This window comes from Spea bombifrons, chromosome 3 (assembly GCF_027358695.1).
Source record: "Spea bombifrons isolate aSpeBom1 chromosome 3, aSpeBom1.2.pri, whole genome shotgun sequence".
NCBI lineage: Eukaryota > Metazoa > Chordata > Amphibia > Anura > Pelobatidae > Spea > Spea bombifrons.
Genome location: NC_071089.1, coordinates 78,315,693 through 78,384,128, shown reverse-complemented (window position 1 = coordinate 78,384,128; position 68,436 = coordinate 78,315,693). Strand labels below are relative to the sequence as shown.

The window sequence follows — 68,436 nt, the reverse complement described above, 5'->3', positions numbered from 1 at the left end:
GAAGACTTCCACAACTTTAATTTGCAATATTACACTATATGTTTCTTTTTCATGATCAACTCTTACTTGGATGCTGAGTGTGTAATTCTATGAAGAGCTACAATATTTATATGTATGAGCAAGACTATACAAGAAGGGAAATAGTGTTGATTTATTGATTTTGAGGAGCCTATTTTTGTTCAAATGCGAGTGCAATAAGTCACTTTAATCTTGCAGTACTACAGTATGTATTTTTATTTTTCGTTTTTTTTATGTCCAACTCCTATTTGGATGCACAGTATATCATGACTTTTGAAGAGCTACAATATTTCCATAAATACAGTATATGAGTGCACTACTAAGCAACACTAGCAATTATACTGCTACAGTATTACACTATATTGTATTTTTCTTTTTATGTTCATAAACATTGGGAATTCACCTTCTTTTCTATGAGCAACAAAAAGGTTGTTATATTTTTTTTGCTTTATAAGGGTTACACTAAGCACATGAATCATATCCATTGTTTAATCACATTATAATAGTAGGGGCATATAAGATATTATCATATCTGCAAAGCTGAATCTATCTTGCAAACAAAGACAAAGGTCTCTACTGTAAAAGATATATTAAGGAGGTTCACAACCCTTATTTATCTTCCACAAACGTCAGGAAATGTTTTAAATCTAACTGGTGCGTATAATATATCACACATCTTTAAGTCTTACATTTTATGAGCCAGAAAATCCTGAGGCAAGAAACCATTTTTGCTTTAATATAGTGTGAAAAGGACAGTATGAAATAGTGGGAGATCTTAAACCTATGTATCTAGATGAATAAATTTTATTTTCCTGTAAGTTTAATTTAAACCTACAGGGCAACCCAGTATTGTATTTTTTTTAAGAACACTGTTTTTAAGACATAGAAATCTAAATAGTTCCAAAACTAGGCTTTTTTGTTTGTTTTTCATTTACTTCATTTAATTGCTGTATTGTAGGCCGCCAAGAAGCCTGATAGAGCCAACCACTGGCAGAAAAGCACTCCCATTTAAAACCAGTGGGAGCTCCTCCCACACAGGCACATAAGAGTCTTAACAGATCCCCTTTTGCAGCATTCGCCAAACCAGTGCTAGAGCTGAAGGGAAGTAAGCATTTCCAAGCATGGGGACGTGTTTGGGTGGACACATCTACACGCAAAAAATCTGGAGTGTGAGGAAAGAGGCAAATACATATGGAGGGGATTATGAAGAATCTACCCATGCATTATCAAGGGGGATATCATACAGCTGTCATATGGGGGAATGGCTAGCACTTTCTGGCCTGGTAGGCAGGTAAAGCCAATTGGCCTCATCGCCCACTTAAAACCCCCCCCGGTAACTCATACGCACTGGCACGCATATTTACACACACACACTATCACATTTACACAAACTTACAGAAATGCTTACACATAAGTGGCAAACACACCAACTACACTAGTCACTAACTAAATTTACACACTTGTGCTAATGCATACTCCCTCTCACACACATACACATTCATGATTACACACACACACACAATTATATATACACTCTTACTCTAACATACATACATATATACTCCCCCTCCCTTACTTTCTCACTCACCCCCTTACCTCACCCACAGCTTTCACTCTGGCTGCTCACACAATGTGCCGGCAGCCTCACTCGTAGCGTGTGGTCATGTAACATGGCATTACGTAACCCTCGCTGTGTTCCTGCCTCCCCGAAATTGTTCACAAAGGCCACCCCTGATATGATGGCTGGACAACATTAGCATTACAATTTTTTTTTGTAATAACACATTCACTGCTTCTGCATAATGCATAGTTAATATGAGAAGTCACCTTGCCAATTAAACTAAATATTATGTAGGACCAGTTCAGCAAGCCTACTGAAGTCAGTGAGTTCAGTGCAATGCTCCTACAAACACCCTGTTTAGTGAATAAACTCCTCTCTTTTTCTTTGTCTACCTTTTATCTGTAAGTGTAATTGTCTTCATTGCCCTGTTTTGTAGACTCTGTAGCTGTGTGCTGTTTGAGCATAAGTGCCACTTACAAAGGTGTTAAATTCTGAGAATAAATATCAGACAATAAGAAATTGATTTGCTCTAATGTTTGGACCTAAGAGCCAGATACAAGCTCTGATTTGACTGCAAAACAACAGCATGCAACTCAGATGTTGATGGCCCAAAATCGCATCAGTATTAGTACACAAGTAATAGTTCAGTAGTAATGTCCCAGATTGATGCTACTCCAGATGTGTTCCTGGCTGTTGCAACATCTGGACACAATGATTAAAGCATTCCATCCACTACATGGGTACGACATGGCATTCTTCCCAAATGTCTATCTCCAGAAGGGCCATTCCTTCATTGGAACCTAAATCCATCTGTCCTCCTGCTCAAGCAGGGCTAGGCAAGGATGAAGGAATGTGAGCAAGAACCAAGCCAACCCAAACACCTCTATACTCATGGACATTTACAAAAACCTATATTTCAGGTAGGTCAAGTTCAACAAGCTGAGCCAAGGTTAAACTCTGCATGTGCTACCCCACCAACCAGTCTGCCCCAGTCTCCCATGTTTGGAAATATGTGTTATACAGCTCTAAATCACAATGATGTATGTATATAAGCTGAATGCTTCTGTTTTGTGTAAATAAAATATATATTCTTCTAATTGGTTTACTCTGTAACATAATTAGCTGTCAACAGGTGACAAACTCACAAAGAACCACTTGTTAAAGACCTATCCCCCAGCCTTGGCTCCTCACCACAGCCCCTGAAACAAAAGTGTTCTTATCTGACCTACTGAAATGTATGACATCACATATAACTCGCCTAAACATAGCTTATCCCAATTACAGGAAACCCCACAACTTGTCATGCAACAAACCCCGCTCATACAGTTTTTTTTTTGAATGGATTTCTTCTGTGACATGGCAAAAAGAAGTACTAAAGTTGAAATCTGCTGCATAGTTAATTTATCTGACCTAGCTTAAGCAGCTTGCCTGTGGGGTTGCTGGCTTCATTGTAAACTGATTTATGATGGAACAGGCTCGGCATGACATCTTATTTAAATAAATCTTACCAGTGTTTTTTTATATAGCAGTAAGAAACTGACCAAAAATAAACAGAAAGGTTGTAACATGGTAAGCTAAACAAAATCATTTATACAAATGATTCTGTTATCACTGACCAGAGCAGCATGTTTGCAAGTTAGAACATTTTGTCATGGAACAAGTTTACAGCCAGACTTTAGAAGGTGCATTGTGGGTAAACGAGATGTTTCATGCCAATATTCTTAACCACTGCATCTAGTTCTATCACACGTACACATATAGTGTGTGTATATACAGTATGCTTAGTGCTATCAATAAAATTCACACACTGACTCTAACACAACAGTACAGTACAGTACAAATACATACACATACAGCATACTCACACTGCTGCCTTTCTACTTAGTGGCGTAGACAAAAAATTACCACTATATAATATACACCATATGGACAAAGGTATTATGACACACCTTTTAATTATTCAATTTTCAATGATTTCCATCAGACCCGTTGCCACAGGTGTATAAAATCAAGCACCCAGCCCGTGCAGTCTTCATTTACAAACATTAGTGAAAAAAATGAGTTGTTCTGAAGAGTGTGAATTCAAGCATGGTACTGTAAGTGGTATTATTGGAAAGATAAACATTTAGGAACAGCAGAAACTCACCCATGAAGCAGAAGACCATGTAAATTCACAGAGTGGGGTCACCGAGTGTGTAAAAGTTGCCAACGCTCTCCATAGCTGAAGAGTTCCAAACTCAGCACAAAAACTGGCGGGAGCTTCATGGATGGGTTTCCATGGCTGAGCAGCTGGGCAAAGCCAAGCACTTCTCCTGATGATCAAAGGCTGTCTCTGTAATCAATTGTACACAACTTAGAAAAGCCACCTGACAACCAAATTTTTTTTCGAGAAGTGTAGAACTTTTCTTCCTAACTCAGCAAACATCCTTATCAAGCCATCTGAACAAGCAAGAACCTCTACAGATCATCCTGACTCGACTAACTCATCCCCATCCAAACAGTCTTCTACTGTTTCACTTCCCTCTCAACCACTCACTAAATTGTAAACTCGCAAGAGCAGGGCCCTCTTATTCTTTTGTGCCTGCTTGTTATTGTTTGTGGTTTTAATTTATTTTACTGACTCTGTAGTAACAGCTCTATGGAATCCACTGCCGCTATATTATTAAGTATAATGTATATGTTCTGATGCAACAGCCTCCGAGGCAAACACAGAAAGTTCCTAGGTACTGTTTTTTTATTAATCTATTTGTGCTTCTTGGAGTTTCATATATTTATGAAATTTTTCTATGGTGGCATGAAACATTACATAAAAAGTAAGTTTAATGTAAATTCATCACCCAAGGGTATCTTAAAATGTGTGCCCTCTTTTCAGAGTGAATCTACTCATAAAAGCAGATGAGACTTAAAACAGTTTCCTCTGAAACACTGATATATCCAGGCTTCATGAGCTTAAACAAGGCAGGCTGGTATTGGCGAGAAAGGTGCCATGGGTCCAAATCTGGATAATCCTTCTTACTTTTAGAGTTTTCGCAAATTGCACTCAGCCCTAACAACATTTGTCTGATTTTCTGATGGAGATTTTTAATTTGTAATCGAAAAGGGGCAAAGATCAAGTTCATCAGTGCTTTTATAAAAAACAAAAAATGAATTTTAAATAGGAAAAGCACAGCAAAAATGGCAGACATATTTAAAATCTGATTAATAGTTTAAAAGCATTGCATTTTCAAACAAAGAACAGAGAAGACAAAGTTTTCTTTTCTATATTTTGGGGGTGAATTTTGAACATATATATTTTTTGTGCATTATACATCAGTATATTAGAGATTTGTGAGTCACTTTTGACATATATTTTATTTTAGACACGTGTAGCCGCCAAATGCATTTTTTCCCACGCTAAATTCACAGTTACTTCAATAGGGCTTCTTATCCGATCATATATTTCATCCCAAAATATTACACATAACTGCAATTACGTTATTCTTCTAGAGCTATATTGGTTGAAATATTCACATTAAAACAGTCAAGTAAATATATATATATGAATTTCACTCAATGGACATCTTCTAGCTGAACCACCAAGACTTAGTACTGGAAGCTTCTAGATATCCATTGAAGCATCATTGATAAGCTGCACATATGCGTTCTGTTTGACACTGCATATAGTAGTGGCGCTGGCCACATATAGTGCTAAGGAAAATGGAGGTAGTTTTATCGGGCCAACAGAGGACTGAGTTAGTAAACCAGGAACCTGAAAGCTTATGTGGCTTTACATCTTTTTGTTCATTGGCCCAAACAAAGGTATTAGCTTCGACCAAACACTGCATATAGTAACAGATGAGAATCCAACTAGGTATATAATGTCCAGTCCATGCTTCACTGTATCTACGTGTTAGATGGGAGCTAGGGCTGTGCTTTACATTTCACCCAAAGCCTCCACTAGGGAGCGAAGCAGCATGTAAAACATATGCTCCCCTTTTAGGGTGGTAATAAGCAGGCTGTTTCACAAAACACTTCTGGGACAGCTACTAAACTGTTAACAGAAGGTTATAACTAGACTTGTGCATTCGTCTTCGGGCGAACATGAAAACGAACACGAAGAGTGCGTTTTCGTGTTCGTTACGAAGACGTGCCGAAGAGAAGACAGCGGCGGTAAAACGTAGGCGAAGACGAAGACACACACCACGAAGTTCTTCGTGATCGTCTTCGTTTTCGTCTACCACTCTCCCCGGTCCCTTCCCCTTCTAACTTACCCTGGCATCACGGCATCGCGGCAGTTCACGGAAGTGGAAATCCGCAGATTTGCCGTCACGGGTTACAGGGCAGTGCGAATGAACCTATTGGTCGCCTACAACCAGGGAAGACCCTGCAAGTGACCAATAGGCTCACTCGCACCGCCTTTGTAACCCCTGACAGCGGACCTATGGATTTCCGCTCCCGTTAACCCCTTCGATGCTGCGTTAGATAACGGGAGCAGAAATCCGTAGGTTAAAGGGCCGTGGAAGCGACCAATAGGCTCACTCGCACGGCCCCTTAACCCCTAAAAGTCTGTACAAGCGACCAACAGAGTTGCTCATACAGACTTTTAAAACCCCAATGCTGAAACTAACCCGGCAGATGCCACTGGTCTCCCTGTTCTATCAGTTAAACAGTGGGGTTTTAAAAGTCTGTACGAGCGACGATGACCTATAGAATATAACCATTTGACAAAAATAACGCATTTCGCCAAAATCATCCATATGGTTTTCACTTATGCAAAAGACATATTGCCCTTTGAGACTAATGGCAAGAGAGTATATTTATCTGCTGCCATATTCTCTCCTCTGTCTCTCTGTTTGTTTTATTATGGTGTAGTACAATGATAAACCCTGTACTCGGCCATTAATAATATCGGCGTGACATGCTTGAGGTAAAGATTTCACTTAGTTTTCTTGCAGAATTTACAGATATCATTCAACGCAGGTCTTAAAAAGGAGAGTTTTATCATTTCTCCATAACTCACTCACCCGTCTAAGTGACACCGGCTTATTTTGCTCTGCTACTGTTTCTAACAGCTGAGTGACAGATTGCTAATATACTGATGGTGTAAAGTCTACATGGCAGGCATGCAGTACTTTATACCTCAAAAATAAACACTCCATCCTGACTACTCTAAGTGTATGTGCTGATATTAAGTTGTATTCTTTAGGAGAGGCTGAAGTGTATACATAATGGCTTTTACCCTCAATACTTTCCTTCGCAATAGATATTGGGCTCTATTTACTAAACAGTGAGTTTGTGTGAAAGAACTTCTCCTTTGAGGTGATTTGTATTGGCCATGTATAATACATAGGCAATGTAAAAGTCTCCTTGCTAATTTAACTACACATTATAAAGGGCCAGCCCGTCTTCAAGGAGAAGCTGGGATTTGCCCTTTATATTGTGTAGCGATATCAGGGAGTTGACATCTACCTAACATTTACAAAATGTTTTCCGTTTTACACCAGTGGTGGAAATGATATTATTTATTTATTATTCTAATATTTCAAGAAACCACCTACCTCTGGGAATTTACTACCCTCCAGTCATATAATCACCCCTTTCCTCTCACACATCAATATCAATGATGCAGCCCCACTTAGTCCTAATTTTGTTAACAGTGGTACCGACATAAATGTTTACATTAAATTTACATTATTGAAATCTGAAGACATAGCCCCATGCTACCCCTAATAGTTACAAAAGTAACTTTAAGAAAATTAGAGGAAGAGAATTCCTCCAGGAAGGTAATTTCATGTACACGTAGTACGAAGGCCAAGCCAGTTGCAATACATTTTAAATGGTGTCCTTCTGCACAAAAAAATGCACCCTTTACATATTTCTAAAAGCGTGCCTACTGCACTCAAGAAAAAAACCTGAACAAATTCTCATGCAGAGCTCTGCTCTAGAGAGTGGATAGTGTACTAGTAAACATAGTAAACACTAGTAAACATAGTAAAAAAAAAACTAGTAAAAATGTTTTTTTAATTATTATTATTATTTGCTTGTGATTAAAAACCCATTATCCATTGATTCATAGATTTACTTGAAAACTCTTCATAATGGTCATTTTATACTCAGGCATATATTGGGACTTGCAGGCCTAGGCCAGAATATGTTGCTAACGCCTGGGGACCCCACGCCTCTCAGCCTGCTTTATGTCCATTGCACTATCCTACCCATCACTCCGCCTTAAGGTCCTACCATAAGCACACCTTATCAGAACATGCAAACTTGCTTTAACACCTACTCAACTTACCAAGGTACACTTACATACAAATGCATTCTATCCCATGATCCTCCTCTACTACTCCCAGGTGCCACTAACGCCAGTGTTATCCTGGACACTCCAACACCATACCCCGACACACAAACTCACAATTTACTGTAACATGCCAATGTCATATGTTCACAGACATTACACACGTACCTACATGCTAACACCTTCATGCACAGGTATGCTAATCCCATACACCTACACCCATGTTAACGCCATGCAGTAAGACACACAACACCATAAGCACAGAGACATGCTTACACCACACTGCACACACTAACAACATGAACTAACACACAACAACTCTAAAACTATATATAAACTATATGGACAAAAGTACTAGTACACCTGACCGTAATACCAACAGGGACTTTTATGACATTGCATTCTAAATACGTAGACATAAGTATGTATTTGGTCCCCCTTTGAAGCTATAAAAGCTTCTGCTCTTCTGGGAAGGCTTTCCACAAGATTCTGGAGTGTTTCTGTGGGAATGTTTGCTCATTCAACCAGAAGAACATTTGTAAGGTCAGGAACTGATCTTGCACAAGAAGACCTGGCTCGCAATCTCCATTCTAGTTCATCCCAAAGGTTCAATGTGGTTGAGGTCCAGGCTCTGTGGGGGCCAGTCAAGTTCTTCCACACCAAAGATACATCCAAACATATCTTTATGGACCTTGCTTTGTGCAGTGGGGGTGCAGTCGTGCTGGAATAGAAAAGGGCCTTCCCCAAACTGTTCCCACAATTGTCTAAAATTGTCTTTGTATGCTGTAGCATTAACATTACCCTTTGCTGGAACTAAGGGGCATAGCCCAAACCCTGAAAAACAGTCCCAGACCATTATCCTTCCTCCACTAAAGTTGCAGTGCCATGGGAACTTATTTCATGAACATACAATGCTTGTGCTGATGTTGCTTTGGAACTCTGTAGTGAGTGATGCTACTGCATTGTGGCTGAGCTGTAGCTACTACTAGACATTTCCACTAGACAGATCCATCAGGGCAGAAATTTCACAAACTGAATTGTTTTAAACGGGTCATCCTATGACACTGCTATGTTTAAAGTCACAGAGCTCTTCAGTAATACCCATTCTACTGCCAATTTTGTCTATGGACACGGCTGCCTATTTGCTTGATTTTAGACACCTGTTAGCAATCGGTATGGCTAAAACACTTAAATTCAATAATTAGGAGGGGCATCCATATACTTCTGTCCATATAGTGTATATACACCAACATATCCCTTAATCCACAAGAGACAAATGTAAGAAAAGTAGTTAAAATATTAAATTAAATCTAATAAAATGTTTAAACAGATGGGGCCGTTTAAATGTTTGAATCATAACACTGATATTGTAAAATCATGTTGTGAAATATAGATATATTATCAGTCCAGTTTACATGTCAATGCACTTATCCTTCCAGTGTCATTAACAGAAGAGGAAATGAGCCCTACGTACCCACTGTCTCCGAAGGGACAAATAAAAGCAGTTAACTATCGTACAAAAAAATGCAAAACCATTCAAAGGACCGACTAAGACTATTTTAACAGTCATTTCCTAAAACAATAACTTACGTGGACTGCTTGCATGCTTTTTGGGGCAGCCTTACATTGAGAACTATTAAATCAGCAACATAATAATTAATATTCAGATAAAAATACATTTCCTTTTTTTCTGATTATGCAAGCTTGGTTAAGCATATTATTGCAATTGTTCATTTTCTGGTAATTATATAAGGACAAAACATCTGGTTTGGTGAATGAGAAACTTCAGTGCATGTCAGGGGCACTTCCTGACAGCTCTCAAAAGCCAAAATTTGCCTCTATGTATAGTGGGGGGATATTGGTTTCCTAGGGAGAAATGCAGTTTTAAAGAGAATCATAAATGTAGTTAGTTTGTTGAGTTACAAGATCCCATAGTGAAATACAATTTGATCATTAATGGTAGTTTAGCAAAACCACTTATGTTGTATATTTGCTCTGCTAAATAAATGGTAAACTACATTTGTTTTAAGACCTTGATCATGTCATTATTTTAGCCATGTCAGTAAGAAATCCTTTTTCTAGTAAAGCCATACAGATTGATTCAATATGTCCAACTTAATGATATGGAATGGGCGTTTCGTAGTACGTTAAAATGTCATGTGTATGATTTAGGTGAATGATGTAGTACTTTAGTTGATGTAATGAAAGTGTTTTCTATTACTTTGCTCTCACAATGAAAGGATAACTGCCACTATACACTTATAGGGGATTTGTATTCAATCTTTTTCCCCTTTCCAGTTTCTTTAAAGGCCATGGATTGAGAGAGGAAGAGAGTATAGTTGTGGTTTGCAGTGTCCAGGCAGCAGGAGATATATATATGCTATCCCAGCCATGTCCCAATATTGAGTACTGCACAGCCCGAACCAAGCAAAAAGCTGGGGCACGTGTGTTACCAGAATTAGCAACTTTCTGAATAAGCTGACCCAAAGACTCTTCAAATATTAACTCTTCAAATATCCATTGCAAGGATTCTATGGTAGGGACTGACTTGAAATGCCTTTAGGAAAACCATTACTTACCATGATTTAAAGTATTCTGAATAAAGTCAATTATGCTCATGCAGGAATTTCAGTTATTACAAGACTTGTGCATTCGGATTTTTGGTAAATTCTGCAATTTGTATGAAGCCCCCAAAAATGAGGCCACTCCCCACGCGCATCTACAAAAACAAAGCAAAAAGCTCAGAAATTCAAGGGCCCACATTCACTCATACTCTTTTGCTCTCTCAGACTCTCATTCCCATTCACTGTCATACTCTCTAAATGTTTCCCTACCTTAATTGCCAACCACTTCTGCTTCTGCCGACCACTTCCACATTTCCTTCTTTTTAATCTTCTATCTTCTCCCTTCTCTTCAATCTGCTTTCTTCTACCTTCATCTGCATCTCCGTGCCGTCATATTGCCCTGAGTTCAATGACATCCTCTAGCCCAATTGGAGGATCAGGGAGAGGATGCCACCGCAAGTGCCACCATATTTTCTCAAGTTAAAGTTAGGGCAAATGACGGCCCCTGTGATTTTCCATTTGGAGCAGGGGCACATTAACAATGGGGCAAAACCGGCATTTGAAATGCCTCACCTGGCTTAAATTCAGCCTCACAAACTGTACCTCCAACGTCTCTTTCACTGGCAGATATTTGTCTCATCTAACACCTCGCCATTTAGCCAGGGTTAAGTATTTTATCTTCATCACTCAAGGGTTAGCTATGCACTTCCCACACATAGGCTTCTGCTTTATGTTTTATACGTTTTTTGTGGGTTCATGTTTGTTCCCTGATCCTCCCTTCTTTTTTCTGAATCATGATTATCTATTAGTTGCACTAGCAACCTAGCCATCCGTCTTGATATAGCCTAACTACGCACACATGTATATGCCACCTGTGCACTAAAGGCATCAATAAGCACATTCCTTCAGACTCCCTATAGTCGTAAATCTTGTAACTGCAAGGGCTGAAGTAGACACCCAATTGTATGTTATTAGCAACTTCTTCAAAAAACATTAGATGCCTTTAGATATCCTGTCTACTACAAGTTGCAGTGTGAGGGAAGACTGTATATACTCATAAAATGACTTTCTTCATAATATAAATTTGAAATTCTTTTGAATATTACAGATTATCTGTCAATTCATATTCATATGTGATCCTCAGCATGGACATTAGTGAGCAAGATTAATTCCAAGCATACACAATGCTGGGAGATGGCCCAAAATCATGTGGCCTGGTACCTTTTCTTTCAGATGATTAGTCCTGTAGTTGACTCCTAGTGCATGGCAAGGATAGCAATGGGAGCAGAAAGGTACCCACTTTGGTTTTCCTGATGTAAATATTGGTGATAATTTCCTGTTAGTACAAAACTTCTGATTTTTTTATACGGCCACCAGGGTGTCTAGAATAAAAAGAACTTTAAGGGCTGGTAAAGATTATTTTCAACTATTACTCATATTAAAACCTAGAGGGTACCTCTTTAAATATCACCAGACACAGATGTATGAAAAAGAATGTACACACTCTTTGAATTCTATGGTTTTACATATCAGGACATAATAATAATCATCTGTTCCTTAGCAGGTCTAAACATTAAACAGATGAACAACAACACATGACATATTACACAGTTTCATGCGTTATGCAATAAAAATAAAGCCAAAATGGAGAAGCTTAGTACACCTTATGATTCAATAGCTTGTAGAACTTTAGCAGCAATAACTTGAAGTAATTGTTTTCTGAATTACTTTATTAGTCTCTCACATCATTGTGAAGGAATTTTGGCCCCCTCTTCTTTATAACGTTGCTTCAGTTCATTGAGGTTTGCAGGCATTTGTTTATGCCTCATTCTAAGAGGGTTTATTAGCCTATCATGAAGTGTAACCTGCAATATAATAGTGAGGAAGAACTAGACAAGTTTCCCTAACCTCACAGGATCTGCCCCGTAGTCTGTAGGTATGAGAGCTGAGTTATAGGCCACCAGAATGGCATTTTGATCCTCAAGTTGGGTAGATGGTTTAGTGCAACTCGCTTTCTGCTATTTTGCAGCACATATGTCTTCCCCCTTGAAGCTAGCTTCAGACACTCTCCTTCTACAGATAAAGGGGCAGACTAAAGTATGCTGTCCTTAAATAAACAGATTATATAAACATACCATACTTGTTCTACCAAGCATACAGTTTTAATTTGTTGTTACATACATAAAATGTGCACTGAATCAGTCCACTGAATCAGTCCATAGTCAAATTAATGCTTTACAAACTCCGTTAATGCAGTCACATAAGATACCAGACGTGCATCTAAAACATTTATACTGTATATACAATTATTTAACTTTAACATAACCTGTAGGTTATCTTCTATGGATTACCATGCCTGCGGACTGTTGTCAACAAAAAAGGCTCTATGTTCCCACCTACTGGTAAGAAGTGGTGACACTTCTATGTGACCATCTAATAAGATCACTGATGTTATTGTACAGCATCCTACCATCATAGGGCAGTGCTGGCAACGTTCAGCCTGGGGGAAAAGCCAAACCAATTGGCCCAGTACTAAAGCAGCATGAACACATCTAAGCGAGAACATGCTCTATGCATGTATTATCCAGCCTTGTCCAAAACACATTTACATACAAAATGTATAGAAATCGTATAAATGCTACAGAAAAAACATCCTGGTGATATTGCCATTGCCGGCCCTCTCATGTACCTACCTCCTTGTAAGTGATAATAACATAAACAGTCCCTCTCAAAGCAGTAACCCCCAAGGTGGCTCTTGATTATACCGTGCTAATGATAAATGTAATAAGATTGGTTTAAGGCAGGCAATGGGGGATGTTGTACGAAGCCTCATTTTTAAAAAAAAGCTAATGAACATGCTCCATAGGATATTGAACCTGTGATTAGCTATAACCTTTATATACCTATATATATATATATATATATATATATATATATATATATATATATATACCGTATTTGCTCGATTATAAGACGACCCCCCAAAATCTAAATATTAATTTAGGAAAAAAAACAAAAAGCCTGAATATAAGACTACCCTATAGGAAAAAAAGTTTTACTAGTAAATATTAATTCATGTAAACAATTTTTTCATATTTAATAAAAGCTATGATTGAGAAAAATATATATTTTTTATTTCCTTTTATTTGCCAACCTGCCCCCCCTCAGTTATGCACATCTGCCCCCAAAGTTGCCACTCTGCCCCCAGAAATGTCTTATGCCCTCCTATATGCCACTCTGCCCCATGATATGCCTTTTAACCCCCTATATGCCAGAGTGGCATATAGGGGGTTAAAAGGCACTTCTGGAGGTATATATATATATAACTGCTAACAGCAATCAAACTCCTATCAAGCCAAGGCAGCCAGTACATGCTGGAACCTGGGGATGATAGGCGTTTGAGTTCAGCCTCCCTATGCCATGCTACCACCCCCCCCCTTACACATCCATGCTATCACACACACACTCATTCACAAACATTTAAATACTCATTCATTCCATTAATCACACATACACACACACTCAAACCCCCCATCCCCTTACCTGAACTGCAGATCTCCCACTCGCAGACTTCTGCAGGGGCCCGGCTGTGCGAGCAACTTCTCTGGCCCCGCCCCCAGAGGAAGGAGGGGGAGGCAGAATTATGTGACACTCTGCTAGCTTCCTGCTGCTAATAGAAGAGACGCTGCTCGGGACCAAAGCACCGGTAAGCAGCCTGGCCCCAGCAGACATTTTTTTGAGGTCTTATTAGAAGACGACCTCGATTATAAGACGAGGGGTATTTTTCAGAGCATTTGCTCTGAAAAAAACCTCGTCTTATAATCGAGCAAATACGGTATATATGAATACATGACTTTTAAATCTTGTTGTGGGTATAATGAATGATAATATTCATTGAAGTCGTCTTTTTCTTGCTTGACATATTTATTGTTTTTTCAGCTACACATTGGAAAAATGTAATAAGAACATAAACATTTTGGGTACTATTTCCAGTTGATTAAACATGGCCAACCAAGCTCTTCCTGCAGCAGAATCTTATTGCAATTGGACATTCATAATGTATAGTGAATACAAGGAGTTAGATACACAACTATGCCTATAGTGAATCAACCTCCTATCAATGCCATTGTGAAACATAGAGCGTTTCTCTTCAACAACAGCCACGTTTAACAGAGCTAAAGAATTGTTCTCTTGTGGGGAACATTTGTTTCATAAAGCTAAAATACTACCACTTGGATCCACAGCTTCCTTTCTCTAGAGAATTGGGTTTGCTGAGATTTTTTAAGCACCACAAATTGCTACAAGTGATTCCATGAACCGCAAGTAAACAATATTTTAGTTGTAACCAGTTTCAACTGGACACTTTATTCAAAAAATATTGCAACTCTGCCCTGTGAACCTTCTGGACTACTATTATTAGAGGAACGCTGTCTGGGATTTCCAGTGCACATTGTGTTTCTATAAATAATTTGAAAAATGTTCCCACTTCATCCTTTCTCAACGAATATTCTCCATTTCCTTTCTTGGATGGCCCTCTGAGAACATCACTTTGAAAATCTCAACGCAATTCATGGGCTGCTATTTGATTAAAGTGGATTAACAATGCTCATAGATATGTCAAATTCATAATGACAAATTTAAGTACGTAGGAAAAAATAGTAAAATAAGTATAATCATCATTCCAGAATATTATAAAAGGTGCTGATTTTACATTGTTTTTCTGTCTTCAATCATCTGGTGCCCTTGACAACTAATCATTTAAAGGGACTCTAGTCCCTATTTTATAATGTACATTGAAATTCATTTTGCATGAACTCCTGCGCATTTTGATGTGTGTTAACTGGGGTCCATGTTCCCTTTTCCCGAGTGAACAAATGAGATGAAAGTCTCATTTTCCTACAACTCTTTCTGCTTCTACTAAAACGGTTAAATGTTATCTGCTATTGCCTTCAATGGGAGTCCAACTTGAATTTATGGGAGTTGAACTGATGTGGTTTACTGTATATACTGGACAATGTACTGTCTTAATGCAAATAAATTAATGGAAGGTTTCCAATCTACTGTAAAATACAAAGCTCCTGAATAGAAAAACTTTTAAAAAAAGGTAAGGTTTAACAAAAAGACAAGTTATATAAAATATATATTATAATTTAATGTGGACAGATTAGTGAATAAACTGTAACTGTAAATTATCATTTACTATATCAGATTAGTTTTATCTATAATAAATATATAAATAGCTGGTGCAAAATGAACCCAACATACATTCAAATATGTGTCCTGCTTTTAGGAACCAAAGGTTTCGTTTTTTTATTTTATGATATTGCAGGCACCCCTTACAATATTTATTTTAGTTTTTTAATTGTATAGGGTTTTTTTTCCAATATTTTGAAGAGAGATACCCTTTTTTGTCTCTTCTTTATTAGACCTCTCTTCTTTTTTGATCATACAGTAATCAGGAAGCAGGGTTGTGCTGATTACACTATGCACAGTTAACGCACATTTGACTGGCCCTAGGAGCCATCAGATGCATGTAAGTTGCAGGATGGGCTGCTGCTGGTCTGAGCGGGAATAATATGGTTTTCTTTATACATATATTCATTTGATGAATTTACTCAAATAGCATGGTTTAATAAACTGATGTTCGTAGGATCAAAAATGGGGTCTGTCTAAAATATATGTATTGTCTATTGTGGAATGTTTTAATTTACAAATGTTTCGGAGAAATTAGAGTTACTTACAATACAGCAAGTTAAAAATTAAGTATCTGCCCCAATAAAATACAGCCAAACACTAGTTAGATTTTGGGTCTAAGCAATTTTACTCTTGACTGCAATTTAAGTGTATCCTAGACAGTCCAATGTTATCTTCATATGGAAACTGGGCAGCACTTTATTTGATATGATTTCAATTTTCTGTTTATATCTATATATGGTTACACTCCGTGGTATGAGAATACCAGAAGAAATGTTATGGTAAACCAGCCAGTCTGCAAATTATACCTTGAAATACATCATTATTATCACATCATGAGCTGACCAGGTTCCCTTGTTTAAGGCATATATAGCAACCCTTTCCTGACTACTGAGTTCAGGAATGAGACTTAGAGAATACATGTTATGAAGCAGAAGTCACAAATAGTGGTATAGAAATACATTATGGCAATAATAGAAAAGCCTAAACCGATCACAAGGGGTCTGCTAGCAAACATCCTAAATCAAGCACCAGGAATATAGAAAAGGTATTCAACCTTCTTTGGACCACTATGCCAGATCTGCTTGCAAGTTTACTAATTCATGTTTTGTATCATTATGTTTTCCTGTATATGTGCCAAATATTTATTATGAGGACATTTTTTCTTTTTGGCCAAATGCTAGTATTTACCTTTTCAAATCCACATTGCTTTGTCTTGATCTCCTCCCCCTCTAGCCTCATACAGCCAACTTCTCTTATTCCTCTCTCTCTTTCCCCTCTTGTAGCTTTCCATGAAACATCCCAAGCCCTCTCCAGTCCACCATCTGAAACCAAGTACTAACCCATCCCTTTTTCATTTTATTTATACATCCTCTTTTATACATCCACTTAGCCCTAATTACTGCTACAAGAGAGCTCCTGCTCTCTCTTTTCACCCCCCCCTTTTGTTTCAGTTACCCCTACTACTCCTTAGATTGTAAACTACACCATTCTTGTATAGAATTGTATAGATTCTTCTATACAAAAACTACACCATTCTTGTATAGAAGTACCTTAAGGCTAGATGGCAAGCTCACGGGCAGGGTGCTCAACACCCAATATGTCTGTATGTATTAATGTTTATTTGTTATGGATGTGTTAACTGCCCCACTTAAATTATACAGCACTGTGTAATTTGCTGGTGCTTATTAAATAAAAGGTAATGATAATAATGAATGATGTTGAAGTTTAGGCAATGGTAAATCATAATTAACATACTACTGTAAGGTGCTGAGAGAAAAATGAAATTTAGGTTTATGCAAGCAATGAGCAGAACAACTCACCGCGAACTTAGTGGTGGTAGGCTAATAATGTACAGTAATAATATTAAAAATAATAAGAATAATACCCCATTTTACAGCGTGTATCTACATACAGTTATTTAAAGGAGCAATCCAGCAACAAGCTAAAGCATAATGCACATTGGCTTTTGTATCTACAGAACACAAAATAGTGTCTTTCGTTTAAGAAATATCCAAAAGCTCAAACATAGCATACATTGGCCAGCTAGGTTCTCACTATGATACAAGAGAAGAAAAAAATTTAGAACCAAGGAAATTGGATTGCTAGACCACTTACTAAACTATTTACATTATAATTTAGTAGATTTCATGGAGCTATTAAATAAGAAGAGAGTGAAAATAAACCAAAAAATATATACCGTATTGGCCCGAATATAGGCCGCACTTTTTTCCCCCACTTTAAGTCTTTAAAGTGGGGGTGTGGCCTATATTCGGGGTCTAGCGCCCGACGCCCGGGACATGCAGTCCCGGGTGCCGGGCAGGCAGCGGGGTTAGGATACAGATCCCCCGCAGCGGTGCAGGGGACCTGCATCCTACTGTCTGATACGCTCAGACAGCCTCTCCTGCCGGCACTTTCCACGGGGGGAGTACCGGCACGGGAGGTTGTCTAAGCGCATCACACGGACGTTCACTGGCAGCGGCGATGCGCCGTTGCCGGTGAACGTGCGCACGATGCATTCTAACCCCCCCGACTTACCAGGGTGTCTTGCACGGCCGGCGGAAGACATCTACGCAATACGCGTATACAACTTCCGGTGCCGGCACTTCCGCTGAGTGCCGGCACCGGGAGTTGTATACACGATGTGCATAGATGTCCCCCTCTGGCCCCGTAAGACACCCGGGAGTCTGCTCTGGTAAGTCGGGGGGGGGGAGAGGACAGAGTGGCAGCATATCGCGGGGAGGACAGAGTGGCAGCGTATCTCGAGGGGGGGGAGGACAGAGTGGCAGCATATCTCGGGGAGGGGGAGAGGACAGAGTGGCAGCATATGTCGGAGGGGGAGGACAGAGTGGCAGCATATCTCGGGGAGGGGGAGAGGACAGAGTGGCAGCATATCTCGGAGGGGGAGGACAGAGTGGCAGCATATCTCGGAGGGGGAGGACAGAGTGGCAGCATATCTCGGGGGGGGAGAGGACAGAGTGGCAGCATGTTTTTTGGTGCTTTTTTAAAGAAAAAAACTTTTTCTTTAAAAAAGCACCAAACTTTTAGGGTGCGGCCTATATACGGGGGCGGCCTATATCCGAGCCAATACGGTAATTGAAAATAACATTAGCACAATGTAAAGCAAGGAGAAGGCTTTGTTCTTGAGAGCTTACAATTAATTTTTGTATGGAAAATCTCATAGCATTATCTGACTGAGGCATACATTGCTGCCTCGTGGCGTACAGATGTATAGGGATGAAAGAATGGATTTAATGATAGTTTACTGAATTGTATACTTATTTTACTAGTGAAAAACTGCAGATGCATAATTCCCCAGGTAGGGAAGGGCAATAGAAGAACTGCAACGGGGCCTCAGGCGTTTTCCCATCACATTCATCTTTGTAATACCTGATGTTAACGAAGACTGCTGTCTGATTATGAATTCTGAAAATCTGTATAGATATGTCTGTGAATCACAAATATAATGACTACAGAGAATGCACCAGCCCTCCACTAATTGCTACATAATTCTATATTTTCCTTATGGTTCCTTTTTGTGCCTCCTTTCATTTCAACCCCTTCCAAAATCTCATCCATCATTGGCATTACTAAGTCTTTGCTTTCACCAATATCATTATATTGTCTTCTTCCAAATTATACACATTTATTTATGTATCTGATCTGGCAGTTTTCACCTCTTAACTCAACTGACAGAAAAGGAAAATAAGCATTGACAAGAACCAGACATCTTTAAAGCGTGATTGATTAAATAAACTATTTGGGGGGGGATTAATCATGCATGGAAAATCGTGTTTCTCTTTAAATGCTTCCTCTTTAAAATACAAACATATTCTCATTGAACTAGTTTTTTTACCTTAACCTAGAACAAAAGGTGAAATGACAAATCAGATTCATGGATTAAGGGTCTGATTAACGTAATTTACCATACCCCGCACAGTAAACCTAGTCCAACATACACATCTATAACTGGAGCACAAAGTCATCATCATCATCCCCATCAGGGATGTATTCACTTGTAGCTCTGGGGAGGCACAAAAAAAGGGAGGCAGATCACTCTCTTGGGTGATCTGTTTCTATACTGTGTCACAACTCAATGGACCTGTTACAACGCAAGCCAATGTGTACCTTTAAGACACAGACCACCAGGACATGACATATTGGCACACCAAAGCAAGGGGGGGCAGGCCTAGGGTTGTGCCAAAGGTAAATATTGTGCTATTTATGAGGTATCATAAACAAGCTAAAAAGCAATAACCTCTTCACATAAACTTATGAGTATACGCAACACGTAATGCTCAATTATGAGCATTCCTGAAAGGCCGCTTCTCTGGGTCACCACGGGGCATGCCCCACTCCCTGTCCCAGGATGTCAACAGGACCGCCAACTGACGTCAGTGGGGCTGGCAACCAATGTCACCGAACCTCCTAACAGCATCCAACATGGAGGGCCTCCGTGTAGCCAGAGCCAGAAAGTTCCCAGGTATGATTATGAGAACTGAACCAAAATTTACAGAAAATGTCATGAGAGTACTACAACAACCCAGTAAAGTATAACTTATCCTAATTGCCACTAACACTAGAAATTACCACCAATACAACACTGCTTAGTGATCGAAGTGATAAGTAATGCAAAAAAGGTTAAAAATAATGAACATAGCAGCAATATAAGGAAAAACAATCTAATGATCAGTGCTAATTTTAAGTGGCAGTAATTGAGCAGTAACCTGTACAGTCATGGTAAGAAAGAGTGTGTGCTTTTTTAATGACAAGACATTGTGGTGGGTACTGGGGGTGGGGGCAATTGACCCACAGGCCAACAGCTGTCAACCTTCCCCTGTTTATTCATGACTGTGTATCTTACATACAGCAGAAAAGGGGCTCTCTATATTTATGCTGGAAAAGTGTCCTCCCTCCTGTCTACCCTTCTGGGAATTGTAGGCACTGGAAGGTATTTGCTATGTCTAAAGGATGGAGGAGGACAGGTTACAGGTGTTTGTATCATCACTTCTGCACTAAATCAAAAGCTCAGGCCCTATAACCATTTTCACTCCAAATAAAATGTTCTGTGATGTCATAATTCATAGTTGCAAACAGGTTCACATGCTTCCTGCATTGGCACACACACACACACACATTGCTTTCTAAATTACAAGGTACTTGGATATTCAGATGATCTTCAGGACTGAAACAAACCACAACACATTTGCAGTGGTGGAACTACCGGGGTCGCAGGCGTCATGACTGCGACCGGGCCCTGGAGTTCTTCCAGTCAGGGGGGCCCAAGGGGTGCCGAACGGTTGTTTTCAGCAACCGCTCTGCACCCTTCTGTCTCCTTGGCTGCCGCCAGCCTCATCGCTGCCCCGAATGCAGTGTTGGGAGCGTGAGGCGTCTGTCTCGGGTGCCAGCGCTTCACGCTGAGCGGTGGCATATGACATCATATGCCGGCGCTCAGCAGTGAAGCCGTGCGCACCGCGGCAGAGTAGCGAGACGGAGGCCTCGTGCCCCACCACAGGACTGCACGGTAAGTGACCTACAAAGGGGGGTAGGGAGAGGGTAGATAGTGAGAAGGTGGGTAGGGAGAGGTAGATAGTGAGAAGGTGGGTAGGGGGAGGGTAGATAGTGAGAAGGGGGGTAGGGAGAGGGTAGATAGTGAGAAGGGCGGTAGGGAGGGGGTAGATAGTGAGAAGGGGGTAGGGAGGGGGTAGATAGTGAGAAGAGGGGCTAGGGAGTGGGTAGATAGTCAGAATGGGTGTGGTAGGGAGAGGGTAGATAGTGAGAATGGGGGGTAGGGAGAGGGTAGATATTGTGAGAAGGGGGTAGATTGGGTTGGGGGTGGGGGGCTTAACAGATTCTCGCACCGGGGCCCTGAGGCTTCTAGTTACATTTGTAAAGTGCAGGGGCGTATTTGGAATTGTTGGCTTGGTTTTAGAGAAGCTGGTAAACCAACACATTAGTGAAAATATTGTAATTTATCTATAGCTACAGTAACTCACACAGTAGTGTAAGTGTGTTTAAATGTCAAAATCTTAAGTGGTTACAATAACTCTGGAATAGTTTAAACAATAAATATTAAACTGCTGAAAGTAGTAGGTGCTTCTTCTTTCAAAGAAAGGGGTGCCAGCCTCAGAGTGATGAAAAAGGAGGGCAGAAGATGAAGAACATGAAGCAGAGAAAGCTTTTAAACTGTTTAGAAAGAATTATGCAGAGTTATACAGCAGTGGGAGTGCAAAGACAGACTGGAGATGAGACTCAAGAGGAGGAGAACGAGGCTTTGAAGGAGACACTGTGAATATTCAATGTAAAGCAGAACTTAGTCTGTTATCAACTAACTTGTATGTCTACTGAATTATCTTGCAGTCATAACTCAAGCTATAGTTACATGTAGGATATCAGTATGTTTAACCCATTAGTATAAGGGCATTCTTTGAACATGTAACAAGAACAGAGCAGTATAGGAAGAAATTGCCCTTACCCTCTACCAGCTGTCTTGGAAACAATGTATATGATTCTGGAAATCACTTGCTAAATAAAAAAAAACTTACATCATTTTTTCCATAAATTCTCAAAATGTAGTTATTTACAACCTATAAATACTTCACAAAAGTATATGCTTTTGAAAATCAGAGAGCCCGTGCTTATTACTAGGGACATTTACACGTTCACGTGTCCCTTTTACCACCATTCATGGTCAGCATGTAAACCTTAAAGGAATGTATAACGTCTACTAAGGTAAGTATCTAGGATGTATCTGTTTTATGTATGTGAATTTTTAAGATACAATGTTCAAAAATATGACCCCTGAATTGAAGTTGGGTTCTCTTGTCTATATAGTTTTTGTTCATATGGCTATAAGAAGACTGGACTGACTTGAGCTTGTAGGGGGACAAAATCTATGCTTAGAATCCAATGAAGTTAGCAGAAACCAGTAATGTAAGTGCAGGTTAACCATGTAAAACATAAATGCAGTGTCAAAAGAAATATGAAATATGACACTGCAAAACACTGCAAAACTTTAAAAGTGTCGCCCTACTCACAATAAAGAACAAAGTGTCCCTCAGAAACCATTATTCAAAACACTGTCTGTTTCATACAAAAATATACTTTCTACCCGGTAATCCACTGGCACCTATGGGGAAACAAATCACATTTCTATACTGTACAAAGGATAATATATATTCATACTGTATATCCACATTAGCCCAATCCAAAACCTATCTATATATATTCAAAAACCCTCTCCGCCTATGTCCAAACCAAAACCTATTGAAACAAATCACAATTCCTTACAATACCCAATCATAGAATAGTATATGTATATATATGTATATATATATCACATACTCTTTCAACCTAAATGCATAATAAAATATTTTTATATACCTACTTTAATATACATTCTTTAATCTGTACAAAAAGAAATAATTTATATTTAGGAGAAGATGCAGCACCAGAGCTGTAGCACAACGCCGGGAAGATGCATGCAGAGCTGTAGCACAACGTCCCCTCTGTGTTTTTGGTTTATTAAATCGATGTATATAGTGCAAGCATATTCTGCAGAGCTGTACAATGGGAATGAGCTAGGCAGTTACACAGTACAGTGTGCAATATTACAAGAGTTCAGCTTACATTCCTTAAAATATGCCAATTGATCAATGTGTCCATTAACAGAGGATGTTAATAAAGTCCATATTTAAATCCAAATAATAAAAAAACATTTAAAGAATATACAAAACATCCAAAGAATATACAAAACATCCAAAGAATATAAATGTGAACTCAGAAATGCCATAAATGTGCGTGTGTATGTGTGAGTGTGATAAATGTTGTTCGACAGACCAAGACCTTCATCAGACCTTACATTAAAAATTAGTAGGCCTGTGTCTGCATTAAAAAATGTTACTTATATTCTAGTTAACAGCACTCAAATATACATAGTAACATTCTTTCAGAATTGTATTCACTGCATGTATGCACTGTATTTGGTGGAAATAAAACAAAGTGTATTTATAATAATACGGTTATTAGAAATACCGGTATACTGTTCTGACACAAACATAACCAACAAATGATTTTTTATCACATTCACAATCACTGATATCATCTTTAAAGTAACAATAACTGTCCCTGACAACCTCACAAAAGAATGCATATTAACGTATTCTGCTTGAAGCAGCCAATCAATGGGAAGAAAGCACTCCTATTGAAATTGATGGAAGTATTTTCCACGTATGCACATGTCTCATTATACCTACACATGCGTGTAAAATGGCTGGTTAGTTGGCAAAGGGGAAAGTGCATTTGGGGGGATTCTGCAAAAATGTAAAGGGTCCTCTGGGCTATCTTCTGCATTAAAGGGCATATGATGGCTGGAGTGTCAAGTAGCAGTCAATAAAATAGGCTGCTGAAGTTTTTCAAAGTGCCATTCATAGGGTGCAGTTAACGGCAACTGATATGCCTGGTATGTCATGGGGTATAATGAGCTTAGAAAGCGATCAACAATCGCTTTCTTTGCTCATCCGTTGTTGATGCAATCCCTCGATATCCAACAACACCAAAAAAAATCTGTAGGGGCGCTCATGTAAAGAGTTGAGAAAGCAATCAACGATTGCTTCCGTCACTCAGCCAGTGTTGCTGAAATGACTTGAAATCAAGGCATTCAGCAACACCAAAAAAAATTATACCATGTGATCGCTCTCCTGGGACCTCTGAGCTCCCCCTGCAGGTACAAAAATAAGAATAAAAGGGGGCCTTTTATGCTCTTATAAAACAGAAATACGATACTAGTACTTATTGCCCTATAACTTGCACATACAAAAAAACAAACATAAAAACATTGGGTATTAGTAAACTCAGGACAAATTTCATCTATTTAGCTGTTTTTTTCTTTTTTCATTTACCGTCATATTTTATGATTTCTTTTTTATAATACATTGACATGATCAAAATATTGGTATCTAAAAAATCCCATTTTGTCCTAAAAAAATATATAATTTGCGTGGGTACAGCTAATGAGAAAATTACACTGAACACAAATAATGCAGAAATATATGTTATCATGAAGGGTACAAAATTTGAAAAAACGTCCTGTCACAAAGGGATTAAAAGAATTTAAAGCAAAAACAAAAATCACTTTTGAAATATAACATACCGTAACATAACATAATAGGTTTTCAGGGGACTGTTCAGAGGAACTGAACCCTCAATCAAGGGACATTCCCCTGACAACAGGACATATGGTTATGCTGTAATAATGCATAGTTAAGTCATAAAGTTGAATAAGAAATGTAGCATCGCTTCTCAAATAGATCAGCACACAATGTGCGAGCAGCAAGAGAGAAGGCTCTTAAGTAAAAAGGGTGAGGAGAGGGTTAGAGTGTGTGTGTGTGTTTGTTAGAGGAAATGTGTGTGTCGACATGAGTGTGTATGTGTAAATGTGTTTGTAAGTATCTGTTAGAGCCAGTATGTGTGTGTGTAAATACGTGTGCTGATGTGTATGCTTTATGTCCCCTCTACGAACCAAAGTGCCGGTATGTCATACCGCTCAATGGGCCAGAACATGTCAGCAACATGCAGAAATTATACAAATCCTTACAGTCAATGATCAGCGCGAAATGCTTGGAACCAGAGAATTCAGTTTGTTCTCGGGAAAAAAAAACAGATTTTCTTAAAACACTATTATTAAATGAAACGTGTAGTTGTAAGGGATATTACAACCATAATGTATCCTTATACTGTATAACTTGAAATAAAAACACCATACTCAAATTGGAATAAACAGGCCGTGTACTTTTATTTAGCTTAAAACAAACATCACAAACTTTAAAGAAACTCTTGGCCCAAACCCAGAGTCTCACCTCCAATAACTTAAACCATAAATATATATATATACACATATATAACCAAGCCATCCGCCCTAAAAGCCAGAAGGCATACACCATTACACCAGTCCATCCACCAGCCACAAATGGATAATTACATTTGTGGCCCTACCCCATAAAAGACACGGCCTGTTCCACCATATTTTGCAAATTAACATTAAAGATATCACACCCTCACACCCTATATCAGATAGGTGCACACCATCCTTTCTGTATAACCCCGAACAACCTCCTTCCAATTCAATATGCCTAAAACTGATAAAACCTTCCATCAACATAAACTTCTCCATAGACCTATTCAATTTCCTCCTCACTCTCTCCAAAGCTTTAAACTCAGGTCTAGAAGTCCAGATTAATCTGGGAATAATTTCAGACCAGACCAATATTGAATCCTTAAAAACACGTCTAACATTTAAAATTAACTCTTTAAACAGCAACAGTAATTCAACTGATTTCGTTTTCCCCAAATCATTCCCCCCACAGTGAATAACTATAACATCTGGTAACGGCAACATATTAACATAATCCAATAAAATAGCTTCCATTTGACAAATATTCAAACCCCTTATACAATCCAAAATAACTGAACCTTTTTACTATCAAAGCCCAGATTTTCCCCGTAGCTCCTCCGTGCCGCTCTGTTCTGGGCCCAATACACGAAGGAATGCCCAACTATCCACACTATAGCTGGATGTTGACCTGCAAGAAAACAATGTTAGCACCTTATAACAAATTAGGTCTAATATAACACAAAAAACGATTCGACTCCCATCTCCCAATCCGCTTAATAATAGACTTGTCCAGACCCAACATTGCAGCTTCAGTCGCTGCCCCAATCCTGAATGAATGCGAGGAGTAATCATAATCACTCAAACCAAGCGCTGCAAAAGATCTTTTAAGTACACTTCGAAATTGAAAAATGGTCAATGGTGTACCTGAACTATGCACCAGCCAATTCTCTCCACCTTCCGGTCTGATGGCATTAAATAACTCCGCATTCAGCACCGGGCACATCTGGGAATCCATTCTAGATAACTCTATCCAACAACCTTTACCCAATTTATCGGTTTTAGAGGAACGTAAAAACATCCTCAACTTTTCACCACAAATTACATCCACCTTCTTTAAACCCCTACCGCCTTTCTTGTTAACCGCTACTAATTCGCTAACGCGAAAAGCTCCAAAAAAATGCTATTATAAAGGCCGTCCTAAACAAACGCCTCTCAAAGTCATTCCAACAAACTTTGTTTAAAATGCTAACCAATTTACCCAAAATTTCAAACGAAATTGGTTTCCTTGTATCGACACATTTGTTAACCTTACCATAACCTTTTAAAACTTGTTTTATCAGAAACTCTTTAAAAGCAGATCGCTTACCTGCTAATTTAAAGAAAAAAGAAATACCTAACAAATGCCTCTCTATCAAAGCCCTAGAATAACCATTATTAATTAACATCATAACAAATCCCAGCGCTAAATCCTGCCTATCATCAAATTCATCTACTCCCTTACTTGTCACAAAATTACACCAACATTTCCATGCTTTTGTATAAGCTTTCCAAGTCCCTTTAGACAAAGATTGCAAAATAAAGGAACTTATCTGGGAGAAGTTATTTCCCAAACACTGTCCGGAACAATCATCCCTTCTTCCTCCGCTTGCGGCGCCAACCGACGAAAGCTCTTGAAATCAAAACGTGAAAGGGCATCAGCCAACACATTCTTTTTCCCAGCTACATGCCTTGCCTTTAACCATATATTATAAATTAAACATAAATACACCAAACGCCTCAAAACACTTATAACCGGCAACGATTTTGCTTTCAACTTATTAATAACCCAAACCACCCCCATGTTATCGCAATTCAATAGCAACCTCTTATTCATCCATAATTCGCCCCAACATTCCAGCGCCACAACCACTGGAAATAACTCAAGCAACAACATATTCTTGGTCCAACCAGCTTTTATCCACTTATGCGGCCATCTGTCAACTGCCCACCTACCCTGCCAGTAGTAATCCTGTAGCTCCTGCCGCATCTGTAAAGAACTGCCATTCATCACTACTGATAAAATCCTCCTGCCAAACCGCAGCACCATTAAATTTATCCAAAAATAAGCTCCAAACGAACAAATCTTCTTTAATCTGTTTCGACACTCTCACTCTATGATAAAGCTCCTTCCTACCTGCAATCCCTCTACCAATAAGCCTTGAAAATACCCTTCCCATTGGAATTACCCTCGAAGCAAAATTTAACAATCCTAACAAAGACTGAAAACAATTAACTGTAACTTTTCTTAACCCTAAAACCAAACGAATCTTCCCTTTCAACTTCCTAATCTTATCATCCGGTAGCCTAAAAATCATTTTAACAGTATCAATTTCTATTCCTAGAAATTGCAACTTAGTTGTTGGGTAAACCGTTTTTTCAGCTGCTGGCGGAACACCAAAATATTCTGAAATAACCATAAACGAACTAAGTAACCTCAAACAATCCGCACTACCTGCCTTTCCCAGAAATAAAAAATCATCAAGATAATGGATAACCTGAAACATACCAGAAACCTGAACTTCCACCCATTCTAAAAACGACGAAAACGCTTCAAAATAATAACAAGAAACCGCACAGCCCATAGGCAAACATTTGTCAAAATAAAACTTCCCTTCAAACTGAAAACCTAACGAACAAAAACACTCTGGGTGAATAGGTAAGAGCCTAAACGCTGCCTCTATATCCACCTTGGCCAACAGAGCCCCTCTCCCCAAAACTCTAACCAATTTCAAAGCATCCTCAAACGAAGTATAATGCACCGGATACTCGAATTTCTTAACCTCATCATTTAGCGAATTACCCTTAGGATAAGACAGATGATGAATAAGCCTAAATGCACCTGCCTCCTTTTTGGGCACTAGACCTAAAGGAGATAACCTAAAGCTTACAAATGGTGGTTTAGAAAATGGACCCTCAAACCTACCCAAACTTAACTCTTTCTGAATTTTCTCCTTAGCTACCTCCATATTATCCTCCAAAGTCTTTAAATTCCTAACAAACACACATTTCTCACCTTCAAAAACTGGCACCTTAAAACCCTCTGAAAAACCTAGCCTCAACAACCCAGCCTTCTGCCTGCTTGGGTACTGATCTAAAAAGGGGAGCATTTTTTGCCACCTCACTGGCGTCTCCGCCTTTCTGAACCTGATCTTTTGACTGGTTCCTTCGAAAACACCGTATTGCCGGGTGATTACCCGCACAAATTGTGCACTCATGTTTGAATTTACACGAATTGGGCCATTTACACTGAGCGTCATTAAATGCCCAACACACTCCTTTCACACGCTGCTGACCTAAAACATTCTGAGACCTTACAGGCGCTGTTGTTCTCTGCATAGTACTGATCCACGTACCCACATCCTTCATACCCCAATCCAAATTTTTGTGCACAGATAACTTTTGCCTAAACACCTCATCGTAATTGAACCAGGCCAACCCGCCGAAATTCTTGTAAGCTTCTAAAACTGATTCCAAGTGATGAAACAAACCAGAACTCTTATCGCTATGCTTTTCGCAATAAACACTAGCATAAATGCAGAACGCTTGCAACCAATTATTGAAAGACCTAGCTACCGGTCTACGTCTATCATCCTCTTTATCATGCTTAGATAGAAATTCTTTTGATGCAGGCAATAAAGACAGTATATCAACATACTCATTGCACCATATTTTTTCTTTTACGGTACTACTCAAATGAAAACCCAAAGCCGAAACCTCACATGACATAGATTCTTTCATACATGCTTCATTAATCACATTCCTCTTCTGCATATTAACCGACTTATCCCAAGCCTGAGCTGGACTAGCACCCTGCAATTCCTTTAAACAACCCACTAAAGAACCCACTAGCTCATTCAATTTATTAAAATTCCCATCAATGTACTCACCCCTGCTAGCCCCAGCTCTGCCTTTCTCCTGTTCATTCATATTCTGCGCTCCTTGTTGCTGTCCAGAACCCGGTGCTGCCATCCTGTGATGCCCATAACGGTCCTGGAAACCTCCTTCCTCTTCTTCCTCCCTCTGGAGCATCTGCTGCTTCACCCCTATACCTCCACGACTTGGAGAACGAGGCAGGGGCCACTTTTTTTTACTGGGAACCGGCTTCTTACCACGGTTCCCTTGCTCTTCATACTCTGCAGACTTCACGCATCTTCTTTTAGAAGAACGCCTCGCTGCTCCTGACGAAAACTGCGCCGCTCCGGACACTTCCCGCGACGAACCGGCTACTTCTCCTGAGGTACCGGCTACCTCTCGCGATGTACCGGCCACCTCTCGCGATAAGCCGGCCAAATCCCGCGATGACACTGCCAAATCCCGCGATGACGCGGTCAAATCCCGCGATGATCCGGCAAAGTCCCTGAATGACTCTTCAAACGCCGACGGCACCACCAACGGAGTTGCAGCATTCTCCAACTCCGCCTCCGTGACGATCTCCTGCTCACTCCCCAGCCAGTCTTGATTCAAATCTTCATCCAGATGGACGCCGATACAGCTCTGCAGCCAAGCTTCTCCTCCTTTCGCCAATGCTTTCTCCCGGAGTTTTTCAAGAAGAAGTTCCATCTTCGCCCGCGGCTCTCCTGCACCGCCGAAATACAAGCCTTTACAGGTAAGTATTCACAGCTTAGCAGTTCGCCTTGTGGGATGACTGCTAGCGCTCCCACAGCTCCTATTTATAGCGCGAATTCGCACCTTTTTGCGCAGCGCGAGGCAAAGGCGGCGAATCACTAAGAGGCACCCGCACATCCAGCAATTTCTAAGTTATATAACCAAGGCTATTTTTTTTTTATTTTTTTTATAACTTCTGACCTGAACTTTTGACCCTGCCTATTAGAGCAATAGCTGACCTCTAGATGAACCCAACCCCCTATCCCCACAACTACATGCCGCCCCGCACTATTTAGGCGGCAGGGCTTTTCAGTTTCCACAAATACCCCCTTTACACAAATGCAGCAGGGCCCTCCTGTCGTTTCTGGAAGTCATACTGTTGTGTTATATACTACTTGTTGTGTCCTGTCCACCTATTGTACAGCGCTGCAGAACATGATGGCGCTATATAAAAAATAAATAAATGATAATGCAGAGATTATAGTGAGTGTATATTGAGAATTAAAATGTAAATACCTCCCAGGATGTTTTGTGGGTGTGTTGTGTGTCAGGCCTAAATGTCTCACTAGCATGTATAGAAACATTCTAAAATGTGTTTTTTAACTTGAACTTTGCAAAGCTCTTCATATGTAGCTATTACTAGGTTACTAAGTCACAAAAACTTTCTGTGAAACCATGCCTGTATCCACGCCCCCTAAACAAGTCACCTTCTTTGGCCAATCGAAATGATGGGAGAAATAAGACCATTCTGTATACAAAATCTTGCAGTCGCTGTGTGAATAATGGGAATGGGCAGCAATATAAAAATGTAAGAATTTTATTTATTTTCCAAGAATAATAATATTTGTTTAGTAAAATTTTTCGTGGCCCCTTTGACCTTGAAAGCACTAGGGACGCTGATACTAGAGTGCAGGTTCACGCCCACCTTTTTGTCTGACTTGTGTACCATTTGGCCTTATCGTATACGCACAGGAATCACTTCACAACTACTATACTATGACAACGTCAGGGATTTTGCCCGTGTCAAAGATGGCCGCCGCGCCTCTTACGCTCGATGTGACGTCTTAGCACACTGGTCACATTCATTTTTTTTCTTTTTAAATCCCCTGCCTCCGTATCCAGGGAAAGCGTCGTGGTGTCGCTGGCCGAGACGGCTGTTATCCCCATGCATGTCAATCTGAGAAGTTTCCCGTCCCCCCCAGAGAGCCAAGTATTTCCGGGTGCAGCTACGGGACCGCCCCCTGTCAGCCGGCAGCCCGGCCCCGCCCTCTCACGTGTTGCCGGTTGTCAGTAGGTGCAGTATCGGTAGCTCCCGTCTGCCTGGGTGCATGTGTGAGGTGCAGCCATGCTTCTGTCCGCCGTGCTTCACACCTATTCCCTGCGTTACATGCTGCCAGCGGCTGTCATGCTGGGGACGGCCCCCACTTACCTGCTGGCCTGGGGCTGTTGGAGGGCCCTGAGCACCGTATTGCCCGAGAGGCTTTACCGACGTGGGGACGACCGGCTCTACACTCTCTACCAGAGTTTGGTGCTCTTCTTCTTCCAGCACTACACCGGGGTGCAGGTGAGGGCACTTTTTTCTGACGGGTGGGGTGAGGTAGGGACTGTGCCAGTGTAGGTCAGAGACCATTGGAGATGTCATTTAGTGGTATTTTGGGTAAATTGTTTACATTAACAAGTCGGGCAACTTTATATTGGCGCAGCACATGTCAGAAGGGGGGGGGGTTTAATAATTTACATTGGTGCAGTTCATGTCAAAAGAAGGGTTAACAGTAGTTCAAATTGGTGCAGTCCATGGAAGAAGGGTTAATAGTAGTTTACATTGGAGCAGTCCATGGAAGAAGAAGGGTTAATAGTAGTTTACATTGGCGCAGTCCATGGAAGAAGAAGGGTTAATAGTAGTTTACATTGGCACAGTCCATGGAAGAAGAAGGGTTAATAGTAGTTTACATTGGCACAGTCCATGGAAGAAGAAGGGTTAATAGTAGTTTACATTGGCGCAGTCCATGGAAGAAGCAGGGTTAATAGTAGTTTACATTGGCGCAGTCCATGGAAGAAGAAGGGTTAATAGTAGTTTACATTGGCGCAGTCCATGGAAGAAGCAGGGTTAATAGTAGTTTACATTGGCGCAGTCCATGGAAGAAGCAGGGTTAAAAGTGGTTTAGATTGACGCAGTCCATGGAAGGAGAAGGGTTAATAGTGGTTTACATTGGCGCAGTCCATGGAAGGAGAAGGGTTAATGGGTCGGTTCTCTGTTAATCTATAAATAGCATTATTCTGTATACATCGGGTGAATGTTACTGTTCCACGTGGTTACTGGAGGCATTTATTTGCAGCATGGTCTGCACTTTACATCCACTTCCTGGCTGGAAGTTCATTCTGTCAGTGATCTTTTATTACACCACAACCACATTCCAGGAGTGAATTTTCCTATTTAACTGCTAGTGAGGGCAGTAATGAGTTAATGCAGGCGTAAAAACATGGTTCCACTGTGTAGTGTAGCACATTGTGATTCCATCCCTCAATCGACCTTGGGCTGGATGGAGGCATCCTGCAGGCATGGCCCATGTGTCTTTGGTTTCCAACTACTCTGCATCTACAATAATACGCTGGTATATTATATGGAAGAGACAGACGTTACCGTGAAGGTTTCTTTGAAAAGTAATTGGACACTTTAAGCTCTCTTTGTATCATTTAATATGTTACATAGAGTAAAATAACTGATATATTGGGAGTTAGTGTAGTTAAATTCGTGGGATTCCTGTATTTTCAGTATGTGGGCAAAAGATAACTAAATTTCTTTTTCTTTTTTTATTATGGGAAAAATAAAACGAAATCCAGTATTTAAAGTGCTGGTGTTACAAGGTCACCGTCAAGAATGGCAGCCAAAGTCAGTAGCTCTTTAGAGGATAGGATTGGCTGGATCACATTTCACAGCCATTGTGTGTGAGCTGCAAGCCATGCTCCTTGGTTTTTAAGCCATGGAAGACCTTAAAACATACTGGATGGGAACAATTTTATATATATATCCAACAATTTAGGCAGCACTTCTTACAATACATATATTCAAACCGATACATTAGGTGGAGAGAGCCCTGCTTACAATCTTGAGATATATATATATAATCTATCTATCCTTTAATTGCATTGGGGTGGAAGAAAAGTGAGTATTATTATAATTTTTCGGCTGTTTTGTACTTGGGTGACATTTCCTACCTGTGCTACAAATTGGGGACACTACCTCTGTAGTGCACTGCACTATTTCATTTTTTCATAAATCTGGTTTCCTGGGACCGACTTTAAGGAAAAAGGGTCATTTTTTTTCTCTGCTTGAAACTTTTTGCCTGGCGTCGTGATCTATCGATAATCGTACCACTCTGACGAAGCAATCGCCTGTGCGTGAAACATTGTGTGCATGAAACATTAGTGTGTTTCTTTTTATTTACGAAGCGGGAACATGTATATAATAGCGCTTTACGGTATAAAAAAGCAGGAGGTACCCAAAGTGCAGCCGTGTAAGTACAGACATTTTGATTGGTGTACACTGTGTATTAATACATTAGTAAAGGAGGGCCCTTGCCAATCGAGCGTGTCTATTCGGTCAGGGGATGCGTTTAACATACAAGAGTTCATTCTTTTGGCCAACAGCAATGGTAGTGATGGCTGTTATGTACTCTGATTTTTGGCAGTGGGTGCAGCACTAAGCGCAGGGACAAAAACCTCCCAGGAAGCAGCACTGGAGTTCATCGTGTGCCGGCGCCAGCGATCACCAACATTCTCTTCCCCTTGCAACAGGTTTCAGGATAGAACGCCTTTTGATGTAATTTGGCACAACAGTTTATTGGCCAGCCGAATAGGCTCAAAGGCCAACGGCTGTGAAGGGACGATGCCAAGAGACTCACACAGGCACTTTGGAATGGTCGGGTAAAAAGACGTTCCTTTAATGTACAGGAGTAATCATCGGGATACTTAGCAGTAAAGAGGTCACTCCAGCCATCGTATGTGCTTTAATGCATGTGATAGCTGTGTTGTCCCTTTAAATTAAATGCGTTTTAAAATCTGAGTGCTTTACCTTCCTGGTGTCTTTTTCTTTTTTCTCAGTTAAACGCATTATACAGTGATCTCCTATAAATGTTAACTCAGAGCACACTCGGTCACACGGTGATGTCAGTTGGGTAAAGCAGGCGCCTTGTCGGGTACCGTCATACCTATTTATTATGAAAATCTCTCTAGAACTGACTGTTCTAAATCTCCAGAACAATACGGCGCTCAAGGCTTATGGGGTCAACTTCAAGGCCTGAAATTTGATATCATTAATGGGGTCCTTGCGTCTGCAAGTTCAGGTTGACCACCCTCAGCCAAACTGATATATAATGGAAAACCCCAGGCCCCACTTATGCTCTATACTTTTGGCCATGCAAACATACCACACGGTCAAATTAATGCTCATGGTGTTGTCAGCCGAATGACATTCACTCGGACATATGCGACTTATGTGTTAACTGCCCGACTTAAATTATACAGCGCTGCATAATTTGTTGGCTCTTAATAAAAATATAATAATAATACTCGGTAAAGGGAACATTTATGTTACTATATCCAAGAAAAAGTATTTATCCCAACTCCATAACCACATAGCCCCCCCCCTCCATAAGTCCCTCTCATTTTATTGATCCATAAAGGACGGTCTATGTCTGAACCTATTTGGAGAATATGTTGGGAACAAGTGTAAGACCAAGGCCTGATTTATGTGACTCGGTTGCTGTACTGCTAAATGATTCTGGTGTCACTTGAACCTGAAGAGTATTGGAACCTCAGGATCTACCCTGCATATGATTTTCTTCGAGAACTACAACATCTGAAATCATTCTTCCAGTGATTAATCCCAGGAGATAATGCTGAATTTGCAAGTGAGTGAATCCCTAAAACCGACACCTGCTACAAATAAATGGAAAAGCCAACGGCAAAGAGGTGTACTGTAAATTACAATTTGAGAAGGTGTCTGTTAAATATAATAACGCAGCAAACTAATTTAATGGCCAAAAATGTTATGCCAGAATCGCCCCAAAATATTAAAACACATTTTCTCATTCATTTTTTATTAGTATTTTTGTTTTTAATTCAAATTATATTTGTTTTGTAGATAATAATGTATGGTGATTTGCCAAAGAAGGAGAATATTGTCTACCTGTCCAATCACCAGTGCACAGGTTAGTATGACATTTTAAATTTGATCACGAGTGACTTTTTCCTTTACAAGCTTGTCGAAAAGAATACTTTAGTATAATTAGTGTCTGTGAATCACCATTTGTAAAATAAATGTTATCAGTGTTCTGCAGTGTAGTAATTATTAGTTATATGTGATGGGATGTGTCTCCCATCTACTCTGTTGTCTTTTGTTTTATGCGTAGGGCTCGTATATATGATATAATATATATATAATTGTGCAAAATAATTTTGCTCCAGAGAGTGAAAAGTAGATCCTGCTTGTTCAGCCCGTTCATTGGTTGTTGTAGTGTTAAGACATTGTTTCAAACTCTGCACCAGAATTCATTTTCCTACATAAGCACTATTTTATTAAAACATACAGAAATTTTTTCTAGTAATATGAAAAGATGTCTGTTTTTTAAATGAATTGCATGTGCTCCTGAACGGACGTTTTAGGTTTCTAAATGGTTTGAATGTTTATTAATGCATACTTTTTACCAAGGATGATTCTATCAGCTACATATGTGTGTTTTCCCAATAGTCGATTGGATCATCGCCGACATGATGGCTGTACAGCAAAATGCCCTGGGACATGTCCGATACGTTCTGAAGGATGGCCTGAAATTTCTCCCCCTGTATGGCTGGTATTTTTCACAGGTACGTAAAAAGCCGGTGACAAACTCATCGTAAAATATTGTCTGTGCATATTACTGGATATTATCTTGTTCATGCTTTTTAAGCTCAGAAGCAGACCCGTTAAGACTATGACGTGTTACCATTTTGATTCGAACCCTTGACCAATCTAACCTTTCTTTCACATTTAAGCGTGTTCACGTGTCTGATCATTAGCAACGTAAAAATAAACTAGGGCTTTCATGTTACATAACCCTTGCTTATAAAAGGTTATTGATTAAATATTGTAATGATACAGAAAGACAGAACTGGATTGGTTGTGGTTTCTGACACTTAACACACTCCTATCACTTATCACTCTTATCCCTCTTTATCGCCTATTTGCAACTGTACCTATCATGTAAGATTCTATGTTTATCGCATTTGGAATAGTTTATGGATCTCGCTAGCAAATTGGTGATCTATTCAGGACTCCCGAACAAAGTGTTTGCACAAAGAGGCTACAAACGCATAATCTGGGGACAATTTCATACTAAAGGTATATATATATATATATATATATATATGTATATAGCAATGGCAATTCCATACATGCGCACATACTGATTTTATTAAGCGCGTTTCTTAGATATCCGTTTATGCTCTAAACAAATTCTCTCCCACAGCATGGTGGAATCTATGTCAAAAGAAGTGCCAAATTTAATGAAAAAGCAATGAGAGAGAAGTTGCGGTCTCAGGTCAAAGCAGAAACTCAGGTAAGCATTTTGTTTTTAATAATTTTCTGCAGTCCACTGATATATTTACTCATGTCTTCTTATCCCCATCAGGGTTTCTCCACATTTTAAAAGGTATTTTATATAATATATATACATGCTATACATGTTTTTAATAATTTCAACATAACTTTTGTGGGACCTACGTGCAAGAGGCATGTAGGTCAGGATAACCTACACCCAATATCTTTTGTACTGGTTTGTATAAACATTGAAAATGACCCAAAAAAGTCAGAAATCAGCATGCTGGTTAATATATTACTAGATGTGTTAGAGGTGGTTGCTGATGCAACTGTCAAAGCCAATTGTAATGCAATATGCACATAAGATTGCAGTGTGAGGCAGCTGGGCATGATGTCATAATACACCGTGATTAAAGGACATGTATTGTTGCCCACCATCATGTTGGGTGACAGACTGTTGTGTTGGAGCTGTGTTACTCAGATGTTGATCGTAGCGTATAATCTGTTCATAGTAGCATATAATAAGAGTGTTACCTTTTACTGTCAGGCAGCACCACCACTAAGCAATGAAACGGGATGCAGTGTGTATCTTTAAAGATGTGCTCAAAGTGAAAAATAAGGAATTAAAGGGGCTTTTTAAATTATTCTTTTTATATTTATAATTTGTGCAGGGTTTACTCTATAAACTAAATGCAGATTACTTTCAATTAAAAATGTAAAGTGTTCAGTTAAAAACTACTGTTTGTTGAGTATGTAGTTCCTGGCAGCACAATCTCCACTAGATCTGGGAGGCAATGTGGATTGTAGATATGTGTAACAGAAGACCGTTTACCCTGCTCCTTCACAGTGAACATGTATGAAAACCAAAAATCCCAAAAGCCTTGGTGAGGGGGCAAGGGCACGCGTCTTCCTGTTTTAACGTAGGTAAACGGGCTCCATTGTGTATGTATGTTACGTGTTTCTCATATGGGGCCAGTATGGATCTTTGATCCTGAGACGTCCCTTTACTCATATATTTTATGTATGCGAGTCTTCCTAGTTCTGCTACGTACCTTTTTATAAGAGAGGAAGACACGCTATTTCCATTCTAGACGGCATGTCTTCAAAGATAGACTAAGCTCTTTCGGCAAGATTAGCTATGTCCCCTTTCAAGGTGGTTATACCGAGTGTGGGACATATCAGACTTACCGGTGTCGCGTCTCCAGTTCTGGAGTTCTCTACAGACATCTTGACAAGGTACGATATTTATTGTGCAAGGATTTTGGAACCCATGTTAATAGGCAGAATCCTTGAGCTGGAGAGCACTGACATCTTTCTGATTTAGGAAATTTACATAAAGGAGGTAAAATACAGGACTCCCTGATGATATTTAATCTGCAAACCCTGGACACTAAATTAGCCCTCGTGGAGAAGGTCTTCCAATTAATCTTAAAGTGGTGTGACCTGTAGGTGACCAGAGAGACACATTTTTTTGATCCTTAATTATGAACCTTGCACAAGATGCAAGATCTTTTGAATGAGAAGCCCTATAATACAGGTATTAACTTAAAGGCACACTCACAATACAGGGAGGTATTATACAGAATCCCCCTGGATGAATTTGCCTCTTTTCCCTCCTCTGGCTCCTTGGCTAGCAGAAGAGGTATGGAGCCAAAAGCATTGTGGCCAACATCATGGTATACTCGTATCCTGCCAGCTTCAGCGCTGGCTCATGTGAGAGTATCATGGTGGTCTTCCCAAGACTCCACTCGTGCAGAAAGCGCTCCCATTGATTTCCATAGGCAAGCTTTTCTATTATTGATCAGCAACAAAATAGGAACAGGTAGGCAGCTTCCTCTTAAATTAATATCCATTTTCCGTATTGTTAAATATATATATATATATATATATATATATATATATATATATATATATATATATATATAAATATTATTTTTTTTATTTTTTTTTTGCTCACAGCAAATGCATTTTCTTTTGAAAATACTCATCATCATGTGTGAGTAATTGAAACATGAAGCTATAAATTCAATTAACATTTTATTAATGTGACATGAAATTCCAACTTTTTTTTTTCTCAAGAAAATTGCGATAATTTTATATTTTGAAGAATGTTATGCCAAAAACCTCTTTCCCATGACTTCCAGTAAGGTTCATAATGAAATTCTTTGGATTATTTTAGTTTTTATACTTGATGTAATAGTTTCTTGGTTTCTTTGCTTTGTTGACTTGTGGCTTTATGTGTTTCTTGACAACAGCTGATAAATCCCAGTTGTTCCAGTTTCTTCCCCTAATAATACTAGCTTCTCAGTATATCAGAATTGGTGGGATCTAATGGAGAGGTTAGTAATATGATGGCCTCGGGAAGTATTCAGCAATGAAGGGCTTTATATTTGGCACTATTTCTCTTTTATCATAAAAATGAATCTTTGATGTGTCAATTAACAGGATTTTCCCCCCTCTCTAGTGCATAATTTTTCTTGGTTTGTTTAAAAAACATATTAATGGTTATAAATTTTAACTGACATGTTAAGCACAGGAAAACGTGTCGTTTTTTTGTTGTTTGGTTAGACCTTGGCTTGTATGTTAGAATAAAACTAAAGCCCTCACTTTTTGTTGACCCTAAATTGTATCCAGCAAGTGCTGGACAAATTTTCAGACGCGCAAGTATTTCTAAAGGGTTTGCCAAAAATCTGGGACGTGCGTTAATAATTCCCTTGACAAAAAAAAAGTGGTTAAATATGTTAAGAAACAGAAACCTAGAATTCGTGATAGTGGATCTATCAGCTACACACCTTTTAGGATCAGAAAATGTGCAGCTTTTTGATCTGTAAAATATATATTGGCTCGAATATAGGCCACACCCTATTATAGGCTGCGCCCTTAAAGTTTGGTGCTATTTTAAAGAAAAAAAATATTTTTAAAGAAAAAATACACATTGGTGGAATGGTAAAACGGTATTTTATCTAATGAGCAGGAATATTTTAACGTTTTTGGTATCTATCAGTTTGCCAGCATATGTTATATACAAACAGAAAACCATTTTAAGCCCCCCCCCATTCATAATGCACCTTACTTATAGATATGCCACTCTGCTCCCCAGATATGCCATGCTGCCCCTAATATGCTTAATAACCCCTAATATGCTTTATGCCCCCTAGAAATGCCCACCTGCCCCCCAGATATGCTTTATGCCCCCTAGAAGTGCCACTCTGCCCACCGGATATACAACCTCCGCTGCCGACACTTCCGCCAGGGGTTCTATGTTGGAACACCGGAAGGTTATGTCACTCCGGGGCTCCACCATAGAAACCCCAGCAGAAGTGCCATCAGCGGGGATAGTCTACAGGCATCGCGCAAATGTCCACGGCTGCCGGAGAGGACGATCCAGGTCCCCTGCAGCGCTGTGGGGGATCTGGATCCTAACCCTGCTGTGAGTAAGCTAAATAAAAAAAAAATGCATGTCCTGGGCGTCAGGCGATACGAACTGCGCATCCCTGCGCTAAACCCTGAAAGTGAGGGGGGGGAGTGTGGCCTATCTTCGGGCCAATCTGGAATTTCTTAGGGATGCACCGATATATCGGCCGAAAAAGGGCATTAACGGCAAAATGCCAACATAAAAAAACTGAAAATAATTGCAGGGGCCAAACTGCTTACCTGAGCGTTGCTCAAGCAGCATCTCTTGTACCGGCCAGGAAAAGCAGGAACCCAGCGGAGTCATGTGAATGCACATCACATGACTCTGCTCCGTTCCTTCTTCCCCTGGGGGCGGGGCAAGAGAAGTTGCTCATACAGAGGGAAGCAGCAGGGCCCCTGCAGAAGTCTACGAGTGAGAAATCTGCAGTTCAGGTAAGGGGGTGGGTGAGGATGAGCAAGTATGCATGATTAGGGGAATGAATGAGTGTGTGTGTGTGATAGCATGGATGTGTAAGTGTGTGGGGGGGGGGGGTGGCATGGCATAGGGAGCCTGTAACACACTCCTATCATACCCAGGTTCTAGCAATTACTTGCTGCCTGGGCATGATAGGAGTGTGATTGCTGTTAGTAAATATACATATATATATATATATATATATATATATATATATATATATATATATATATATATATATATATCTATATCTATAGATATATATCTATATCTATAGATATATATCTATATCTATAGATATATATCTATATCTATAGATATATATCTATATCTATAGATATATATCTATATCTATAGATATATATCTATATCTATCTCAGCAATCACATTCCTATCATGCCCAGGCAACCAGTACATGCTAGAACCTGGGCATGATAGGAGTGTTATTGCTGTTAGCACTTACACTAATATCATGCTAAGTCAGCCAGTACATGCTGGAATCTGGGTGTGTGACTGTTAAATAAATATATATATATATATATATATATATATATATATATATATATATATATATATATATATATATATATATATATATATATATATATATATATATATATATATATATATATATAATATAATTTTCTATAAAGACTGGAGTTGAATTAGCAACACTCCCCCTGATACACTGGGGATCATGGGCTGGCAGACGATCCTCTGATCTGCCCAGACAGACTACCTCTGCAACTTCCACATGGCCAGCATGCCGTCTGGAGTTACCTCTTCCTTTAGGGTTGATGGCTACCCAAACATCAAACCCTTTCTATGCAGTAGAACACAACTATCTTATTCTATGTCATGCTGTACTGTGATATACTGCCTTCTTTTTCTTTCTGCGAAAAACAAACTAAAAAAACTAACATCTGAAGTGCATGGAGTGACTTCCTACCATGCAAATCCTTTGATCGCTTAGACAATGGTTTTCAAAAGGTACACATTTTTTGCTCGCTTGCACGGGCTGATAAAAGCACCATATGCACCTTTGACCCTTTGTTATGGACTTTACATTTTTTAATTATTATTTATCCCCTTTTAAATTTCTCTTGCCTAGGGCTAGTACCTTTTTAATTACCAGCCAGGGGTTTTTTACTTACATTTGTAGAATGTTAGTTAAATGTGTGTTATCTGTAGCCAATTACAAAATCATAAAAGTTGCAAGGTGTTCACCTGGATCTTGTACAATAAACCAAAGAATAAACTCATAATCCAGATGCCACCTTCCATGTTAATACAAATAGAGACAAACCTAAATCTGTAGTGTAGGCTGATCTTCTGTTGACTTTTGCATTCACCATGGAAGAGATCACTCAATGAACAAAGAAAGTGCTCCCACAAAGTGTGTCCATCAAAGTGTTTGCAGCACTCAGCAGAACATGTTATTTTTGAAGCAAGCATATGTTTGATACCATCTGGGTAAATTCTCTCTCTTTTGTGAGTTAAATTATTCCACGAGAGCAAACAATCGGCTTATGCTATTTAAGACCAATAATTCAGACCCAAACTAAACAGAAGATTTGGGCTTATGTTACTAAGCATTTGCAAAGCTTGTATCATATTCGTAAGCCTTGTATTTGAGAACTATTCCTTCATACTGTGCTGACAGATAAATCCCTAGATGAAAAGAACTGGAGAAAGAATCAGAGCTCATATGTAGGAACTGGCATTCTCCTAGGATTACTTTGTGGATTCTTTCATTTAAACCAACAAAGCTGCCAGAAAGTGGTGTCAAGGTTTCTTGCGGTAGCACAGATTAGTTCAGACAGCTACTTGGAATCTGAGTTTTATTAATGCTACTTTGTGCTTGAAACGTCACCTTTTGTTACGTTTTCTTTCACACTTTGCTAAGTATATTTAACATCTACAGGCTACACAAGGGGAGGTTTCACCTTTTAACAGTTTAAGAGACTGTAATTTCTTTTTTAACATGTTTTATCTTCTAGAAAACAATTGACCAAACCTTACTTATATTAATAGTAGCATTTGCACAGTTGTCCTCTAAAGAGTCAACAAAAAGGAAGAGTACGTTATGTTACAATAACCACTTTACTCGGTATGTCGTCTCTCCTGGTAGCAGAACTGGCTGTAGACAATCCAAACTCCAGCAGTGTCTATGCTGTGTTTTCTTATAATTATATGGATTTGGAAGCTACCTCCTGACATGGTTTAGAGCAGAGACATGTGTCTTCATATACAAGTTCTCAGTACAAATGCCAGTTGTGACATGCTTTAGAAAATAATCACAGTATGCTTAGGGTTTCTTTGCTAAACAATAACTTTTGTAGATGACTTGTAGAAGTTTGTAGAAACACTTCACTTGATTTCATTAAGCATCGTGAAGGGCCAACACCAATAAGCTGCATATGCTCATAGATAATTCAAGACATCTATCATGATCAGCTATGATGAATGCAGCAAGATCTCATACTAAGAATGCTTTTGAACAATTATTGCCCTGAACAGATGACTCTGATGCTCTCCAATGATATTGAAGACTTCAGTGGTTGAGTTGTCTTGGTGTTACACAGGCATCAGCATGTGTGTTCTGTTTCTCCAGAAAGTCGTGTGGCTGTTTAATCACTATCAGGGGAAATTTACTTAGTTTTTAATGTCTTTTATTGTACGTATGTGTTGTCACTGTTTAAACTACACATCTAAAACCCTTGCCAATATGTTTTATCTATTCCAAACTTTTTCTCTCCTTCTGTCATAGATGTATCTTGTTATTTTCCCAGAAGGAACACGTTACAACCCAGGCATCCCAAAGGTCATTGCTGACAGTCAAGCATTTGCCATGAAAGAAGGTAATGTTGATTGGTGTATATAAGTACACCAATATATATATATACAATACAAGTTTGCTGAAAGAGCTTGTTGCTGATCATGGGATTTTGACTTCATTTTGGCCACTCCATGCAAAATGTTGTATGTTTACTATATTCTGTCCACTCATTGCTGATGCTGTTATTAGGAATCACTGGTATATCTATCCACAATTGAAATTTACATTCAGGCATGTGTCTGCACTATTTCAAAACATGGTGGAGCCGTTGCACATCTTTGTACAGCACTTGATCTTAAAACGAACAATTAAAAGTGTCATATATATTAAAACTGTGAACACTGTAATGTAAGTCTATGTGTGTCTATGGCTTAACATACATTAGAAAGCATGTAAACTTATCCTCAGACAACCTTCTGATGACAGTAATGAATTAGTAGCTCAGTCATCACTTAAAACAAAAACATTTCTGCATCTGTTTAGTATTACTGATTTCATATCTAGGTGAAATAAGCGTTTGAGGTTTTTAAACACCATTCCCACGGCTGTAAGCTGTCAGTTCTGTGTCTTAATCCCTTGACAGGTCATGGTTTTTGGCTTGACTGTGCTCACTGGTTAATGATGGAGCATTGATCATCGTTTATATATGTTCATTGCATCTACTGTACAGCCCCATGATATTTATTGAAAGCCATTGTAAACAGTGTAGTACAAGAGGAAACAAAAAATATATGATAAGCCTTTGACATAAAAGGGTTGAGATTGTTTGAGTTCTCTTTTTTTCATATCACAAGATGACATGGACTTCACATTTGTCAAATGTAGGCGTTACTTCCCTGCAGTGATGGGTCTCTGAAAGTTACAATCTAGATCTGCCCATACATTTATTATAGTGAACCACTACTGTTAAAGAAATTCCATTGAAAACATCTACATAAATTAGTGTTCTCTATGCAGATCTGCCTCTGGAGCAGAATTTTTTAATCTCCTGGTAGGGGTTGCACAGTTTAGCTCTGCCATCTTCCTACCCAGTTTTATACATTTATGGGTAACCGTGCCCTCTTGCCTGGCTACAACGCTTGACAGTTGAGCGTGATACTCCCAGACCTGCACCCATTGGTATGAAATACCCGTGAGGGACCTGTGGCCTTTTAGTTTCCTGTTGAACGACAACCCCCAAGAAATACTCCTTTTTGGGGCAAAATAAATTAGTAATATGTCATTCTAGGTCTTCCAGTGTTGAAGCATGTGTTAACTCCACGTGTGAAAGCAACCCACGTTGCGATTGATACAATGCAAGATCACCTTGACGCAGTTTATGATATCACAGTGGCATACGAGGGAACGACTACCGAAGAAGGACAAAGGAAAGAGGCTCCGTCTATGGCAGGTACTTACTTTTTCCTTTCTAGAGGGTGAATACACAGACTCTACCATTAACAACTTACAGTTTTTTCAAAGTGTATTTCTTTGAGTATGATAGTTGAAAATGTTTATTTTAAAAGAAATTGAAAATATTGCAAGGTAGGCACATCACCAATGGCTTTGACCTGCTCTTTCCCTCGCTCCATCTTCTAAGGATGCCTTAACCAGTATGGTGGCACGGCACCTTAAATGAGAAGTTTAAGAAGAATGCATATTAACTTACCTTGTAAGTACTTTAACATCCATACTGTTTCTGATTCCACCCCCCTAAAAAAAAAACAAAAAAAAAAACACACCCCTGCCAGTCATTGGCAAAAAAGCTCCTGCTGAAATCCATGGAAGCGGTTTCTGCGTGTGTAACCAGGGCTCTCATGAGACCCCCTGGAATTCTTGCACTAGCCAGTGTCTGAGCTATCAGGAGGTGAGTATGCGAGATGCGTTGTTCTGCAATGTAATTAACTGGAGCTGCTTGGAAGAAGTGTTGATTGATACAGGGGATTCTCATTTGTCCTTATATGTATTCACATGTCTCGGTTTTCATATGCATTAAAGGGCTTGGATGGTTGGGTTGGGGTTTAATGGGGAGATAAAGGCACATCCTGAGAGGCTACTGTTCACTGTGGTCATTAAGACGAGTGTACTGTGAAACTTAGGCTAGGGAAAGTGACAGATTCAGGTTAATATATTGATGTAGACTCAGCTTTAAAAATGCTGCTATATACCTGGCGAGAATCTTTCAAACTAGGACTGCGTTGCTTGATCTATGATAAATCCTTTTTTTCTTGAAACTGCTTTCATTTGGCTTTGCCTCAAGTAAGATGTATTGCTTTGCAATTCCAAATACCTTGTAGGACAAGCGATGTTGTGACATGACAGTCTTATAATTATCATGTGAATTTATTAGTGGTGTTAAAACTGCTTCATAAAAATGTTGCCTACCATGTACCTTTTTTCTTTGTATTGCGTAGTTTATTGCGCTTCCTTTGCCAATTGTTTCATGTTTTTGGGACTAGGTTAGGATGTCTTAAATTCAAAACATTTCAACCGCTGTCCAAGAAATTCAGTGTTCTTGAACATTTTTCCGTGAGAACATCTTAAGGGAAGAACTCGTTTAGTATTAACATTTGTTTTTAGTAAATAATATTTAGCCTTTTAACTGAGATCTATTTTAATGTAAATTACTAATAACTCAGATTAGGATTTTTATGTTCAACCAATAGTAGCAAAGTATTCAGATGAAAATATTTTTTTAATATAATGTATGAATGGATGAACCAGAAATGTATATATACGCACACATATAAAATATAGGGCTGCAACTAACGATTATTTTAATAATCGATTAGTTGGCCGATTATTTTTTCGATTAATCGATTAATCGGATAAAAAAATGTAAATTTTTCATTTATTTAAAATAATTTACTAAACAAATGATGTTAAATACAAACAGCACAATAAAAAAACTTTGATAATACATTTCTTGTCTTTATTTCCCAACCAGCCCCCCAATATATGCACATTTGAGCCCAGACTTGCTACGCTGCCTCCCAGACATGCCATGCTGCCCCCCCACATATGCCACGCTGCCTACCACAGCACTCCATGCTGCCTCCCACATATATACCACACCACGCTACCTCCCACATCTGCCACTCCACGCTGCCTCCCACATATGCCACTCCACGCTGCCTCCCACATCTGCCACGCCACGCTGCCTCCCACATCTGCCACTCCACTCTACCCCCCACATGCCACTGTGCCTGATACGCCTTATACCCCCTGAAACACCACTCCATCCTCCCCAGACATGCCACCCTGCCCTCCCCACATATGCCACGCCATGCTGCCTCCCACATCTGCCACTCCACAATGCCTCCCACATATGCCACGCTGCCTCCCACATCTGCCACTCCACGCTGCCTTCCACATCTGCCACTGTGCCTGATACGCCTTATATCCCCTGATACCCCACTCCATCCTCCCCAGACATGCCACCCTGCCTCCCAGACATGCCACTTCTCTACCCCCAGATATGCCACTCTACCCCCAGATATGCCTTATACACCCTGATCCACCACTCCGTCCTCCCCAGACATGCCACACTGCCCTCCCCACATATGCCTTATATACTGTATATGCCGTATACCCCCAGATATGTCACTTCACTGCCCCCAGGATTTAGATTCCCCTAAATTAACCCTAAACTCCCCATTAACCATAACTGCCCCTAAATTAACCCTTAACACCCCCTTAACCACAGCATCCCCTAAATTAACCCTAAAGACCCCATCAACCACAGCATCCCCTAAATTAACCCTAAACACACCATTAACCACAACTGCCTCAAATTAACCCCAAACACCCCATTAACCACAGCTGCTCCTAAATTAACCCTAAACACCCTATTAACATAACTGCCCCTAAATTAACCCTAAACACCCTATTAACATAACTGCCCCTAAATTAACCCTAAACACCCCACTAACCATAACTGCCCCTAAATTAACCCCCACCTCCCCTAACTTTCAGTAGCCCAAATATATATATATATTACTTATTACATATATATATATATATATATATACACACACATACACATATATATATATATATATATATATATATATACACATATACTTACAGTTAGATGAGTGTCACAGCCATGTGGTTCTGGCCTGGAGAAGGAAGGGGCGGGGCCAGTTATCACAGTGATTACAGGGAGGGGGAGTAAGTAGGAGCTGCTGCTGTGAGACGGTGAGTCAGACTAAACGGATTATATAATGAGGGGGATTTTTCAGAGCGTTTGCTCTGAAAAAACCCTCATTTTATAATCGATTAATAATCGATTCAACTAATCGATAATGAAATTCGTTGCCAACGAATTTCATTATCGATTATTATCGATTTTATCGATTAGTTGTTGCAGCCCTAGTGTATATGTATATGTATATATATTGTGGCAGGATGGCTCGATCAAAACAAGAAACTCCGAACACCAGCAGAATAAAAGCAAGATGTGGTTTATTGCAGAATTGTACAGTCCACAGCAATGCACTTCATAGTGTAAATAAACCAAAGCAAAAACAAATCCTTTTGATACAGTCTGAGGGCCTCTGGCTTGCCTGCCTCTCACCCTACTCCCAGACATCTAATGCCTCTAACGGCCGCCCCTTTAAGCACCTGAGTTCAGGTTAATTGGCTCCACCTTGCTGACCTCCAGCAATTAACCCTCCCCATGCTGGGAATAATGAGCGTTCCAATCTGCCACTTATGTAGACAGAGTCCATTACTTTGCCACATACCCTCCCCCTCAGCTTAACACAGGTGTGTGAAGCGGCCTTCGACAAGAAACTGTGCACCCTAGACAATGCATCTGCGTTGGCATGCAATAGCCCAGCCCTATGCTTCACAACAAATTTAAACTGTTGCATAGAGAGGAACCAACGTGTGACTTTAGTATTCTTGTCTTTGTTGTTCTGCATCCATTGTAGTGGAGCATGGTCAGTGATGAGGGTAAAAGATCTGCCCAACAAATAATATTTTAATGTTTCAGTTGCCCACTTAATGGCCAAACATTCCTTCTCTACAGTAGCATACTTCTGCTCCCTTGGCAACAACTTACGACTTAAAAACAACACAGGATGTTCTTCCTCTCCTATCATTTGAGACAATACCGCCCCCAGGCCCACATCAGAAGCATCCGTTTGCAAAAAGAAATGTTCCTTAAAATCCGAGGCTACTAAAACAGGGTGCCTGCATAAAGCTGTACGCAAGTCTGCAAAAGCTTTTTCTGCATCATCATTCCATCTCACTGTATCTGGTGCCTTTGCTTTAATCAAATCAGTGAGAGGTGCAGCTCGAGTGGCAAAGTGGGGTATGAAGCGTCTATAATAGCCAACTATTCCTAGGAAAGCTTTGACCTGTTTCTTTCTTAGAGGGCGTGGCCAATGTTCAATAGCCTCAGCCTTAGTGAATTGAGGTTTTACCAGTCCTCTCCCTACAGTATAACCAAGATATTTGGCTTCCATACAGCCAATAGAACATTTGGCAGGATTAGCAGTAAGACCAGCTTTCCGAATACTATTTAAAACCGCTTCTACCTTTCCCAAATGGGAGTCCCAGTCTCGGCTATAGACGACTACATCATCTAAGTATGCAGAAGCATAATTGGAGTGAGGTCTTAGAAGTTTATTCATTAACCTCTGAAAGGTTGCTGGGGCTCCATGAAGCCCAAATGGCAAAACTGTATATTGGTACAGGCCTTCAGGGGTCACAAATGCAGTTTTCTCTTTAGCAGTTTCTGTCAATGGGATCTGCCAATAACCCTTTGTAAGGTCTAATACACTTAGGAATCTGGCCTGTGCCAGTTTCTCAATGAGTTCATCAACCCGAGGCATAGGATAGGCATCAAATTTAGAGCATTCATTAAGTTTTCTAAAATCATTGCAAAAACGAACTGCCCCATCTGGCTTAGGTACTAGAACTATGGGGCTAGACCATTGGCTATGTGATTCCTCAATGACTCCCAGTTCTAACATTTTTGCTACTTCTGTTTGTATTGCACTCCTTTTTGCCTCGGGAACTCTATAGGGCTTTACTTTTACTGTAACTCCTGGTTCTGTGATAATATCATGGCAGATTTCACTAGTTCTGCCAGGAATACTAGAAAAGACATCTTTATGTCTTGATATCATTTCTTTAACTTCCTTCTGCTGTTCAGGGGTGAGATCAGCAGATATTTTAACATCTGGGTCTGGGGATTTATCTATAGCAACCAAACTACTTTCTCTATCCTTCCAGGGTTTTAGCAGGTTTATATGGTAAATCTGTTCGACTTTCCTGCGATCAGGCTGTCGAACTTTATAGTTTACAGGGCCTACTTGTTCAATAACCTCATATGGGCCCTGCCAATGAGACAAGAGTTTGCTTTCGGCAGTGGGAACAAGGACCATAACTCGGTCCCCAGGTTGGAAAGAACGTACTGCAGCCTGGCGGTTGTAAATAACCTGTTGGCTTCTTTGAGCTTCCTCCAGATATTGTCTGACTATAGGAGAAATTTGTGTAATGCGCCCCTTGAGTTGCTCCACATACTGAATGACATTCTGTCCTGGTACCGTTTGTTCTTCCCACTCCTCCTTCGCTATATCTAATAAACCTCTTGGATGCCTACCATAAAGGAGCTCAAAAGGTGAAAACCCTACAGAAGATTGGGGAACCTCCCGAATAGCAAATAGTAAGTACGGTAGGAGAGTGTCCCAATTTTTCCCATCTCTATCAACCACTTTACGTAACATGTGTTTCAGGGTCCTATTGAATCTTTCAACTAACCCATCTGTTTGAGGATGGTACACAGATGTCCTCAAAGCTTTTATTTGTAGCAAATGACACAACTCCTTCATTAGTCGGGACATAAAAGGGGTACCTTGGTCAGTTAAAATTTCTTTTGGTAACCCTACCCGAGAAAATACTTGAAGCAATTCTTTCGCTATGGTTTTGGAGGCAGTATTGCGGAGGGGAATAGCTTCTGGGTAGCGTGTAGCATAATCCAATATGACCAGAATATATTGATTACCCTTAGCCGATTTTTCTATTGGTCCCACCAAATCCATAGCAATTCGCTCAAAAGGGGTTTCAATAATTGGCAATGGGATTAGGGGTGCTCTTAGACGAGGTTTTGGGGTCGCTAGCTGGCAGTCTGGGCATGAGGCACAGTACCGCTTTACCTCTTCATATACCCCAGGCCAAAAAAATCGCCTTAAAACCCTTTCCTGAGTTTTTTCTACCCCCAAATGTCCCCCAAACAAATGAGAATGGGCCAATTCCAACACCTTTCTCCTGAAGGACCTTGGTACTAAGAGCTGTTCAAGTTCTTGCCCCTCCTCTCTGATCACTCTATAAAGTAGGTCATTTCTAAGAATGAAATGAGGATACCTGTCTCTGGATTGTCCATCGACCATGGTCCCATTAACTTCTATAATTTGGTTACGGGCATTTTGCAATGTTAAATCATTGACTTGTTCCCTTCCAAACTGATTTAAACCAATGTCCAAATCCACAATAGTAGGCTGTTCTCGGGTTTGGCCCTGGGGTTCAACCAGTATTTCGGTTGAAGGGTTGGAACTAGTGCTCGGATCTTGTAAGGTCACACCTTCATTTATCAAAGCCATTTGTAAGTCCCCAGTACCCCTATGCTTATCTTCCCTTCTCTCACGTCTTGTCTTGCGCCTTTTACAAAACAAATCTGGGTGTACCAATGGGAAAACACAAAACGGGTTCTCCTCTACAGACTCCCACGGGTTTTGAATCAGGCTTTGAAACGCCGGGAAATTACGTCCAAGAATAAGGGGATGGGGTAATTTAGGTACCACTGCAGCCACTACTGAAAAAGTTTGGCCCCCATAGCCTATGTTTACAGAGGTAGTAGGGTATGATACAGTATAGCCATGTACACAGAGTATCCCAACCTTCTTACCTGGGAGCAACTGAGACGGTTGAATGAGACTGCTTGTCACTAAGGAAATATCGCTCCCAGAGTCCACAAGCGCTACGGTTTCCTTCCCATTTAACAAAACAGATTTATCAAACACACATTTTTCGGTCTGTTTCCCAACCAAACAGATTAGTCCACAAAAGTCATTTATAGCATTATACCCACATTCCATAGGTTCCTGCAAATGAGGACACATAGCTTTTATGTGACCTAGCTCCCCACACTCAAAGCAAGTAACTGGAGGTTTCCTGGTTTGCCATCCCTTTGAGGGTTTATAGTCCTGGTTTCCATCCGGAGAAACTTCAGGGCCTCCAGTTCGGATCACAACTTGATTTTTCCCATAGTTCCAGGGCCTTGAACTTGTGAGCAGTCTTTGGTTCTGTTGCATTTTAGTCTGTGATGTAGATTTTAACTCTCTCACTGCTGTATATTGTTCAACCAGTGCCACCATTGCATCATAAGTGGTAGGGCTTCCCTGCCCTGCCCACTCTCGTAGGCCTTGGGGTAATCCTCGCAAAAACCGATCCAAAACCAAGGTCTCAATTATTTGAGCAGGCGTTGAACTCTCTGGTTTTAACCATCTCCTGGCCAGATGAATCAAATCAAACATTTGTGATCTTGGTGCCTTCTGTTCCTGGTATTTCCAATTATAGAACCGTTGGGCACGGATCACTGGAGTCACGCCAGTCCTTGCAAGAATCTCTGCTTTAAGAATATCATAACTAGCAGCCGCCTCTTCCTCTAGGTCAAAATAGGCTTTTTGAGCTTCACCAAGCAAAAAAGGTGCAACTATACCAGCCCATTGAGTGCGAGGCCATTGCTCTCTGATGGCAGTCCGCTCAAAAGCTGTTAGATAGGCCTCCACATCATCTTGCGGCGTCATCTTTTGCAGATACTGACTTGCATGGATAGGTTTTGGACTGCTGCTCTGTTCATCTGTGGTAGTTTTTGAGAGTTGCTGTACAATCTCTTTTAGGACAATCCTGTCCTCTTGCTGTGCTTCCATCATAGCTCCCATCTGAGCAGTTATCAGCCGGTTGGTTTCCTGTTGTACTGTAGTAGCATGCAGGAGGGCCTTTAAAACATCCTCCATGTTGATACAGGGTTCAAACAGCAATATCCCACTTCTGACACCACTTGTGGCAGGATGGCTCGATCAAAACAAGAAACTCCGAACACCAGCAGAATAAAAGCAAGATGTGGTTTATTGCAGAATTGTACAGTCCACAGCAATGCACTTCATAGTGTAAATAAACCAAAGCAAAAACAAATCCTTTTGATACAGTCTGAGGGCCTCTGGCTTGCCTGCCTCTCACCCTACTCCCAGACATCTAATGCCTCTAACGGCCGCCCCTTTAAGCACCTGAGTTCAGGTTAATTGGCTCCACCTTGCTGACCTCCAGCAATTAACCCTCCCCATGCTGGGAATAATGAGCGTTCCAATCTGCCACTTATGTAGACAGAGTCCATTACTTTGCCACAATATGTATGTGTATATATATATATATATATATATATATATATATATATATATATATATATATATATATATATATATATATATATATATATATATATATATATATATATATATATATAATATATATATATATAATATATATATATATTATATATAAAAAAAAAAAAGCGATGGAAGACTCTATAAAATAATTTTGCTGCTCATCAACCCAAAAGTAGTGTTCTTATAATAAAAAGTAATGTAGTGCGTAAGGGATCGTTTTAGTCCTCTTAATCTTGTCTATACCATAAAAGACATGCATGTTATTGTTTTCAGGGGTAATAGACATGAATGTGTTATTCACACCATTGGCACCTTACTGTGTGAAAACAGCAGTTTTACTTAATAGATGAGTTTGCCCCCCCCCCCCAAAGTGACTGGAGCTTTTCTTGCCCCCTGATTTATGTTCAACATATCCCATAAGTAGCATAATATTTCACATGCATAAGTTTTTGGGGTTTTTTTGTTACTTTTGTACGCACTATTTTTCCTTATTTATGAACTTTTGCAAGACTTTTTGTTTTTTTCTTTCTTTTTAATGTATATTTCTAGTGGGAAGGGCACATGTTCTCGCAAGGGAGAGCCACGGCCTGATCTCCCTTGTAAAATGGGTATATAATGTGATAGCATAGCCTTCAGTTGTCTGTTTTTCAGAAACATATACTTTAGAGATATGGTATCCCTATTAAGGCTACCGTCCCGGACTATCACATTTTTTTGGGGAAATTTTTCATTTAAACACAGTGCAAGTAAATATATTGCGTGTTTCTTCAAAAGCATTAGCTGTCTACAATTATGTAAAGTCTGTATTGATACCAATATCATGGTTTCCAAAGAAAACACTATTTGTTCTGAGAGGGGAAAGTGTGTCTTTGTATGTATGATGTTTGTGAGCGGGAAAAATAAGAGAAAAGAAAATTACTGTTTGGGTAAAAAAACAGCAAAGAAGCTGAAAAAACTCATCAAGTGTAAAAATCCCTTTTTCTTACAATGTTACATCTAATCAGCACATTATCACTGTCCTCTTGCATGGTATTGTCTACACGTCTGAGGTGTTAAGGTGTGATTGGAACTACCTCTTTGGGAATGTTGTTCTGTGTCTAAAGTTTAACTTTCTTAAAGAGACACTCCAGGCATCATTTGAACTTTAATTCATATGGTATGGGTGCCATTATTTTACATTTTTGTGTGGACCGTTTTGTAAATGTATGGGTAAATGCTGCAGAATTCCCTGCAGATGATGCATTCGGCCAAATGCATCTCCTGCACATGTTGTGATCACCTCTGCGTACGGGATGCCAGTGGGCATGTGCAGAGTCTTCCTATTGATTCCAGAAGGAGCACTTTCCTGTCACCGATTGGCTACTTTAACTGTCAAGCAGTGACAATTATTTCCATTGATTTCATTGGCTAATTGAGCAGGAAAGTACTTTGGATGTTGTGGAAGAAGTATTTTTGCACCATGGTAGCCTCATCTGTGTCAGATAAGTGTTTTAAGTAATTAAATATACATTCCATAAAAGAAGAGGTGTCAGTAATATTTAAATAAGAGCATCTAGACATTAAGCTCTAGGGATGTTGCAAGTGAATCCACACGTTTCAGAAGTATGATGACGGATAGGGTGGAAGCACACACGTCAGAGCTTGTACTATGAGTGATGTACTAGGAGTGGTGGCTACCAGTAGGCTTCCTGTGTGTCTTACTCTCAATAGACTTGCATATAAGGAGGTAGCAGAAAATGAAAGTTAATGGGGCAAATGCCATTAAACTGGTGTCTCAACACGTGGAGGCAATATTTTTGAGCACCACAGCACTCAGCTGTAAGATTTGTATATGATCCATGGGAAGGTTTTTAACTTAATACTTTGAAGCTAAAATGTATTTGAGTGACAAACTATGTTCAGCCCATTAGTTGTGGTTTTATGTAATTATGTTTTGCTACAGAATGATGGTGTAATTTATCAAACTGTTGAAATGGTCGTATGTTCTTTTTCCTTTTCTTTTATTTTGCTACACGTAATGGACATTCAGTAAACTAAAATGTATGTAAAATGAAGTGCTAATCTTTGATTAATGAGAGAACACGATTTGCAGTGACCGTATCTTGATTTATTCAGATGCCAGGTGCAATGTGCATGCTTGAACCGTGCCGGCAGGCATCCATGCCGTTAGCCTACAAGGGACGGAGCAATAGAGTAGTTTCACTAGCAAAGGAAGTTATGAAAGAGACATGACTGTGCTTTATAATGTAATAAAGTTACTCAATGCTCATCAAAACAGGACCTTCTGTTGCGTTCACTAAGCAGGTTCTGCAAAAGTCTTGCACTGTGGAAGGTGTTTGGAATGCAACCCAATGGTATCTATCCCAGTGTATGAAAATTAAGGTTTGGGCTTTCATGTGCCGTTACCCCAGATATTGGGAAAGGTTTGATCTACATTACATATATACACAGCCTTTTCCATTTTTACGCCACCCATACAAATTATACACCACTCTTTTGTAGTATGAATAATATATATATATATAAATTAGGGCTGCAACTAACTATTATTTTCATAATCGATTAGTTGGCCGATTATTTTGTCGATTAATCGGATAAAAAAAATGAATGTAAATTTTTCATTTATTTAAAATAATTTAATAAACAAATGATGTTAAATACAAACAGCAGAATAAAAAAAAAACTTTGATAAAATGCATTTCTTCTCTTTATTTCCCAACCAGCCCCCCCAATTTATGCACATTTGAGCCCAGGCTTGCCATGCTGCCTCCCAGACATGCCACGCTGCCTCCCACATATACCACTCCACGCTGCCTCCCACATATGCCACTCCACATATGCCACGCTGCCTCCCACATATACCACTCCACGCTGCCTCCCACATATGCTACTCCACGCTGCCTCCCACATATGCCACTCCACGCTGCCTCCCACATATACCACTCCAGGCTGCCTCCCACATATACCACTCCACATATGCCACTCCACGCTGCCTCCCACATATGCCACTCCACGCTGCCTCCCACATATGCCACTCCACGCTGCCTCCCACATATGCCACGCCACGCTGCCTCCCACATATGCCACGCCACGCTGCCTCCCACATATGCCACGCCACCCCCACATATGCCACTGTGCCTGATACGCCTTATACCCCCCTGATACACCACTCCATCCTCCCCAGACATGCCACGCTGCCCTCCCCACATATGCCACTCCACTCTACCCCCAGATATGCCACTGTGGCCCCAGATATGCCTTATACACCCTGATACACCACTCCGTCCTCCCCAGACATGCCACACTGCCCTCCCCACATATGCCTTATATAATGTATATGCGTTATACCCCCAGATGTCACTCTGTCCTCCCCAGATATGCCCATTATCTCATAGTCCCCTCATAGAGTCACAGACCTGTTCACAGCACACTGACACCATACTTTTATAAATAAGTACTGGGTTAATCTTCACTGCCCCCAGGATTTAGATTCTCTTTAGTCTGCCCCCCTTTATCTCTAACTGCACCTTAAGTTAACTTTATTAAATTAACCCTCAGTCCTCATCATTAAATTAACCCTAAACACCCCATTAACCATAACTACCCCTAAATTAACTCTAAATACCCCATCAAAACTACCCTAAATTAACCCTAAACACCCCATTAACCACAACAGCCCCTAAATTAACCCTAAACACACAACTGCCTCAAATTAACCCCAAACACCCCATTAACCACAGCTGCTCCTAAATTAACCCTAAACACCCCATTAACCATAGCTGCCCCTAAACACCCCATTAACCATAACTGCCCCTAAATTAACCCTAAACACCCCACTAACCATAACTGCCCCTAAATTAACCCCCACCTCCCCTGACTTTCAGTAGCCCAAATATTAATTTTATACTTAGTTAGATGAGTGTCACAGCCATGTGGTTCTGGCCTTCTGGGAGCAGGAAGGGGGCGGGGCCAGTTGTCACAGTGATTTACAGGGAGGGACTGGTAAGTAGGAGCTGCTGCTGTGAGTCAGACTAAACTATTATATAATGAGGGGTGTTTTTCAGAGCGTTTGCTCTGAAAAAACCCTAATTTTATAATCGATAATAATCGATTCAACTAATCGATAATGAAATTCATTGGCAACGAATTTCATTATCGATTATTATCTATTTTATCGATTAGTTGTTGCAGCCCTAATATAAATATATATATAAAAAAAAATGAAGTGCCACATTTTCTGCATGATTTGCTAGGATACCTGTCGCCAAAGTAGCTGAGTTGACCAAATTACTATACATTTGTGGGGGTAGTAGAAGCATTATTAAACTCTCATCTACAGCCACCAGACAAGCCAGAAGTCTCATGGTGCTGCCACAACCACAAGGGATTCTGGGTAGGCACATGCAAATAAGGTCAACAATAATCAACTTTTGACCTTTATTTGCATGCACCTCTCAGAATCCCTTTTGGTTGTGGCAGCACCATGAGATTTCTGAGGGAAAAACAAGCCTTCTGACATGTCTTGGTGTCTGTAGAGGAGTGTTTAATAATGCTTCTACTGCCCCCTTAATTTTAAGTGGAAGGGTTTTCCATCACCTTTACCCACCATAACTTATATAATAATATACATTTGTGGCAATTATACATCAAATATTAGATATTGTACATTGTTTCAAAGTTTTAAAAAAATATATATTTTCACAGTCGGTATTATGGTTTGTAATGGTAATCGCAAACGGATAAAACGGTAAATAAACCACCATGGGCATGTTTCTGGGAAGTAGACAACCTGGAGTGCTTTTAGGCTCTTGTTACACAACCATTTGGCCACCATTCTTTGCTAAAGTTAGCGGTTATTATTTATTTTTCTTCCAAAAAGCTTTTGTGTTGGTTAGCAATGTCCGTCTCCAAAATGTTTTCAGCTGCCCTTTCAGATTATAGAAATTACCTTGCATGTATAGGTTATTGTATCATTTCTGAAACCTACAGAGCACACAAAATGACACACATGAGTATATGTGATCATAGATGCATATGTGTTAGTGTGTAAGTTTGTGTAAAGATGAATGTGTGTGTAAATCTGGGTGCCAGTGCTCATGTGATTTAGCTGGGGGGGCACAAAAGAGCAAATGGGTGTCGCTTGGCTTTACCTGTCCCTTCACCACATGGCACCAGCCCTCCCTTGTACACTAGCATTTCGCTCTTCTGGTACACCGTTTGTCATCAGTCCAGCACTCATTGAATGGAGCATCACTTTCATTGTGAGCACGAGGCATTAATTCATAAAGGAAGTCATGTGTGATTCCATCATAATGCAAGACTTCTGACAAGGGGAGGGCTCTTGGCGGTTCCCAAAGACTGCCATACCGTGGACAGTGCAGGTCCTCCTCAACCACACACAACTTCCTCTCTCTGTGTATATATTGGTAAAGCAGACATTGTCTGTCTTAGGCAAGATAATATACAAATTCTTTTTGAGGAAAAGGAACTTGTTTCTTTGCAGATTTCTCACAGTTAAGAAGATCTATGTTTCTCTGTGTAACTGCCACTTGTGTAGCTCCAGAGTAAATGATGTGCCCTGTATTGCCAGAATGGAACCAAACTCTTTATCCTTAATTGCAGTCCCCTAGGGACTCCTACTGATGTAAGATTAAATACCCAGATCACAAAAACAGATCTCTAGAGGCTTCATTGAAAGAACACAGCTGTATTTTCAGTGCCAGCCTTGTGCGACGATTGCTTTTATTTCTGAGTGTCGTGACATATTTTAGACAAACTACGTTAGTGGCATGAAAGTGTTATATGAATTTCACGGCTATCCTAGATAAATCATAAGTCTCCTACGTGAGGCCAGTCATTTGGTACTCAGTTCTACTATGGTTGCTTATTTTTGCTGTGAAAACAAAACTTGCCTTTGTTTATCCATGTAAAATGTAACTAATATATTATCTATATTCACACACACATATTTACAGTATTTTTTTCCTCAATACAAACGTATCCCCTTTTGGAATTGTACAGTACATAATAAACAAAGATAAAACAAGGAGAAATGATTTGTTATGATGAGAATTTTAGTAGGATTAATACTATCGGTAAATTGTAGAGAAATGGCTTAGAACGTCACTCTCCAGTGACAGCTGTTAGAAATGCACACAAATGTTTTTTATCTGCCTTATTAATAGCTGCAATCCTTCAAACTCAAGTAAGTATGTGTAAAGTTTATCCTTTGAAAATAATATAACGTATCACTTTGCAATGACGGTGAACATTTAGTCGGGTATATACAAAGCATATATGATGAGAAATCATTCTGAAATTAAAATGAATGCAATGTGTATTGGATTGGTGGATATATTGCCCAATATTTAATTTTTCCGAGGTTAAAATGAAATACTTTTTTTTTTTTCCCATGATACCAGCTTTTCCACTATACACTATTACTCAGAAAAGTCCTCGTATTTTGTTTATTGGCCTTCATTTGGCTAGTTCAGTGAAATTCTGGCCAAAAAAATACCTGGGTCCTATGTCAATTTTACCTTTGAGATCTATTCTTCGGGCATGCACTGATAATAGTAATTCTGTTACGGGTTATATGAAGAAAATGCTTGTAACCACTTAATGAATGCTAGTTTGCTTCCAAAGTGCTAAGTTGCGGGCCCAGTTCTGTGCGTATCTAATCATGTTCAGTGACCGTTGCTGTATTTACCTTTTTTTATTTTATACTACATTTATGTGTTTATTTCAGGATATAATTGAGGTATTTTCCAAAACGCCTAAAGCATTATTACGCCACTATCCACTCCAGTGGTTTCATTATAACACGGTTTACATGTCTGCTTGGCAGGGTGTGCTTTACTGTGATAGTCTTTTAGCAGCAGCGTTTTTCGTGACCATTTTCCTCTAAACAGAAAATATTTGTTTGTATTTGTTCTTTAGAATTTTTGTGCAGAGAATGCCCAAGGATTCATATAGCTGTGGAACGCATTGACGTAAAAGATATCCCCAAAGAACAGATATTTATGAGAAGATGGCTTCATGAGCGCTTTGAAATTAAGGATAGGTATATTTATTTTATTTTTTTTATTATTTCTTTTTTTGTGTGTACTGATTTTGAGCTGTACAGTTATGTCAATAGATGTTACCATTGTACAATATGTTAAATAAAAGTAAGGATTGTGTCCAGGATTCACTTAAAAAGTGCACCAGTTCCTAAATATCATCTTAATACGCTAGCAATATGCTGCTACGCAACTGTGGTAGCTTTATTTATGCCTATTTCCCACACAGTTTTTCCACATACATGCTTTTTGCCTACAGACACATGCATTCTCAGTTGCACTCACCATATCATACTTGAGACCACTGGTGGTCCATAGATTTCAGAACACTGTGTGTGGTCAGGTTGATTCATAAGAAAAAGCATGTGTGCCTCAGGATAGAGAACTTTGTATTAAAGTTTTTCTGACCTCCTTGTTTATATTTGAGTTGTTCAGACTGACCTGTTGGCTGTTCTCCACCAACTGACGCTTCGTTTATTAATTGCCTTTTAATATGACATCAAGTGGAGCATGTCACACAAGAGTTCTAAAATCTCCATGTGTAAAATGATCCAGCAGATTTTTTTCCTGGTTATTAAAGACCTTGTTGGGTGGATATTTGAGGATGAGATGTTAAGGTGCTTTAAAATGCATTTGCTCACTATATGCTGTGTCCTCTTATCCTAGGCTCATGACAGAGTTTTATGAAGCCGCTGATCCAGGACAACGCAATAAGTTTCCTGGAGAGGGGCACGTTGCCAAGCTTAGCATGAAGAGAACTGTCCCCTCCTTATTAATTTTAACTGGTGTGACAGCTGGCATGCTATGTACAGAAACCGGAAGAAAACTTTATATCAACACATGGATATATGGGACATTAATTGGATGTCTATGGGTCAGCATCAAAGCCTAAGCAAACTGTTTATCGAAGATCAGCTTTACATTATACCAAAACCTTTTTTCATAAAATGAAGACATTGTAAATACTGCCTTACTCATAACGGAATTAAAAAAAATAGAATGTTTGTCTCATGCGCAAGATCCATGCCATGGGGATATTGGTGACAGGATGCATGCTCCACGTGTTTTACATTGAGACACTGTATTCCAAGCCTTTAAACACCTTGTCGGTGTGAAAGTGAACGTTAACTCTGAGGTCCGTAACATTATCATTGGGATAACAAAATATTTCATTTTTCTGCTCTTTCTATTGACAGCATGTTTGTGAAAACTATTTTACATGTTCATGCCCTTCTCTCCTACCCCAGGATTCATAGCACATTGTATCAACAGCTAATCCAAGTCAGGAAAACATAAAATGATTTGTAATTGTAGTGCTAAACCCTGCATCCAACGAAAAGCATGTTTGTTTAATTTGTTTACTGCATGTTTAATACTGGTTTATATATTTTTTTTGTGAGATTAGTTTTATATGCAGCGCCTTTTTATATATTTTATTTTACAATCAGAGCAATAGTACAGAGCTATAATAAATTTATACAAATAATGGTGCCCAGTACCATTGGCCCCTGTCATATGGTAATATCTTTTTGATCATCTAAATGTTAATGCATGTGCCTCTTGTGTTTAATTTATCATAAGGTTGCTTGTTTCCCCTTTGTCCTGATAACAAAACCCAAGCCAAACTTAGGCGTTAATGATTATTACGTAAATACCTACAAATTGCCAATAAAAGTGTCTTGGCTGCTTTTGGAAATGCCAAAGCTATCTTTACCTTTCCCCAATAATTTTAAGAAAGCAAGCTTATATTAGACATCTTTAGCAGCTTTCTCTGGCTGTGTAGTTGGGTCTCCTACAGCGAGCCAAAGTAAGTTTGTTATATTAAAATACAGCAATAGAAACCACTGATCCTAGAATTGTTGAGTGCCACAAGCCATTCCCATTAACTCTTTAACCAGATGGATAGAGTGAATTAATGGCCTTCCGCTTCCAAGACAGAGCATCTTTTACCATAGAAGCAGTACGAGAGTGACACTGATTTGGATTTGCCTCAGTTGGCCAAGAACCTTTCTGGCAGCTTAATTTCACACATCAGCCTTCAATAGCTGGGAGGGTGAATCTTAAAATCTTCAACTTAAAAAGCTATTTTAAAACTGTAACAAGACTAACTTTTGTTGCATCACCTGGACAAATGGTCACAGTGAAAGATACATTACTGCTGAATTAGATGTACCATTGTTTAGTGCCGAGCCTAATCTCTAGCATGTAGATTTAGGATAGAGACATGCTATAGTGTTCAGAAGAGTGCCATGATCTCACAGCTTATGTATAAAGCCACAGTGTGAACTTCAAATCCCAAAGGACCAGAGACATCCCACCATCTTAGGCCAATACTCAGTGTGTAGTGGTGAGGCATAATGTTTCACATTTATTTGACATATGCTGAAATGCTGGCTTGCCTGTGGCCTTTGAAAATTGAGTTGGACCTCTCCGCCTGCATAATAGAGAGCAGGGCTGGACAGCTCTGGTGCTCAAGGACTCCAATATTCCAATATATACTGGAAACAAGTTCTTTAATGGAGATCCAAAAATTGCGGCCCTCAAGAACTGGGGCTGTGCACCATTGATGTAGTGTCAGTGTTCAGAAAATTCTTGTAGTCCTCTATGTATTTTGTTCAAAAGCCAGACCTCATTCACATCTGATTTATTCATGAATGCAGTCTGTATGATGTACTTTTCGAATGAATGCTTTGTTCACCAATAAAATATAATTTTCCTAGATCACATTTTTAGAACTTATTTTCTTGGAGTTCTGTGTTCTATTTACAAATGGGGACTCTCTTCATAGTTACTGCAGAATACATCCAACCTTGTAGAATTTCTCTATTTGCATGGTGTGGCTATGTATAATGCATAGTTAGATCAATAATTTCTTAAATGTCATGTGACTTCTAACTATCCCTTACTTAGATTCAACCCATCTCTTCTTGAAGTATAAACCCAGTGAAGACAGTAGGTTAATATGTTACAAATACAGCACAGTTAAATAAACCTCAGTGTCCTATGATCTGTTCCTTACATAGGTTAGAATAGCAACAGAATGTATGCTTCAAGCATACAAACTCTCAATGTTCTCAAGTCTGAACATGAACTGATTATGTTGATGGGGTCTAAGACAATATGGCTACATTATACTGCTATTACTTTCTTATGATTTTTTTCTCCGTTGTTTTCATTCATTTCATCATCTAGAAAAGGGGCAAATGAAGGAAATTAACAGGTCCACTTTTACTTTATCATGCATGTTAACAGTAGTAGAATGGTTGTGTTATGGTTGTCCGTAACTCCGTATTACAGATAACAAATGTATAAGAAATGTGCTGTTAGCAAATTTTGTTAAAAGCTGTGTAATGTATTCCCCAAATGGCCTTTGTAGCACCTGCTTGGGGTTTTATTCATTTAAAACTCAAAGTAAGCTAAACACGGTAGTGACATGCTGGACACTCAAGTGCAGTGTGCATTATTTGGCCAAGTGTCTACTAGCTCCTATGAAGTGTTTCTAGGTTAAGTCTAGTTGGTTACTGCCCATAAAACATCTTGCACCATGGCACCTCTTCAAGAAAAATGCTGTGTTTGTCCCATAAACACAATTGTGAATATTCCATATTTAAAAAAAAAAAAAAAACACTTCCAAGTTTGGTTAAGAGTGTGTACTTTATTCTATCGCTGCACTTGGATCTCTTGCATATCACTGTAAACTTATACTTAAAAAGTTACTGTTATTGTTTATTTTTTTAAAAAGGAAAGATAGCAAAGCTCATTTATTTTGGCATGTAATGGTAATCCTGTACTGAATCCTGTTTACATAGAGTTGCACACTGCAATGTGTTTTTAAGCCATCTGGCATTGTATGACATGCAGACTGTCTGAGACATAATACATATAGATATATATGGTATAATTGTATTGTATCTTGGTACATTTCCATTGAAGATTTAACTTGGAAATATTTAGTAGTAGTATAGAACATATAGACCATTCTCATCTGTATGTCTGAGGGCTTATACATTCCAGTGAGCCTCAAAATTTATGTCCTCTTAGACCTAGTGAAAAAACAGCACTAATTCAACCATTGGGATGACACACAATGCTGCTTAAGTGACAGATTTGTAATGTGTAGGAGGAAGATTTATGCGTACACGCACTTTTAGATAGTAACGTGTCCCTGATGTTTACAAGTGCTTTGATCTCTGCTCTGTTCCAGGGATAGTCAACCTTCTGACCATCTTTTTTTTAAGAGTATGAAATATTTGGCAGTTCATTTCATATTACAGAAATAGACATACTAAGGTGTGGGTTGTATGGCTGTCCCATTTCAACACTAGTGTAACGCTTGCAAGTTTATGTTTGGGACCCTACATGTTCCTGTTTTAACTGAGCTTTTGTTTGGGTACAGTTACCTGCCTTTTGATCCACTCATACATAATGATCTATAATAGATGTAATTTAGAAGAAAATATACATCTAAAACAAATATGTAAGCATAGTGCAAAACGTAGTAAACGTGTGTGTATAATTTAGCTGTGCCTGATGTTGACGCTTCATAGAGTTGTTACATGTGAAATATGTTTACGTAATGTCAATCATGCATTTCTTATGTTACTAAGTGAGAAATCCCTACTTGTGTGACTACTTAGTTAAAAAAAAGACGTGAGCTTTTTTTATCCCATGCACTTATAACATGTCCAAAGAAGGGTTAAGTCAAAATTGGTTTGCATAATCATTAAAAAAAAAAACCTTGACTATAGAGAAGTTTTCACAAGGGTCGATACATAGGTCGTGGATGAACAATAACGGCTGATCATAAATATAATAGGTTACAGAGCCAAAATACGATGCATGGCATCCCATATTAAAAAGACAGGCAACCAGGTTCTTAAAATAAGAATGTGGGGAACATATACACTACCGTTCAAAAGCTGTTTTCATGGAAAACAATGACATTTCTAGCTGTACTAACAAAAATGCAAAAGAGTTTTCTAGAGACCAATTAGCCTTTTAAACTTAAACTCGGATTAGCTGACAGAACGTGCCATTGGAGTGATGGTTGATGATAAAGAGCCTCTGTACGCCTATGAAGATATTCCATTAACGATCAGCCTTTTCCAGCTACAACAGTCACTTACAACATTAACAATGTGTACGCTGTATCCTGATCCATTTGATGTTATTTTATTGTGCTTTTCTTTAAAAAAAAAAGTAAAAAAAATAAAATAATATATATAATGTGTGACCCCAAACTTTTGAACTATAGTGTACATCATGGTCCCTGTGTACTTTCAAGTCTGAAAGTTTTTCATCTTGTGCGTGTGCCTTAATTCTTGATGCCTTTAAATGAAATAAAAATCTATATATATAGTTAGGTCTGTGTGTGTGTATATGTAAAATATTTTATAAGCAATGCATTAAAATCTATACTCTTACCCTTTACAACAGCTTACATTTACATGATTTTATTATACTGTAAATTTAATTTATATTTGAAATGTATGTTTGTCATGTCATATGATATTATTTAGAGCTTGAATGTCTGCTTTTCCATAAATGTTGCCAATGTTTGGTCATATTTTTTTTTATTGTGTGTTAACATCCAAAGTTTAAAAAAAATATTTTGGAGATTCCTTGGTTTTTGTTTTAAAAGCAAGCAAATTAATTCTTAGATTTGATATTAAATCTTTTACTTTGCATAAATTCTACAGGAACTTATCTGTGTGTTTACAGATGAAAATAAGCAATATATATTATATATATATTTATATATTATATTTATATATATTATATATATATATATATATATATAAGATATTATGTAGATATAGATCTATTATATATAGGTGTAGATATTATATATTTATAGTATTATAATAAAAATGTATTTGATCCCCTGCTGTTTTTGTACATTCAGCCACTGACAAAGACATGATCAGTCTATAATTTGAATGGTAGGTTTATTTCAACAGTGAGAGACAGAATAACAAAAAAATCCAGAATAACTCATTTCAAATATGTTATAAATGTGGTTGCATTTTACTCCTTTACGAAACATGACTTAGTACTTGGTGGCAAAACCATTGTTGGCAATCACAGAGGTCAGACGTTTCTTGTAGTTGGCCGGCAGGTTTGCACACATCTCAGGAGGGATCTTGTCCCACCCCTCTTTGCAGATCCTCTCCAAGTCATTAAGGTTTCGAGGCTGACGTTTGGCAACTCAAACCTTCAGCTCCCTCCACAGATTTTTCTATGGGATTAAGGTCTGGAGACTGGATAGGCCACTCCAGGACCTTAATCTACTTCTTCTTGAGCCACTCCTTTGTTGCCTTGGCTTTGTGTTTTGGGTCATTATCATGCTGGAATACCCATCCACGACCCATTTTCAATGCCCTGGCTAAGGGTAGGAGGTTCTCACCCAAGATTTGACACTACCTGGCCCCATCAATTGTCACTTTGATGCGGTGAAGTTGTCTTGTACCCCTTAGCAGAAGAACACCCCCAAAGACGGTCAGGATAGTGTTCATAGGCAGCATTCTTCCTCCTCGATGAGTTTTGTAGTCATATAGCTCGGTTTTGGTCTCATCTGACCACAACACTTTCAACCAGTTCTCCTCTGATTCACTTAGATGTTCAGTGCTTGCAGGCACTGCAGGATTTCAGTCCTTCACGGCATAGTGTGTTACCAATTGTTTTCTCTGTGACTATCGTCCCAGCTGCCTTGAGATCATTGACAAGATCCACAAGGTGAGATCTTGCATGAGGGAGATTGACAATTAATTTGTGTTTCTTCCATTTGCCAATAATCACACCAACTGTTGTCACCTTGTCACCAAGCTGCTTGGCGATGGTCTTGTAGCCCATTCCAGCCTTGTCTAGGTCTACAATCTTGTCCCTGACATCCTTGGTCTTGGCCATGGTGGAGAGTTTGGAATCTGATTGATTGCTTCTGTGGACAGGTGTCTTTTATACAGGTAACAGACTGAGATTAGGAACACTCCCTTTAAGAGAGTGCTCCTAAGGCTAGGTTTCCACGCCCATAAAAACGCCAATAGCGCCACCTGGCGTTTTTTTAGTGAAAAAACGCTGCAGCCAGATGTTAGCTGTTCTTCAATAGGAAATCGCAAAATGCCATTTACACTTGGCGTTTTTCTGTTTGGCGTTTTTTCAGTCCTCTTTGGCGTTTTTCTGCTTTTTTGGGCTCTGTGGCAGTTTTTCAAAATGGCAGCATGTTGACACTGGCGTTTTTTGCAAGGAAATCGTTTTTCTCCAATAGAAGTCTATGGGAGAGAAAAAACGCCATGAAAAAGCCATGTGGGTTTATTGCCTTGGCGTTTTTTATGGCGTTTTTTTCCACAGTTACAATGCAGAGGATGGACCCAGTATCTGTGTGTCCTACGGGAAATAGGCTGAAAACAAACAGTTTCACACAAAACAAAGTCCTGGACTGGTTCAAATTGAATTTTACACCATTTGGAACAAACATGCCATTACAAACAAACATACCCGACGCATCAACTGGATCCTGCGTGCCAAAAGCAACAGCAGACAATTTGCACCATCATTTGGGGCCAATCTTCCCAGAGGAGCAGACATTCGAAATAAAGCATGCCTTACAAACCACAGAAAAGAGACAAAAGGGTCTACCAAGTAAATGACATCAGGAGAGGGCAGATACTTGCCATTTATCCTAATCCCTTTTATCTGGGTGAAACTTCTAACTTGTAAAGGCTGGAAAAACGGCCTAAGGTCAAAAAAAGCAATTTCCACAGAAAGGCTAAAACGCCAGAAAAAACTCCAGAAAAAACGCCAAAACGCAGGTAAATGCAGTGGCAGTTTTCTTGGCGTTTTTCCTGGCGTTTTTCATCAAGAAAAAAACGCAGGACAAAAACCCAAGTGGAAACCTAGCCTAATAGTTACACAGTTACATATTATTCTGGATTCTGGATTTTATTAAAATTATAGACCAATCATGTCTTTGTCAGTGGGCAAATGTACAAAATCAGCAAGGGATCAAATAATGTTTTCCTTCACTGCAAGGACACTTAGGTATCATATGTGTTAAAGTGCATTGGATACTTGAAGCGCACTTTTTGGGGGAAAAACACATTAAAAAAGCATTATTGTCTTTGTAAAACCAATATCACTGGTCATTAAGCACTAAGGAACTTGATGGTTTTAATTCCCTGATATTTCTTCATTACTATTATTTAGAATAAAGTGACATATAAATACAGTGGGGTAACATATAAAAAAAAATTCTGATGCTAAATGTGGCAGGAGTAGTTAGTTGCTATGGTGATTGCCCCACTTGTACTAGTTTGCACCAGAACTGCTCATTAGGTGCTGTCATATTTTATAAGCTAATACATAGTATTATATACAAATTGGATGTTACAGAATGTTCTGTGTTCTGAACTGGGATGTAAAGGCCTTCAGGATACATGCAGCATCACAGTACACTTTTACATCAGCCTAGATGTATACAAAACCACTTATACATCCTTCTGCATTATG

At 39.4% G+C, this 68,436-nt stretch overlaps 1 protein-coding gene across 1 annotated transcript; it reads left to right on the top strand.

The window, feature by feature from the left end:
* Positions 1–31,411: 31,411 nt before the first annotated feature.
* Positions 31,412–62,657, top strand: AGPAT5 (1-acylglycerol-3-phosphate O-acyltransferase 5). Its single transcript, XM_053459832.1, has 8 exons — positions 31,412–31,713; positions 35,293–35,359; positions 35,899–36,014; positions 36,656–36,745; positions 43,365–43,455; positions 44,662–44,823; positions 59,810–59,933; positions 60,598–62,657. The coding sequence occupies exons 1-8, from the start codon at positions 31,495–31,497 to the stop codon at positions 60,821–60,823; spliced, it is 1,095 nt and encodes a 364-aa protein (XP_053315807.1). The 5' UTR covers positions 31,412–31,494; the 3' UTR covers positions 60,824–62,657.
* Positions 62,658–68,436: the final 5,779 nt, after the last annotated feature.

Excerpts from the sequence above, each read along its gene's own strand:
- AGPAT5 (XM_053459832.1), top strand. The coding sequence starts at position 31,495 with ATGCTTCTGTCCGCCGTGCTTCACACCTATTCCCTGCGTTACATGCTG. Across the intron at positions 36,746-43,364 it reads AGGTCAAAGCAGAAACTCAG|ATGTATCTTGTTATTTTCCC; the intron begins GTAAGCATTTTG and ends CTTCTGTCATAG. Across the intron at positions 44,824-59,809 it reads AGAGGCTCCGTCTATGGCAG|AATTTTTGTGCAGAGAATGC; the intron begins GTACTTACTTTT and ends TTTGTTCTTTAG.